This window comes from Perna viridis, chromosome 3, assembly GCF_037379345.1.
Source record: "Perna viridis isolate PV_CMFRI_1.1 ecotype Kerala chromosome 3, ASM3737934v1, whole genome shotgun sequence".
NCBI classification, from domain to species: domain Eukaryota; kingdom Metazoa; phylum Mollusca; class Bivalvia; order Mytilida; family Mytilidae; genus Perna; species Perna viridis.
This window is the reverse complement of record NC_142447.1, coordinates 19,578,078-19,639,025: the sequence shown is the minus strand read 5'-3', so window position 1 is coordinate 19,639,025 and position 60,948 is coordinate 19,578,078. Positions and strand designations below refer to the sequence as shown.

General features: G+C 33.8%; 3 protein-coding genes across 5 annotated transcripts in view; 2 read left to right on the top strand and 1 right to left on the bottom strand.

Moving 5' to 3' along the window:
- Nucleotides 1-1,152: 1,152 nt before the first annotated feature.
- Nucleotides 1,153-2,933, top strand: LOC148621352 (uncharacterized). Its single transcript, XM_088573989.1, has 2 exons — nt 1,153-1,233; nt 1,997-2,933. The coding sequence occupies exon 2, from the start codon at nt 2,131-2,133 to the stop codon at nt 2,623-2,625; it is 495 nt and encodes a 164-aa protein (XP_088430115.1). The 5' UTR covers nt 1,153-1,233; nt 1,997-2,130; the 3' UTR covers nt 2,626-2,933.
- Nucleotides 2,934-13,678: 10,745 nt separating this feature from the next.
- Nucleotides 13,679-28,590, top strand: LOC148621351 (uncharacterized). 3 transcript variants are annotated; one of them, XM_088575552.1, is made up of 6 exons: nt 13,679-14,178; nt 22,126-22,297; nt 23,682-23,861; nt 24,169-24,426; nt 25,341-25,597; nt 26,463-28,590. In XM_088575552.1, the coding sequence occupies exons 1-6, from the start codon at nt 14,013-14,015 to the stop codon at nt 27,101-27,103; spliced, it is 1,674 nt and encodes a 557-aa protein (XP_088431678.1). In that variant the 5' UTR covers nt 13,679-14,012; the 3' UTR covers nt 27,104-28,590. The 3 variants fall into 3 exon arrangements, with proteins under 3 accessions (XP_088431678.1, XP_088431680.1, XP_088431679.1); XM_088575553.1 differs by having other exon boundaries at nt 13,866-14,178; nt 26,619-27,144; XM_088575554.1 differs by lacking the exon at nt 22,126-22,297 and having other exon boundaries at nt 13,748-14,178.
- Nucleotides 28,591-56,230: 27,640 nt separating this feature from the next.
- The window catches only part of LOC148621350 (peptidyl-glycine alpha-amidating monooxygenase A-like), a 13,447-nt gene continuing 8,729 nt past the window's right edge, over nt 56,231-60,948 (bottom strand). Inside the window, exons 7-10 of the mRNA XM_088575551.1 lie at nt 60,875-60,948; nt 60,244-60,356; nt 58,547-58,653; nt 56,231-57,151 (exon numbers count right to left, since the gene is read on the bottom strand). The exon at nt 60,875-60,948 is cut by the window's right edge and continues 29 nt beyond it. Of these exons, the coding sequence (XP_088431677.1) occupies nt 57,053-57,151; nt 58,547-58,653; nt 60,244-60,356; nt 60,875-60,948 (393 nt within the window). The 3' untranslated portion in view covers nt 56,231-57,052. The remainder of the gene's footprint in view (nt 57,152-58,546; nt 58,654-60,243; nt 60,357-60,874) is intronic.

Sequence of the window (60,948 nt, the reverse complement as noted above, 5' to 3'; positions counted from 1 at the left end):
CATATAGGGTATGAAGGTTTATGAATCATTTAATTCTTCAAAAATATTTTAAGTCTTGTTTCCTCTTATCAGCAAGATAAAATAGGGTAGGAAGGTATGGAAATTACTTATGTTTCAAAAATATATATTTATATATAATAAGAAAACGATCTAGACTTTTAAAGATGCTTGGGCCAAAATGGCAATGAAAAGGTTTAGACTCCCACAAATATAGGGTAGGTAGGGTAGTATGAAAGAGGCGTATTATTATTAATGTTAATCATTATCATCATCTATATTATCATCATCATCAGAAGAAGATAAAGGTGTCGAATACATTATTCCTTCATCTGAAAACTATTATTTGTTACATTTCTGATAGTCATAATGATAACCAAATGGCTTTATCAAAACACTAAGTTTGATATAATGATACTGAGCTCTGTACGAAGCTATATTGAACTTATATATATATAAGTTCAATATACAGGTATATATATATAACAAAAAATATATGTAATTAGTAATAATGAAAAACAATCAAAAATAGGTCTGGTATCCATACATGTAATACAGTCAATCCTGTACCTGCGACCACTTGTATCCAGCAAAAGACAATGATTATAATATAAAAACTTGTACAGAATCTTCAAACTGGTTTCACTTCTTAGTGTCTGGCAATGGTGTTTACTATATGTTTATGAGCATGGTAATTGTTGAAGAAGTGCTATATCAAAATTACAGCACTGATTAACTTTAGGCAAGATTGTAATTAAGTACCAGTCCATTTATGACACTGCCAATAAAACAGGTGATAAAACCACTGAACTAACGATGCGTTTTATTTGTATACAATTTATGTTTAGATTTTATAGAACGATAATCCTTTCTGTATTCGAATCTGTATTTTTGAGAAAAAAAACTATACATTCATCTGCTTCTCAAATTTTGACATTAATGAATCACCTCTTGTAAGATTTATATAAAGACTGCAATAAATTGTAGACTAGGAAAATTTGGAATGGTCGGTGGTGTCAGTACTTCAGCTGATGATATGTCAAAGCTACTTCAGCTTTTAACATCAAAGACTAAACGAGAGGAGCTAAATATTGACGAAGAAAGGTTCCAAGCAATGCTTTTCCAAAAAAGGATAGTATTTCAGGCTGTATCAGATATCTATAGTCTGCAATGTCCACCGTTTCCCTTTAGACAGTTACGGATTTGCTTTATCTTGGTTTGTCTCAAGATATCGTGGTAAGTTATGGTATATATACGAACGTTTCTGTCAGATTGTATCATGCCAGAATATCACCCAAACAACCGGACCGACTGGTTAAGACGTGAATTACTAGTATATAATACCCATCATATTGTCAAATCTAACCCATAAAACATATCACACAGAAACAACACAATACATTCTAATTTAATTTGATTTAGTTCAATTCAGTCACTGCATATATAATATAAAACACTCCATTCTACTTTCTGTTCTGTTGACCTAGTAATCACCTAATCAGATTTCATTATTCATGATTCTGAAAGCAATAAAAATTATTCATATGGAAAATCCAAATGATGATGAAAATATCATCTGTGTATATATATTATATTTCCAATTGGCTTCTGTAATGAATCTTATATTTCACAATTATAATTTGAATATTACAGTGCGTTCCCATTAAAAGTTTGAAAATGTATTGCTTATGTTGAAAAGTGAAGAAGCATTTGTGGCTTCATCAAAAAAGGCGCTCTTTTGGTACTAGTACTATCAACTAGAAAAAAAAATCCACTTTCTCTTTCAGTATTTTGATTTTGATAAGGCTTCCACTTTTCCGAAGGATTATTTTAAGTGATTAAACTCTTTTTCCTCAAAAACAAATTTGTATTGACATTGTTTAGTGACACATAACATTATTTAGTGATGATTTTACTGGACATTCCACACTGATTAGAATTTATATTAAAGGAATACAATTTTAGAATTGACTATATTTAATTGATATTTCATTTTAAGGTCTTGACTTCTACTTCCATTCCGGAGGTTTTATCGGTTTTACATCTTTAATTGGATACATTCCTAGTAAAAATTTAAGCGTTTTCCTGAACTCCAATGGAACAGCAACCGACCATAGTGACCTAGGACCAATTATGTATTATATTTTCGATATTTTAAACGGAGACGACCCTTGTCTAAATGAAAGCACTATATATTCATTCCCATCTCCATGGAAACAAGAAAATGTTGGGACTTTGAACATGACATTTAGCTTCACTAAAACGATTAATGAATATACTGACACCTTCACTGAAAAATACGACAAATCTCTGAATGAGAAACTTAGAATGCCTGATGAATTAAAGAATAGTGTAATTAGCAATCCAGATAGGTTCACTGGAAGCTACAGTCATCCACTGTATGGACTATTTAACGTTTCGGAGGAAGGTGGAATTTTGTATGTGGGATACGGGAGGCTTTTGCGTGGTAACCTTACTCATCACTCTGATTCAACCTTTAAATTAACAATGATTGGGCCATTATCTGAGATCTTTGCGCCATTAAGTATTACAATTAGTTTTGAAGATTTAAGTGAAGACAATTACTTCTTGAGAGTTCGTATGAATCCAAATCCCATTTCTGAATGAATCAATGGAGATGTTAACAAGGGTGGCAATCACAAAATATCTACTGTATTAAGCGTTTTGATTCTAATTTTTTCCCTTTTGTTTTTTTTAAATCTGAATATGCAAGCCATTTTTCTAGTTTGGTACGACTGTAACGTTTCCTGATAATTTACCTAAAACTGTTTATTGCATATGATTTACATCAAACTGTTCTAACATATATTTATATTCTTTTTGTTTGATTATTGTTATGCTTTTTTATAATAAACCAATTATATGAAGACAATTTAAAATTATTTGACTTTCAATTGACTTGAATCATATGAGTGTTTCTGAAGACGAATTTCAATCCGAATTAGTATGTTAAACGTTTACTGATAAAAAATTATCAAACAATGAGATTGGTTACGGTTATCTGTTCCATCGTTTGTTTCTATGTGTGATTCAAGTATGATTTAAAATATTTGGACCTACATCATATTAGTCAAAAGTAACTGAAGTTATTAACAAAAACAGCGCATGTTTTGTTTTCCTGCTTTTTCGTTGCTTTTATCTAGTTTTATTAGATAGTAGTCGATTTGAAGTAATGTTGCAATTGGATATTGCCGATATTTTAGTGGAGTCCGAGTTGCTCATTTACTTTTGTTATCTTGTATGTATTATTTTGGGTCTTTTTATTTGTTTTTGGTTGTGTATGTCTGTTTTCCTTGTCTGGTCTTTGTCCTTGGATTACATTAGTTTTATTTCCTCTAGAATCTTGTTGGCTCCCTTGATTACTCTTTCAGTATTACTACAAAATAATGAGATCGCAAATATAAAGCAAAGCGATGAATCTACCAATACATATTTCCTGACATGTAGTTTCATAATATATAACATGTAATCTGATGAGAGGATCAATAGATAAAATTCAAATCAATACGATTTGCACATTTTGCAATCGTTGGTAGAGGGAATTTCCGGTGTTATTCTTTCTTATTAGTGATCCTATTAGTATTACAGAAAATGTGTTACTCAGTAAAAAATATGTACTTAGTTGATATTTGTCTTGGAAAGGTAACTCATCATTTGTTCATGGAAACATGTCATAAAATTTACATATGAATATACCGACACCATAATACTAACCACGGTATTTCATAACAAAGCAAGCCATTCCGTATCATGTTATTAACATGTGTTGTGTTCTTAGACAACATGCCTTCCTGTTGTAGCATTTTCTTGAATACTTTTTCGTCAATGTTTAACTCGTCTTGGAAGTTGCTGTATGTCATGACCTCGAAGAGTTCCGACATATCGTCAGCTGTGGAGCAGCTGCTCCCAGCTGTCCAGAATGCATTTAATCTGTTAAAATAATTGGCTTCAGATTAAAATTCAAAATGAATTTTTGAAACCTCTATTTGCTGTAATCAGTGCACAGCAGGGGTTTACACTGAATGAATTCTTCAGACATTCACGGTCTCTTATTACTTTATTGTAGTGATTCATTGTTTATTTTTTTTATAACAAATATCATTTTGCCTCAATTACTACTTACGCCATAGCTATTAGAAATTAATTTGTTTATATATATAATAAGAAAAAAGATAATCCAGGAAAATATTTGAGTATTGTATATCTTCTAGTAAGGTTTTGCCTCTGAGCTATATTGTGCTCAACTAACGACTTTTGCAATAACGTCACGCCAATTAGAATAAACATTGTATTAGACTCCCTAAAACATCCGATATGTCTTTCGTTGAAAGTTCAAATAACCACTTCCGAACTTCAATTGGATGGTTTTGAGCCATTTACGTTTCAGACCCCGTACAAATATAGCACGTCTATGGGCTCATCGTCCTCAGTACTTGATAAAACGCACATGTTCTACAATCTTAAATCTGAATTAATTGTTTCTTTATTCTTGTTTTTAGTGTATGAAGTGGCTACCTCTTGCAGAGTATGGTCATTTTAGAATGTTGTTAAGGTCAATTGTAGTATCAAAATACTTATCTCTCATGAGATCCTCTCAAGTTAGTTTGCCCCATTACTCAGCGATGTATCCATCCAGAACGTAACATATGTTGCAGTATTTCAAATTACAAAAAAATAAAAGATTTGTTGCTAACGTTCTATTGGTATTGTTATTGACTACTTGAAAGTATGAAATGCAAAAATAAATGTAAAGGTATTGATGGTTTCATCCACACACGTGTTCTTTTTTGTATGGTTGTTTATGAAATGCATGAAAAGCTTTATATATGGTGAAAACTTTTTCTGTAATTATCATAAGTAATATCTAATTAACATCAAATGTATTTATTTGCCCAATTTAAGCCTTTTCAACAGAGAAGATGACAAAGTGGTATATCTCAAAATGTTTTTGAAAATAGTTTTAAATTTAATGTCTGATATTTAATGTCTGCTATTTAATGGAATTACTATGACTGCAAGAGGTACTTGTAACAGCTTTTTTCTACTTTACCACTAAACCCGTATTCTTCTATTTCACGCCAAATGATATACTAAGGGACTCCACCCTGTAGAAACAAATCAGCAGGACTATGAGACATTAGGTAGCAATCCAAATAAGAAGAATGCAAAATGTGATTCATGGTTGGAGTGCCTACATGTTTTTTGTTTTTGCTTTTTTTTTTGTTTGTTTTTTTTTTTGTATATTTTGATTAAAATGTCATAGTAAACAGAAAGTAACATATGGCTTTTCACACAACCCCGGTTCATTGGAGAAAAATATTTAAAATGTACTGTGGAATTCAAAATTATGGGAGATAACTATTCTGTAAGTGACACTAGAATACAACAGAAACTATTGGATTTTCCTTATTAGTTATCTTTCTAAGAGCAATCAGGTTGAATTGAATAATTATACATTTCATCATACAGACCTATAAAGCAACTTAATAATAAAAATGTAAGATATGTAGCCTTTCTATAGGTGTATCACATTTTAGAGAATTTGCATGATTCTTACAACGACTGGTGCTTAAGACATCTTATCAGGGGCGGATCCAAGATTTGAGTTTGGGGGGGGGGGGCGATAATGGAATTATGTGCAGTGCTTAGCAAGGCCAAAAATATTATGGGGTGAAACTTGTGGTGATTTTTTTTCTTACCGATTTAGGTGGGGTCGGACGTACACCCGGTACGCCAGTCCTTGGATCCGCGCATGCTTATGTTGTCATTGATGATATGCAGTCATCAATAATTTGGTTGTATTGTCCAAGGATATCGTGCACTTTCATATCCCTCTCCTTGCTGTTTTAAATAATATTCTTACACTCATTAACAGTTAAACAATACTATTAAGCGTTACACCAGTTTTGTACAAGTCTAACAAAGGATAAGATAGTAGTTTCGAAATCTGTAGATGCATTCTCTTCAATAGACAGGAAAACCTGTAAATTGAAAATCAAACCTTTATTCTACAAGAACTGTTTGATACTGAACAATTTGTTAGATAACTGATCAATTGTCCACGTCGTCTGACATTGGAACGGTCTTTGTAGAACTTTAGTACTGCCATTAGAGTTTTCCTAACGAAACCAATATTCATTAAAGTCGACTTGTGACTTTTGTATAACTTTCTAAATCAGAGTTTCCAAATCCTGCTTGTAAGTCTTACAATCTTCGAGACTGCTACAGTTAGACCTGATAAACATTTCTATATCTATGCTTACCCTCCCGGTGCACTTGGTCCACGCTCCCAGTTTTTAGTGGAGTCCGAGTTTTTCATTTGCTTTTGTTACTCTGTGTGTATGATTTTAATTACTTTTTGTGTTCTTTGTTGTGTATGCCTGGTCTTTGTCCCTGGATTGCATTATTTTGATCACCGCTATAACCTTGTTTCCCTTGATTCCCCTTACACTCAAATTAACATTGCAAACATAAATTAAAACGAAAAAAATTTTATTAATATGTATGTAGTGAACTAAAAGGAGAAAAAAAAGTATGGGTCAATATGTTCACTTTCCTTAATATTCCTGTAGAAACCTGATTTACATCAAGAGTAATTCTTCATAAGGTTTAAACGAAATACAACCGTCACATTGCCAAATGGTAAACAGCAACAACGACAAACATTGTTTAAGTCTTGTTTAGATTTCACCTTTAGCTAATTTTAACGTTACCTGAGTATATAGGGGCAACCTTCGCTCTACCTGTGTAGAATAATGTTTTGGAGCTACCTGCTATCTGCCCTGTGGTATGAGGGTTTCCTCGTCGTTCACTGAAGACCAATAGGTGACCTTGGGCGGACGTATAGTTGCCTCTTTGACATATAAACCATACCCATTCTCGATATATTAAATCAACAAAAACAAACAATAGAATAGACAGAACAAAACCTACACCAGACACAAAACAAAAACAAAACAACAAATATTACAACACAAGCCCGTCAATCATGATTTACCAGCTTCCCTCATCGTCCGGATATTTTGAACACTCGATCCGGATTGACGACTTACTGAGGCTTAATTGAAATGAAAGCGAGAGTTTCCTATGACTGGATATTAATCATAAGAAGAATTTCTAAATATCGCTACTTTCAAACAAAAATAAATCTGAAGCAAAAAAATCTTCGTGTAAGTCGATCGATTGGAGATCCATTCCCTGTTCTACAATCATTTTTTTTAATTTTCGCCCGTAATAAATAAGGAGATTTTTTATAAGCGACTTCGAGAAGACCTCATTTTTCCACGACACCACGAGTGCCAAAGAACTCCTAGATTTAACGAGTTCGAGGAACTTGTCTACACTAGGAACAATCAGTATTTATAAATACAAATATGAACATGTTCACAACATATTGTGATTTTGAACGTAGAATTTGTTGTTTCCAAGTAGCTATGTGCGTTATTAATCATTGAGAGGATAAGAAAACTTTTTAATTGCTTGAAATTAATCATTAATGAAACTTCTAGATGATAATGATTGTAAAATAACATCAATCATTATCCTGATACAATTTGATGATACTATTGATTATCTGCAATTCAGCATAAATAAGCATAAAGATTTAAATTGAAATGGTAACAAGAGTGATCCAATGTTACAATATCGTGTGTTACATTTTATTTTAAATACTATGTATCCGCGATCTCTCTTCAACAAATGACACCCGACATTTTCAACATCAATGGCATGTTTTGATTTTATCTATTGACTATTTCTTTCACTCTGGTGGTTTGTGTTGTTTTACTGTTTTATGAGGATATATATACCAAGCAAAACTGTAAGCGTTTTTGTTAATTCAAACGGAAATACGAAGGCATGGAACCAATTACATATAACATTTTTGATACGTTAAATGGAGATGAAATTTGGCTTAACGAAATCACTGTATGTTCATTCTCAATGGAAATACTAGGAGGACAAATTCGAAATAAGACTAAATAATAAACAAATTTGTATCAACAACATGGACCGATTTTTTGAAAGTTAAAGTGACTTTCGGTATGGAATGAAAACGGAGAACTGAATGTGAAATTTGGAAAGTTAATGCGTGGTGAAATATCACATTTCTCTGATTTTACCTTCATTTAACTCTATAAGAATCATTTTCTGAGATTTTAACTTTCAAAAGAAATCAGTATTAATCAGTCTTTGCGAGTTCGTTCAACCAAAGATCCCTCATTTGAAGGATGATCATTTTTGTATTTTTTTTCAGATTTTTTTTGTATTCAGGTTTGTATTAGATAAGTTATATATATATATATATATATATATATATATATATATATATATATATATATATTTCTAAACACATGAGGCAATTTTATAACGTATACCATTGTATACAGTATTGTTTTTATTCTTATCAGTGTAACGTCTAATTTGTGTTTAATTCCCTGAAATCACAATCGTTTATGTGTACGCTTTTATCCTTTATCTATAATGCGTCTCTGCTTTCATAAATATCACTAAAACGTGTCATATCTATCGTCGAATCAATTCCAATCAAAGAAGTCGAACCAAGAACGGTTGAACTTTATTTAAAAGATGTTGTGATTAATATTGGCGTCCTTTTTCTGACCACAGTACCAGTTTACACATTTAATCAAACGACGAGGCGATCAATGACCACGTTAACAGTTAAGTCTGTTGGTTACTTAAAAACATGGATATCTGTCGAAATAAACTATGAGGTGGTCATTATACTTTTTCACATGATCATAAGTTCATCATTATTCAGTTGTTGCAATCATCTTACTTTCCTTGAACACTAGAACGGTTGGCTTGGTACTTAAACAAACTATATCTGTGTATGTATAGCGGTTTTTTTAACTTTTTGCCCAAGAATACCTAAGAGCTCTATTCTGGGGACACGTCATTTCTGGAAGATTTATCCCTCTCTTCACTTCATGAGATAATGGACGACGTCCAACGTTTCTGGAAAACGGGAGACATTTTTAATTGAGTTTTGTGGTTACAAAAGGCAAACTTTAAAAACAGATTGTGTTCTAAATTGTAAAGGAATGCATTAAACACACGACGATATCCCTATTACCTTCAATGAACTGTTGTGAAAACAGTAACGAAACAATACAAAATATGAATGTAAATTGAATCATAATCACGCATCAACAGTTATTGTTGTACAAGCAGCAAACGCACATACAATAACAACATTATCATAGCAAGAAAAATTAAACAAAAATGATAAGATTAATAAAAAAAATGTTTTGGTTTCATTTAGTTATTCCTTTTACTATGAACATTGTGTGTATGACATGTATTTTATATTTACTATGTTATCTATATGATAGGTATTTTGTTACATATGACGAGGAATTTTTGTTTTATTTTAGGACACATATGGCGTAATTACATACCTATTTGTTATTTCTGCAAAATATCGCTTCCTTTCAACTAATTTCTTTTTTGTCATTTTGCGGACAAAGCCGAGAACAACATTGATTTTGTCTGCAAGACGCATTGCATCTACGTTTATTTTCGAAGGTGAATATAAAAAATCAAGCAGTAACAAAAAATATACTGCCACTACACTTTCCAAAGAGAAGATAGTTGAAAACCATAATTCCCTTCTATCCTCTTTCGATCTCTCTACAAAAGACGATGATAGTGATCATCTATCAATGTATCGGATGCCGAAACTCCACAAAAAAATCGATACAAATAATGCCTCGTAAATAGATCTGTAAAATGTTCTACCGAGGTCTTTCGAACTATTAACTTCCATACTACAATGTAACAGCTGCCAAAGAGGATCTTCACTTGTTAATCCGGTAGAGGTATTAAGTCAATGCAAATCTTGAAAAATTCAAAAATTTTTTTTAGAAATATTCCATGCTAGATTTTTATTGGAATAAAATAACGCCTATGATATTTGAACGCTATTTATTACCATTCCCTATACTCAGTCGAAATCTTTACTCAGAAGCATAATACGTCGTTGTTACACTAAAAAGAAAAAAAAAACCTTGATATCAATATGTACATGTAGTTCTTGGTAGAGATTCTTCATACTTCGTTGCTATTCACTGACTTATTCCTTTACTCTAATGAGAATAATATAGCTGGTCTTATCCGAGAGAAGGAACATTGTTTTCCAGATTTATTTATCTCAGTTTCCGTAACATAGATGACCTTTTGTCGTTAAACAATCCCAGATTCTTGGATTTTATACATAACATCCACTCAAAAGAACATAAGATAAAGGACACTACAGACGCTATAAAGTCAGTGACTCTTATCTTCACCTATACCCCTTAAGATCGACGGAAAGGTAAAAACACTTGACCAAACTGTACGACAAAAGGAATGACTTCTCATTCCTTATCGTCAGTTTTCCTTTCACCTGTTCAACTTCCCTTAAAATAACTGCGTATATAGTTTTCATATCACAACTCATACGACATGCCGAATCTACGCGGACTTTTTGTACCGAACTAGATTTTTACTATAAGGCTTCTGTAACCCGATTATGCTGCTGCAAAATGAAATTCATTACTAGCAAAATAATGAACTCGTGGATTGTTATGATGTATATACCAGCACTATGAGAAACGACATGTTCATCTTGTCTTTGTTTTCCTTTCCTCTTTCATCCTTCCCGGACATAACTTCTTTGGACAACTCTGCGAGTATTTTTTTGTTGTTTTTTTTTCAAGAAAATCAGAGGACGCTTACCTTACCGGTGCACCTGGTCCATGCCCAAGTTTAGTGGAGTCCGGTTTGCTCATTTTTTTTGCTCAGTTTTGTTTCTTTGTACGTATTGTTTTTTCATATCATGTGTTTGTGGGTGTGTATAATACCTGTCTAGTCGTTATCCTGGGATGATATTTCTCAGTCATTGTTTGAATCTTGTTTCCCTTCATCCCAATACCAATTTCGATGTAATAGTATAAGCTTGTTCATATACTATGTGTTTTTTCTGTTCAGTCATAACTAACGTATTTATTTGGTTAGTTGATTTGCAAAGGACATAGAACAAATTAATTTAATAGGTGTATAAATTAACAGGAAAAGCGAACTTTTCTTTCGACGTAAATATATGGGTCACAGCGATCTTACAATTAAGAGAATAAAAACAGTGAGATTATAAGGCAATATTTAAATGACGAATGGTGTTCTTATCAATAATAAAATCTCTGTGAGCGTACATTTGGAATCAATTTTCGCGGATTCTGTCGAGTAAACATCAACTTTCGCGGTTTCAAAAAATGGTTAATTTTATTAATAAAAAATGGTTAATTTTATTAATTGTAAAAAAAATCAATTCCGTGGGCACTTCTTTCCAGCTTAACATCTGTCCTCCTAGAAAATTGCGAAAATAAAATGTCTTCAGTATTTTAAAGCAAAATTACGAAATAATGTCGAATTAATTTGTGTGTCGACTGTTGCATTTAAATTATTTTATGTCATTGGACCCATTATACTGCACATGTTTAAAAAAAAGAATGTTTGTTAATGTAATAAATAAAATTTAGTTACATGTATTAAGGCGTTGAAATTCAACAAGTGCAATGGACATGTTCTCGATGTTTAATTTGAACTCAATTCGTTCCATTTTCTAACCGTTCTTTTTTTACATTTAATTCTGAAAATTAGTTTCTTTACTCCAATATCTTTATACAGCTGCCTCGATCACGTTTGTTCTGAATACAATATACATATAATATTGGTTTATGAGTTGTTACAGTCAACATTTGAAGTATTTTGTTTTCTCATTATAGTCCATAGTTAACAATATGTTTGTTTACTTGTGGATACAAAGCTCATTCTATTATTTTAAGGCACTTGTATCTATTTAAAACTTTTTTTTTATCTTAAACTTATATTAAAGTAGTAATACACGTTGTATATAAGTTTGATTAATTAGAGTTACTATGTACCGGTTCTCATCAATTTCAGACACTGCCAATGGTAAAATGATTCATGGTGTAGAAAAACCCACCAAACAAACGATGATTTTTCACTCACATACGCTAGACTTTCTCATAACGATTGTCATTTCTGCAATGAGACCTGCACGTTTTAGAAAATCATACATTCATTTCCCCACTAAAATGAACCAAATGAAACTAAGTCAAGAACGATAACTCTTACAAAGTGTCAATTTCATGTACGACCTATATAGTTTTTTATCTCGGAAGCGCAACAACCAAATGATAAACTAAGACTGGTTATGTGATCAGTACCTGTTTCTGAACAAGAACTAAAACTGAATTCAGTGGGTTTTTGACACGTATGTATCACCTTCTGTCTGATTTTTAGAGAGAACTGCTACTTAAAAAAGTCAAAAAAAATATTTGAAGCTTGTTAAAGTTGTCCTTTTAGCTATACATTAAAATGTTTTTGAACCATTATGGATAGATTGGCAAAATATTAAAGGGCAAACTGATACGAAGATCAATGTAGTAGCCGTTGGGGAATCTGCACTAAAAGATCAATAACGTCACGAGTTTCAAAAGGGTGGATATCCACCACCTATATGAACGATTTAATATTAGAACAAATGAACAGTCAGCTCTTTATCCTGAGGGATTTGGTTCCGTATGTTAAACAGTATAGTACAACAATAAATTACTATATGCATAAAGCACTGGATAATGTAATTAAATTGTCAGTATTTTAGTGCATGTAAATCAAAAAGGAATCATTATCTTCAACTATCTATTAATTCTCTCCGCAATACTACATTCGTGCAAAGAGAAACGATAGTCTTGGATTTTACGAATGACAAACATGTTGAAAAGTAACCTTTGACAAAAGGCTAATTTGATAATTAATGCGTATGTGTATATTTAAGTAGTATAAACTGTTTTGCTTACTACCGGCGTCTGTACGTGCATGGTGACGAAAACTTAAAAAAAATTGAAACACATATATGTAAGGAGCATATGTTAGTATGACGTCATCAGGCCTGTGGTATTAGTCTAGTGTTTAAGTGACGACAACTTAATCATCATTGGGATTTTTGCAAAGGAAGCAATTAGGTTATAAGTCTCTTACCAAAATCAAATGGACGACGAAGTCTTCAAAAATCAACCACACGCCTGAGTAAACTGTGGCTACAAGGTATAAATTTTCAGGGCCATTAGGGAAAATATCCTAAAACGCACACTAAAACAGCTAATTTTGCCGTTAAAAAAAAGAGTCCTGCGTAGAAAACATGAAACACCAAGAGACTATGACAGCACCAATTAATATGCAGAAGTAAAGGCATTAACTTATGTTATGGAGATCATATACTCGCGTTAGCATTCGAAACACAGTAGATACATGTACTTGAAATTTTAATGAAAGATGCATTTAAATAGGAGGTAGTTTCCTTAGATGTATTTAGATTATTTCATTTCGTCTTAAACTGTGTTTGAACTTTTTGGTTGTTTTATAGTAACAATATCAATTTAACTGTTTGTAGGTTAAAAAAATTTCAATCATTAAAGTTTCTCATTTGCATTTTATGAGCAACATCGCATTTAGATAGGATGCATGTACTCAGTATATCAACGGCGTGCATAAATGTAAACAATTAATGATAGCTTCATGTATTTATCGCTGCATACGCTATGTCTGTTTCTCTCACATAAACTTTCTGGACTGATATATAAACAAACGATGATTTCTCGTAATTGAACATGTACTGTGTTTAGTTGTTTCATCGGTGTTTCTATACGAAGATGACATATGTAGATAGTAGCATGCCTGCTAGACACAAATATGCTTTAATAATATATGTATTCTAGAGGTAAAATTTATACTATAATGATTGAGATTTTACAGGAGTTTTACCAGTTTACATAGTTTTGTCATTGACGCATATTTCAATCCGTGGATTATACACATGTGGGATCATAACAAATCACGTGACGAATGACCACAGACTCGGTAAGGATATCATGTACATCACTTGAATGCAATGATGAGGTATTAAAACAGATATGAGCGAGAAATTAAAATTATCTACAATTGGATCAATAATGTTCTTTCTGCTATACGTTTTTATACTGCTGATTGACTTTTCTTATGCCAGTGTTTTCACCGGGAATGAAGAATTAGAATTGGACAATTATATTGATAGTTATCTTGGATGCAGAGATGTTCCTGGTAAGATTTAAGAATCTATTTGAAATAATGCTTCTTAGTTGTTTGTTTGTTTTTGTTGGTGTTGTTTTTGTTAAGTTTTGTTTTGTTTTGTTTTTTGTTTTGTTTTTATTTTTTGTTGGTTTTGATTTTCCTTTCTGCTATTTTAATATTTGTATATTTTTTGTTCTGTGTGTGGGTTTTTAAGTGCTAAACATTATCTAAAGCAATCTGTTCCAAATCTGCTCCTTTGTTTCATAAATCATTTAACTTGATGAATCTATTCATTACTTCAACTTTTATCGAATTGACATCTTTTACTGGTAATTAAAAGTAAGTCCTAAAATGCATTTGCTGCGTGACATGCACAGATCAAAGTTAACTTTCTGAAGGCAGAGAACGAACGGAATGCGAAGAAAATGGTGAAAAAGGGTAATTTTTTTTCAAACTCCGATACATAATGGTGAAAATATTTAGACGTTTTAAACTGGCAACCCCTGGCTTTATTCGTTGTGCAGTTGAACTCGAGATAGGAACGTTAACAGACTAACTGGTTGAATGTTGAAAAAAAGTTTATTTTCAAAACAATTATGGTTTTGGCATGATATTGGACATTATATCTCTAAGGCGTTGTACTTAAATAACATGTTCGAGCAAAAGAATGAACTCAATGATAATGATATTTCATAATACCTTCAAATTGATATTACGTACAGAAAATTCAGAAGTAATTGTGGTAGTTCCAGTATTCCTATTGCATGTGACTTAAAATCGCAATAAATTGCCTAATACATGTAAAAAAAATGTTGGATTTTTCTAAAACACGCAAACAAAAAGGTGGCGTTGCACAATCGACTAAATTAACTACACCAAAGGAACTTCTGAATTTTAAGTTCATTGCAAAGAAAAAATTTCCTTTCTTTCATATGAACCACTTTATTGTACTTTCGTGTAACAGTCTACACTGTAGTTAAAAGTATATCTTCAGAAGTGCTGTCCCTTTTAAAGGTCCACCCTGGCTGGTGTTTCTTTAGATTTAAGGACGACAACGGGAACAGCTCTACATTATACTACACAGATGTAGCTAGACACGCTGGAAAGCATGACATTTCATGCGGACACATTAATCTGAACCCGTACCAATCAGCTGATTCGTGATTTTATTCTACCTCCTATATTCCGCTTTTTTTGGTGGAAAAGCAGTGATCACTAATTTTATAGTATCTGGTGCATGTATGACTCGCCAGGGCCTAAACAAATGACCTCCTGGCGACAGAAATCGTGTCAAATGTACATTGTACAACAACATGTATGAGATCCCCGTTTCATAATTTCAGCGTTATCATGCGCTGAACGTAGTTTTTTGTGAAGTAGATATTAGATGACCGTCGGAAACCCATGCACGGATGACTATGTTTCGTATTTTTAAAACAGAATTTTATTGGAAAAAAGTAAAAAAAAAGATTTAGCAAAATTGAATGAGAAAAAAAAAACTTCTACACCAGTTTGAAATAATCGTCTGTGGAGGTTAGTGCAAAGAGTATTCAACTTTGAAACAAATGACAGGGGCGGATACAGGATTTTAGATTAGGGGGTGGGGCGAAAAATCTTTCGAGGTTAAATTTTGAAATATTCTTCTAGAGTGGGTGCAATGTAGGTACTTACGCGGTAAAATTAGTGAGAAATTTAAGTTTCAACCTAAAACCGCCTATATCTAAACATGACAACCCATACTTTGCAAATCTTAGGTGGGGGGGGGTGCACGGCCGCCACTCCCCTGCCTAAATCCGCCCCTGAATGAGATGAAATAATAGATACATGTCAAATCTAACTATAAGAATCAATTGTTTAATTATTATATTTTATGTATCATCGGTGTATAATAGCAGATCAGTTGCCGGGATCAAACGCAGTCACTGCCCATGGTGACCAATTTTGAGCGTTGGCTACCCCTTGTTTGCATTTACATTAATCCCTGGCGCGACTTGCAGTGTTATGGTGTTAGTATTTGTTCGACTTTTTCGTGCTTTACGTTTCTGGTAGCATATTTTGGTACATGTATGATGAATTCTTTGGTTATAAATACAATACCAATCAATATTGCAAATCTCCGTATAGTGTACATGTGTTAAGGCACCGACCATTTTATTAGCAGGAGGATCTTTTTAAAAAGAATAAAAGTTTCAATTTTGCAGAAAAAAAATTACTCATCCATTGATAAAAATAAATATAATGATTCTATATTTCCACATTACTTAAGACGACAGATTTTCAAATAAAAATATTGATGTTGGTTGCAGCTGAAATACGAAATATCTATGTGCTTAAAAAATCTTATCTGACATCAAATCTTTCATGGTAAAAATGGTCGTCGATGCCTAATGGTTACACTTTTATTTTTTGTAATATTTATATCCCACTCATCAGAGTGCCAGGGTCTAATTTCATTTTATTTTGCTTTATTTTTTTATTATTATTTTTTTTTATTGTATTAACAAATTACGAATTGTATACTGCGCATGATGCATTCGCTCAATTATAGAGATTTAACACAAATGGTTTATGTAAAATTTCGTATAGAACGAGATACCTGTCAGATTTGTCACCAGTTTCTACGTATATCTCAAAAATCTATGAGAGATATTAGATAATCAATGTAACTATCCTTCTTCAGCTTGGAGAGCTTTTGGAGTCTCCATTTGGTAAAAGTTGTAGGACGACTCCTTGATAATGTTATTGTCTTGAAAGATGAAAAATGATGTTTTTGCAGTTTTTAGCCAATTTCTTGAAAACAATAATCTATGGAAAAAAAACTTTCAGTCGTTGAAATAATCCATATGATAAGGCGTACAAAAGTCTTTGGACGGAAGCTGTGGGACGACTCCTTATAATATTTATTGCCTTCGAAAGGCGAAAATGAACCAGGTAAGCAATTCAGACCCCTGGGAATCTCTAGTTTATTTTACTGAGAACTTTCGTTGTTGCTCCAAAATATTTTTGCCGTAAAGAGAAATGAATTCATTGGTAACATATTCATATAATTTAGAGCAATAATAAAACAATTTTACAACAATAAAAAAAACATTTAGACTGTCTTCTCAAAATTAGAAAACATATTTTATTTTAGTTGTTGGAAGAATTAAAAGTCTCGAGAATACACCTTTTAAAAACAGTTCAAAAGCCGCAATACTATTAAATATTGAAGCCTGAGGAAACTATACCAAAAAATGAATTGTATCTGCAAGTCCTTATCTCAATTTAATTATATACTGAATGTTACATGTCAAAATCTGTGTCACATGTTGTACCAACCCGAGACTTTTTTTATTATATCGTTGATTTTACTCCAGTCAGGGTTCCCAAAAATTGACATCGTTTTCCTGCTGTTTGTATTCCACTTCATTTTAATTATTGGTAATGTGGAACAAAATCCAGGTCCGTCAACCGAAGTAGTTCTGACTATAAATGTATTTCTATGTGTAATATAAATATCCGTAGTATCAGAAATAAACTTGAATTCCTAAATGATTTCTTTGAGGGGTTCGACGTATTAAGGCTAGAAACCACTAATTCCACTTCCCATAGGCTTCTATGCTAATTTGACAATATTCAATGGCTTCTCTGGACTTTACCTTAACTTTAACCTGCAGAGGACTATATATCAGCATGATTCTACATATGTCAGCTCACAATCCTCAGAATGGCATGTGGGGTTAGCAGACCTGCAGTGCAGTACTGGTCACCGGAAGTGAAGTGTCTATAAATAGCATGGGAAATCCCAGTGTTTTCACATGATAGGGTATATTTAGAAACCATTATGGAGATTAGGCTTCACATCACAAGAAGCAAAATGTACAGAAATGTTTTTCCTTTCAGAAACTGTTTAATTTTTTTAAATAAGATGAGAACTTTTTTCACAGCACTATGAGGAACAGGGGTAATTTCTGCGTAGGACTATTTTTGCGTACGTTCCAAATGCTCATTGGTTGAATTGGTGGTCTGTAACCTTAACGATTACTGAAACACATTTAAATCCAGCAATAAAAGACATTGATATCCAACTCGATTCATTCAGTTCAAATATAGTAATGTAAAGATAGGAACACGTTTGGGGGAGGTCTTCTCGTTTAATATGTTAAAGATCACGTGGGCATCGATCGCGTACCCGAATTAGAAAACCAGACTGATGAAACACTGTGGATAATAATCAGCCCAGACATTACTAATTTGTAATACATATCGACCAGAATGGACGGATGATCTGTACTGGACACGGTTAAATCACTCATTAGGTATTACAGGTCAAATATGTGATAATATTGTGGTTGTCGGAGACCTAAAACTCAGACTTATTCAAAATGAATAATAATAAACTGCTTGACACTATCAATCTTTTCAATTTAAATAATGTAATAAGAAAGCCAACAAGGATAACTGATAATAGTATGACTCTCCTAGATCCGATAATTTTAAACAACTCTCTCAAATGTATATACTCAGATGTACTAGAAATCCCCAGAGTAATAAGTGATCATGATGCACCGGTCGCTTTTCTTGAATGTCCTAAAACGGAATCAAAATCGTATAAAATGGAAATATGGGTCTATGACAGAATTGACACAGTGAAATTTAATGCTAAATTAGACGAAATTGACTGGGCAACACTACTTCCTGACAGCATAGATGTTGATGGCGCATGTGACATTTTTACCGATAATTTTTTACAAATTGTCCGAGACTCCATACCCACTAAATATGTAATTATTAGAAAAAACGATAAACCTTGGTTTAATAGTGAGCTAAGGCGAGAAATAAAGAAAAGAGACCGATTACGGAAACGCTCCCTTCTTACAAACAAAGACAATGATATTACAAAGTGCAAACAGCAAAGAAACAAAGTCAATAATATGAAGAAAAGCACAAAAGAAGAATTCGAGCAAAACTTAGATAATATTATACTTGATAATGCCGGCAATCCAAAAACTTATTGGAAACAAATGAAGATGTTAATTAAATCTTCCAACGGGAAAAGTCAAATGTCCCCACTACAAAACATTATAAATGATCCACGGTTTGGAGATTTTGCCTTTGATGACGATGACAAATCAAATCTTCTTAATGAATATTTTTCAAATATATCACGCGTAGACTAATATTTCTCTTCCAGAATTTTGTGATTGGACAGCAAACTTTTTATCGGAAATTGATATTGAAACAAATGAGATCATCGATATTATCAAGGTAATTGAGCCAAATAAAGCATCTGGTCCAGATATCATTAGTCATAAAATGTTAAAAATATCCCCCGAAAAAATAGCTATTCCTCTAAAAATAATCTTTGATAAGTCATTGCAACAATGTAAATTTCCTTCCCAATGGAAGATGGGAAATGTTATTGCTGTATTTAAGAAGGGGGACCAGTCACTGCCCTCAAACTACAGGCCGATTTCGTTGATAAGCTGTGTAGGAAACGTTATGGAAAGAATTATTTTCAAACATGTATATAATCATTTGTACAATAATAACTTAATTTATAAATACCAGTCAGGCTTCCTTCCAAAATATTCCGCAGTTCACCAGTTATTAGAAATGTACAATTGCATATTGAATTCATTTGAAAATAAAGAAATAAATTGTTTTGTTATCTGTGTTTTTTCAAAAGCGTTTGACAAAGTATGGCATGAAGGATTACTACTTAAACTGAAAGCCTGTGGGATAAAGGGCTCATTATTCAACTGGTTCAAAAGTTACCTCTCTGAAAGAAACCAAAAGGTATTAATAAACCAATATACGTCTTCCACCTGTAATATTCAGGCGGGCGTTTCCCAAGGATCTGTACTCCTTGTTTGCTCCTTGTAATATATATCAACGATATAGCAGATACACTTACTTCACTGTGTAGATTATTTGCCGATGACACTTCATTCATTGTGTCAGGTTTTTATTAGACCTATTTTTGAATATGCAACTGAAATTTGGGAAAACTGTGGTGTTGGTAATTCTAATAAATTGGAACAATTACAATTAGAATGTGCAAGAATAGTAACTGGTTTGCCAATTTTTATAAAAAAAAACAGAATTAATCTATAAAGAAGTTGGGTGGGAAACATTAGCAGAAAGAAGAACGAAAAGAAGACTACAAATGCTTTTTTAATATGAAAAATAATAACCTCCTAATTATCTTCGTAATATTTTACCTCCTAATATACAAAGTACAACAACGTACCCCCTAAGAAATGGGGAAGATATCATTTACCTTTTGTCTTCAACTATGGATTCATTCATACCTCAACAACTAAAGAATGGAATACTCATGACCTCTCAATACGCCACTCAAAATCAATTGGACACTTTAAAATGGCATTAAAAAGAAGAACTGTCAAAACTGAAATTCTGAATACTTCTCATTTGGTCCAAGAAAACACATGAGTGTGTTTAGTCACGTTTTCGTTTTCATAAAGCGGTCAAAGATTCGTAATAGTCTAATGTACTACAAGCGAACATGTCTTAAATGGGCTATGCTCATCAACACCGTCAAATCTGTATGAATCATTTCTTCTCCTTCGTAGCTAACTTCTCAGAAGAACTTTGTTATATGTTTAATGATATAAAAAAATACTCGCATGCTCATATGTACAAATGTTTCATTGTTAATATTGTATTGCGGAAAGGACTTCATGAGTATGATTTACTTGTGTCCGATCCATTTTGTTTTGAACAAATAAAATATGTTTAAACCAAAACCCGAGACTCTGGCCGTTGGGTGATATAGGTCGAGGATTGATACAACATATTTTTTTTATATATGTGCATTATCAGTGTTTGTTTATTCCCTATATCATCTACCCTACATCACACCTCTAGACCTATATCACACCCATTCACAGACTATACTTGAAATATGGTTAAAATATATGATTTAAAGAACACGGCATGATAAAATCTGTATCACATGCTGTATCAACCCTCGACCTATATCACCCTGCGGGTTTCTATGTACCCTTGAGTTTCTATGTACCAACCTGTTTAAATCCCCTACTGTTTTTGTTCAAATATTTACTTGTTTCCTAGAAAACACAATCATGTGAAAAAATCAACAGTTTACCAAGAGAGACGTGTGGATATAATGCTACTAATTATTGTCCAATTCTCGCAAGACTAAAGAAAATGTCTTTCAACACTTCAAACATGAAATTTCCTATTTAGAGCGAAGAAAATAAGGACTGACCAGTCTTCTTTTTCACACCTCAATGTCTAGACTTCTTATTGAGGTGCCGTAAGATTAATAAATGTGTAGGCTTTTAAAAAGCGTGATATTATACTTTATGTTTGTTAAATAATTTTTAAATATTTTAAATATTCAAAATGTTTATTTAAATTGTTTAGAATTTGTTGTTAGTTTTTTTTCCCTTTTTTTTTTGGGGGGGGGGGTTGTTAGTTTTATGTTTTTCTTTATTTTCGTTTTTGTTTTTGTTTTTTGTTTTTGTTTTTTGTTTGTTTTTGTTTTTGTTTTTGTTTTGTTATTTTTTGTTTTTGCTGTTTTTGGTTCATTTGTTTAGTTTTTTTAATTTTCAAATTGATATTGCTATTCTGAGCTTTCGTTTATTACGCATAATACCCACAAGTTTTTCTTTCTTAATAGAATTTTAAATTGTAAACTAATTGCATTGCTTAATGTCGTCATTAAAGATGTAATTGAACAGTCTTACAAATTACTATACATGCCCATCGGAAGGAAATGTCGGATATTAAAACACCTCAAAAGTTAAAAGATGATTGCGCATGATATTTAACCTGATCTCCCAGTTTTAATCCCTGACAATGAAGTTAACATGAGACTGGTCGATGAATATTAGAACACGTAAATTAATTCGTAGATTCATGGAAAAAAAACTGTCTTAAATCAGGTTATTACAAAAAAAATTCCTCACTTTTCATGCAGATTTATTCAAATAACTACGGTACTTCCAGGGCTTGGAATTGCAGTAGTTAAGAATGGAGAAACATTTGCCAAAGGTTATGGAATGGCGGATGTTGAGAACCAGATTCCTGCCAACAACGCTACAATTTTCTGCCTTGGTTCAGTAAGCAAGTCAATGACAGCGATGCTACTTGCCAAACTAATATCGAAAAGAGAATACAAGTAAGACAGATATAAAAAAAATCAACAATCTTCCGAGAATTTGCGAGAGTTGTCATGTCCTTGGGTATTATATTTGTTTCCTATGTGGTCATCCTCCAAACAGGTCTACACCGAGACAACGCACGCGACACGTTAAGTAGAACTCCGCTAAGAATCATGCAAAATGTGATTCACAGATGAAAAGCCAGCATAATATCATATTATTTTTGATAGTTTGCTTGTATTGTCATAGTAAACGAAAATTAACATTGTTCATATAACCTGTGTTCTTAGGCTATAAAAATTATATAGACTACACTGTAAGATTTCAAAATTAAGGGAGATAACTCTGTAAATGACACTCAAATACAATAGGAACTATTTGATTTTTAATGTTGATTATCTCCTAAGAACAGGCAGATTTGAATGAATAATTACAGGTTTCATAATATGGACTCGTATAACAACTTAATTACTGAAATAAAAATATGTAGCCTTTTTGGGGGTGTATCACAATTTTCAGATTTTGCATGATTCTTACAAAGATAGGGACTTAAAACTTCGTTTGAATTTTGTCTAGAGCATGTACATACATATACAATAGAAATTCTAGTAGGTAATTTTTACCACATGTACCATGTGGTTATTTTTTAGCTCTATCAATATACTTTAGAAGTACGATAGAAGTACCTATGATAGAAATATGTATGGAACTTGGCTAGCCAAGGCATTCATATTTATTTAATTTGCTTTAGACATTGGCCTTACTTAATTGCAGGTCTATGCTGTAGAAAGGCGATTGACTGTTAAGTGTCATTCTCTGTAAGAATCAGGCAGTGGGTGAAACATGGTATGAAAAAACCCACCATTTATTTGACTATTGTCACCATCAGGATCAAGGAAAACGGACAAGATTTTCCACATCATGCTGGATCATTGAATTACACTGAAAATGAACATTTTGAAGGCAGATAACTCTGTCAAAAACCTCCTTTTTCTAAGATTCTATTTAAAAATTTCTGAGCAAATCCAATGATGCAGAGATCGTATAATGGTCTTTTTAAATAGAGAAAGTATCCTTGGGTGAAATTATCTTGTCGGACTGCAGGTAGGTTTTTGACATGCATGTTTCTGATTCTCCCAATTTGCCGGATTCTTACGAAAACTTACACTTTCACCTTCCTCGTACTACAATTCACTCGTTAATATTCGAACAAATGTCTGTTATTAGGCAAACAAAAATGGCCATTTTTTGTTTTTTGTTTGTTTTTTGTTCTTTTTTTTTTGTTTTTTGTTTTTCTTTTGTTTGTATTTTGATTTTTGTTGTTTGTTTGTTTGTTTTTTGTGTTATTTTTTAAAGACAAGATGTTTGCTAAGAAGGGGTCACTTTTTTACTTTATGGTAGGTTATCTTGGACATCTAAGGTGAAGGACATCCTTGGACCAGAATACACTTTTAATAAAGACTGTATTACAGACTATGTGACGCTTGCAGATGTATTGTCCCATAGAACCGGTCTTGCATCTGCAGATCTACTTTTACAGGCGGGAGTTTCAAAATCTGTTACTAGAGAGCAACAAATGAAGTAAGAATTTTCATATATTTTCCTCATCCGGGTAGCACGCCGTTTACATTTCACGACTGCCGGAAAATCATGAAACGTGATGCTGAGATGATGCAAATTTCACAATCAAATGAACTTTTTCTTTGTAATATAATCTTAGTTTTGAATGTCTTATAACACATTCGAGTCAATTATCACATTTTCACATTAATTTGCCCTTCCGTTGGTGAAAAGCGAGACTATTAAAGTAGAAGATATTCATACAATTATCATATCAACGATAGAAGGTGAGTGCGTTGATAATAATTGCATTTTTTTATTTGACTAGGAATCTTCATATTTTGCCATCGTTGTATGAATTTCGGGATGTATTTAACTACAACAATCTAGTTTACGTATTGGCGGCTCATATGGCAGAGAAGCGAACACAAAAATCATGGGAACAACTTATACATGAAGAATTATTTAAACCACTCAATATGGAATCAACAGTTCTTCTAGATACAGACTTTCATCAGTCACTTGCAGTACCATATATCATTAGCAAAAATGGATCTTTAAAACTATCTGATCAGAGATTATACAGGTAAAATATACCTGCCATTATATCGAGGTAAACGACAGACGTTCAGTCAAACTGGAAAAGCTAACAGACACGCCCGCAGAAATTGGCCAGGAAAGTGAATTCAAAGTGAAAGTAGCCTTTAAATTGGTTTAAAATTAAAATATGCAATTCGAGAATAACGAAAAAATTAAAAATAAAAGATTCATTCACAGTATCTTTTTCCTATATGATAAATTATTTTATAACTGACATGCAACCGTTTACCTATCTTATTTCACCCCTTTCACCTATCATCCCTTTTCTCAATAATTCTACAAGCGTAAGGAAAATGTATAAGTGCGATGTTCGGTTGTAGGCTGTGGCTTACTCATATTAGTACAAGAAATATTACAATCTCCTACACAGAGGGGGACTGTATTTGCTATTTCAAACCTTTGCATCCCTGCCAAAATAATAATCCCCACTCTTACTGCAAATTAGTATAGCACATCAGTAGTGCTCACGCCTCGTAATTTTCTTTTCATATAAGTCAGCGGATTGATACCTAGTAAACTAGGCTGTGGATATAGGTGTGCGGAGAAGTTCTTTTTTTTAATCCGACATACTAGTTTATTTAGCCGTAAACCTTCTTAGAAAAAGTTTTCCCCTGAAAGATTGGCCTCGAGCTTGCAAAATCAAATACAAGAAGAAAAATTGAAAGATGATATGGCTAATAAATGCAACAATAGGTGGTCGTTTAAGAAAACTTTCACGTACCTTTCTGAGATGCAAAAACGAGCAGGCTATTTCGTATATTAACCTTTTAGAGAAGAAAGCAAGACGTCGTTTTTTAGTTTATTAAATTGGCTATAATAAAAAAAAAACACACACACACACACACACACAAACGATAACTTTGAAGGATTACCGATATTAATGTTTTCCATATGTTATAGCATTCATCCTTTTGGGCCAGCTGGAAGCGTGTGTTCATCATCAGATGACATGACAAAGTGGCTTAAACTTATAACCTCGGAAGGGAAAAGTGGAAGTGGTGAAAGCTTGATTTTGGACTATATAATGACTTACCAGTTTAGGCCAGTTAGCGTTCTTTCGCCTATGTGGGCAAGGGCTTTCAGCTTGCAGCCTCAATTTCCGGTGAAATTTGACAGCTTTGCATACGGTTACGGTTGGTTTGTTTCATATTATAGAGGTATGGTATACTGATTTTACATTTGATTTCTGCTTAAGTAGTACTCCAGCTAAGAATCATGCAAAATATGATTCATGGTTGGAAATCCTACATATTTTTATTTTTGATATTTTGTTTAAAATGCTTAAGTAAACAGAAATTGACGTGTGGATTTTCATAGAACCTGTGTTCATAGGCGATAAAAGTTGTATAGAATGCACTGTAGAATCCAAAATTAAAGAAGATACCTCTTTAAATGACACTAAAATACAGTAGAAACCATTAGATTTGCAATGTGAATTATCTCCAAGGAGCAGACAGATTGGAATGAATTATTATACATTTCATCATATAGACCTACATGTATACAGCTTACACTAAACAACAAAAATAAAAAAGCTAGTGTATAGTCTTTTTTGGCGGGGTGTATCACATATTACACAATTTGCATGATTCTTACCAAAGACTGATACTTTATATGAACTTTGTCTGAGTTTTGATGTACATGTAAGAAGAAGTGTGAAATTTAAATTAGCTGTAGGAAGTGATAGGCAATGCCCATGATTTACATCCTGAATATACAATCTTTAAATACATAATAATGTTTTTATACTTGTTTCAGAAATTTTGACTCGATAAATTACCAGAACGCATTTGGAAGCACTTAATGCACTAGATACGATTAGTGTATTGCTAAAATTACACTTGAATACGCATAATATATTTTGACAATGCTTTACACGACGTAAATTATTATAAAAAAAGTAGTTCATACGGTATAATTATGATTTTTTTTTTGTAAAAATGTACGGAGCAGTAACATTTAATAATGATATAATTTCTGCAATATTCTTTTAACGAAAGTCATCTACGATTTCCTTTGTAGGTTACAAGTTACTACATCATTCTGGTTCCCTGTATGGATATAGTTGCAAAATCGCTTATCTTCCTGAAATTAAAAGCTCTTTTGTGTTTTTCAATAATGGACCAGGTGAACTGAAATTTGATGACACTATAGATCCCATTTTTTATTTCTTATTAGACCTAGTCATAGGTTATAAACCATGGCTGAACGGTACCACAGCTTGTACTTATCCGGAACCTTGGAGATCTGCACCATATGTACGTAAAAAGAGACAGACTAGAATGTTTAATATTAGTTCTCAAAATATAATTAAAAACATTGAAAGATACGTAGGCACGTACAGCAACCCTTTGTATGGGAAGGTAACATTTACTGAAGAAGACGACCATCTATTTATTAAGTATGGAACATTATTAGAAGGGAACGTAACATCGTCTTTCACTGTGAATTTGAACGCTCCTTTAGATGAAGTTTTATTTAGTACGATAAATCTCCAATTTAAAGATCTTGGTACGACCAAAAAGTATGAAAGCGTTTTAATGAGGTTAAACTTAGAACAGTACATTTTCACGAGAATGGATGATATTAATGGTGCTAGTAACATAATATGTGATTATATAATCTTCGTACCGTTTTTAGTTCGCTTGATTTACATGCGATAGCCGGTGTTAAAATCTTTATTACACATAATTATTCAACAAGCTTTAAGTATTTTTTTCTAATTCTGAAGTCGGGCCAGTAAATGCCGAAGAACGTAATATGTTACACGTTTTCAAAATGCAAAACAAAATCTGCCTTGCACAAATCTACGTGTACATTTTTTTTATGGGACCCTTTTGTGAATCTTGTCGGAGAGCTGTGTGATAGTTACTAGACTGTAACCGGATTATACTCACTTGCAATATGATGTGTGCCTCTGGCGGAGCAGGACATGCTACCCTTCAGTTGCGCCTGGTGACAGTCCCGGACCATATTGCTAAATTTAATGCTTTATTTTTTGTGTTATGAGTTACGTCTTGTTTTCCTTATCTTTATTAGTAATTTCAAATATGTTCAGGAATTTGCTACATTGTATATGCAGTTCGTTAATGTTTCCTGTGTTCACCTTCAGGCCATACACTTTAATTTGACCTATTTGAATTGCCCTATTATTGACGATTAGATGTGTTTTGTCGGTGTATAATACAGGTCAAACTAGAATTATAATCAATGCACCAAAGTTCCGACATTATAAAAATTTACACCAAAAATATGAAATCCAACTGGACGCAAATATTTAACGGGTAAACGATTGGAAATTTATTCCATTTTCTGGACGATAGCAATACACACCTCGTCGAAATATATTGTGATATTTTAACTCTCTGCATGACATAATTTTAAACACAAAATTAAGATTGACTTTTTTCCTGGAGCTTGCAAAAAGCGTGGACTACATGAATTATTGTGTTGATAACAAAAATTGGTTCATATTGCTCATTTTAAACAGGAGTTCTAACGCTAGAATACAAGTTTAATAAATCAGGACGGGCGAAAGCAAACAATGACACGTAACATCTTAAGGAGGTAGACCTAGGGTAAGGGACACAACTCTTATAAATCATCGGAACGTTTGTATTCAGCATTTTACATCAAACTCGTGTACGCATCAAAGTACCTTGCGTCGATTTCATCCTGTTTTAAAGGAATGCTTGAAAGGCTTTGGTGAAATTGAAAATGATACAAAAATATCAATCAATTCAAGAGTTATGTATCTTATGTACATACTTTATCAATTTTATGTTAAGTTAGTATTTGAGAAAAGTTTAGAAAGTAAGATTAAATGGAATCGTTCCGAAAACCCATGTTAAAGTATCGTAAAACTTATTCCTTGAAATACCTTTATGTCCCAGAATTTTGCCTTCTACCTACAATTTATTGCCAATAAACATGCACATGTTTTTATAGGAGAACGTTTCGGGCCTTGAAGCTCTCTCTGAAAGACTTGCTTTAGACTTTGTACTTTCGTAACATGCATGTATGTATCTATATTTCATGTATTTAATTGTTCATGGCAGCATTTCTTGAAAGTCAAGATGGTTGTGTATGCCGGATTTATATTGTACAATCATGTTACAATCCATTTATAATATTTACATATTTGTTTCTACTTTGTTGTTTTCTCTCTATATTGCCTTAAAGTTCGTCGATCTATATTGATCGTGTTGTTGCATGGAAACCTTTACATATACTATTTGATATATTTTGTAAGAAATGGTCTACTACTGTATGATCCTATAAAGATATTGTCCTATTCATATTTTTTGCCTGTAGAGTGTAAAACGACACACCAAAAACAATCATGACGTAAACTGTCAAATAAATGAACTCACTAAAATATACAAAATCAGCTATGAACTTAAGTAGCACTCCGGCTAAGAATCGTGCAAAATGTGATTCATGGGTAAAAAGCCTACATATTTTTATTTTTGGTATTTTGTTTTAATTGCCATAGTAAACAAAAATTAACATTACGTTTTTGATAAAACCCGTGTTCATAGGAGATAAAAAAAATTATAGAATGCACTGTAGATTTAAAAATTAATGGAGATAAATCTGTTAATGGCAATCAAGTGCAATAGAATCTATCGGATTTTCAATGTTGATTATCTCTTCGGAGCAGGTAGATTTGAATGAATAATTACACATTATATAGCATAGATCCACAAAACAACTCAATTACAAAAATAAAATATATAGCCTTTTTTGGGGTGTACATGTATCACATTTTCTGATTTTGCATGATTCCTACAAAGACTGCTACTTAACCAATGTAATTGAGCAGAACCAACTACATGTAGTATAAGCAACCTGGTTCATACAAAACAATTTAATAATGAACTGGGTAAATCTATAGAATATTTTTGTCGGTCTATGAGGAAATAACCTCAATCACGTGGTCCACATTACAAAATTTTGTCTATGGGATAATGTTTCTAGGACATTAGGCAACAGTGTGCCAAGGGACGTAACCATCCTTTACTTTTCTAGAAATGAATGCTTTTTATATAATAGAGGAAATTTCTTAGTTTTTTTATGACAGACAGTTTGTTTCTAAAATTTTAAAAAAAAGTATTTTACTACTCTCATAAAAATATTTGCAATTTTTTTTTCAAGCAAAAATATTGAGCAACAAAAATCGTATGTTGTACTTTTTAGGGGAAACCAATTCCCATAAATATAAATTTTATGACACTCATGAAAACATTGCAAAACGAAATCGTGATAAAAAAAAAAGTTGAAATCGTCTAAAGAAGCATTTCACATGTAAACAGTGGCCGATCCAGGGGAGGGGGCTTATAAAATTGCATTTTTGAGAAAAAAAAATGCTGAGGATTGTTCAAGGTACCGTCAGAATGCAGGATTTGAGGTTTAATATTTCAAAATATTCTTGGGTGGGTGAGGCATGCCCCAAACCACCCTAGCGAATGTGGATCACTTTGTGATCCTCACATGTGATCCTGTCAAGAATTGTTTTGGCCCCTCCCCTTACCAAAAAACTGTGGATTCGCCACTGGTAAATATTTATATGTTTCCAACAAACTCGTAAATAGTTGCGGGCAGAGCAGGACATGCATACCTTTCTGGGGCACCTGATGTAAGTCCCTGATTTTTGTTGTTTTTTTGGGGGGATACTACATGTAGTTATATTGTGAGTATTTTGGAAAGTGTTTTGTTTCCCTCATTTCTCATCCCGAGTTGCTCATTTTCTTTTGTTACTTTGTATGTATGATTTTAGTTACTGCATGTTCTTTGTTGTGTATGTCTATTTTCCATGTCTGGTCTTTGGCCCTGGATTACATTCTTTTGATTACCGCTATAACCATGTTTCCCTTGGTTATTCTCTCCACAGTTTATTTTCATTTTGTTATCGTCTATTTCCCTCAGTTTTACTGATTTGTTCAACGTGTCATGCTTCTTCTTTCATCTTCCGGCTACCCTGGACTTTATGAGCAACTCGGTGAGTGTTTCTAGAACAGCAGAGGACGCTTAACCTAGTCAGTGCCCCCAGTTTATAGTGGAGTCCGAGTTGCTCATTTAATTTTGTTACCTAGTTTGTATTATTTTTTTTGTTTTGTGTGTCTGTTTACCATCTTCAAAGCATGAACAGAATTGAGAGCTTACACTTTAATTCCTCTTATATGATTAAAATGCAACGAATTCACAAAATCATGCTCTCCCTATTCATACTTCAGATGAGTAAGATATATCACACAATCTTGTAATTATAAACGATGTGCTATCTAGATTTACCCAAAGTTCTCTTACGTTTATAATTGTACATTTAGAAAAAAATAAAATTCAAATGTATTTATTTCTGTATTTACACAATGCGTTCTTGTTTTAGTTTGATGTTTATTGATGAAAGATGATATAATGTAAGGAAGAGATGTTTTTTTTTGTTCCGTTAAGAACCATTTTCACGTCAAACATATAATTTTTATTTTTTATTTTTCATTTCATATAAGTATCTGTTCTCGTCAAGGACGGCGCGTTTATGAGCGACGTTATATTTTATCCGCCCATGTACATGCAGCAAAATGGATTAAACATTTAAAACCTTATTGGTCAATTGGGATATATATTGTGACTTTAATTTAATATGATCGCACACACACACACACAAACGCACAAACAAAACCAAAATCGCTCGCACACCTTATTTTAATATCCCGAGACTCTTATCAGTTAGTTTAAACATCAAATTACAAAATTTGTATTCAAATTAGAATTTTGTGAATTAATTATACTATCTGACGTATGTACCACATAGAATTTCATTTTCTTCGGTATTCATGATCAGCTCGTCTGAAAGTAAAAATCCGCTGATTACTGCTGATCATGCTCCACCACGCTTTAGTTTTCTTTGGCACATAGAAAGACACTTTTAAAGGACTGAAACATAAAAGGGGTAGTTAAATCGGGGTGGGTATTACATATGTCAGGTAGGTATACCTGTAATTTATTCACAAAAGTCTAATTTGAATACAAATATTGTAATTTTACTTCATAAATTAACCGACCTATATACCTGATTTATGCACCATAGAATTTAATATGATTATAAAGTCTACTAATCCCATGCTGTGGCTTCTGGATGAAGTTCTTAAGTTAATTGAAGCTTCTGTCAGCTCTGAATTCAGCTGATCAGTTCATATATACACCGGATTAAAAAATTGCCTTGAACATGCCCCATATGTAATGCATGACTTCCTGTCTTGTATTCTAAATTTAAAAGTTACTTACATTGTATATACATTTAATCACAATAATTTAAATTGTGATTGATTGATTATTGGGGTTTAACGCCCGAGCAGCAATATTTCTGCTATATTCAGCCGATGAACATGCAGTTGAAATAGTTGTCGATAACAGCCATGCCGTCAACTGGACTAATTTCCGGATTCAGATGTGCAATTTTGTTTTTCCCTTGTGTCTGAAGATATTCCAAGTGAGGTAATTTGACTGGTGGTGCACTCAGAATCTGTAACAACTAGGGATACCAAGTTTGGCGAGGCCACAATGGTGCTATCACTATTTGCCGACATTGATAATTCTGCATGTGTTGAATTACTTTTGGAATTAGAGATAAAGGGGGGTTTGCAAATAGTAACATCTTTCACATCGGACAGAGCATCCAGAGCAAACGCTTTTGGATCTCTTGTCCAAGTGCAATACACTGGAGCCTTTCAATTCTCTGCTGACGCAAGCAAGTATATCAGAGATCCCCCATGGATTGAATACTTGTTGCGTCACTATTGGATGAAGAGTCCATTCTGTCGATTTGACATTGAACCGGCTTAATTTGTCCGCTAGAGTGTTTTTGACACCGTCAGTGTGTGCTGCATTCCAAATCATGTTCTCTATTGCACAGTTTCCATGCTACATTTTGTATCTGACATAATTTGACTGATCTTGTCCCCTCCTTGCTTTTTTAATGTATTGGACACGTTATTTTGTCTGACCTTATCATAACAGTTTTGTTTCTTAGTATGTGAGAAAATGCTTTACCGATAACAGAACAGCCTGTAATTCTAGATTGTTTATGTTCGGTCTTCTTTCGTCCGACCAAAAAAACTGAACCGTCTGGTTGTTCAAGTGACCTCCATAACCCGCCAATGATGTACCGTCGTTAGAGTTTCTGATGACTTTAACGTTTTGATAGTTCGCCCCTTCAACAGATTTTGCATCGCTCAAACACCAACTCGGATGAATTTTCAGGTCCACGGATGTCCGGACTATGTACTCCAGATTTATTTTCGAGGAACTCATTTGCTGGAGAAGAGGAAACTGTATTGGTCTCATGAACAAACGACTGCTTGGGATCAATTCCAGACAAGATTTCGTTATCCCCAGATTTTCAGATATTGTCTTACAAATTTTTGCCCTCACAGAAGATTGTGAATTTCGATCTTAATTTTTTAATCCTATCTTCTTTGAGAAACAATTTTCCTCTGTTTACTTTGAATCTTCCCCATAAGTATTTTATATCTTGAGATATAAACTTGGGTTTGAACTTGACTTTTTCTTGTTTACTATAAAACCTAGTTGAACAAGGAGATTTAAGATCGACCCTCGATTTTGAACTAAAACTTTTTTTCATTTGGTTTACAGCCAACCAATCGTTCAGATATGTGGCCAATCTTAAGCCCTATTTTCTCAGATTTGCTGCATGCAATTGCTGATAGTATCAAAACCTTAGATACTTTCTATGGTTTGGAAAAATCGGTATATAAAAATTGACATCTCGAGAGTTATTCCTAAATCTCTTTGTTTTACTAAATTTAAGACTTTTGAAATGCTGCTTCCTAGTTTACTCGTTTAAAGACCGAAAGTTTACCACTGGTCTCAGTTCCCCGTTTTTCTTTGGAACCAGAAAAAAAGTGTACTGTTAAAACCTCAATGGGTCTGACCTTTTGTAACAGGTTCGATTGCATTTTTTTCTTTTAAATTTTCTATTTCTAATTTCTAAAGGTTGAAAATGCTTTGGATCTACACGAGTTTGTTTTTTTCCCTGATATTGGGGTTTCTCAATAAATTCCAGTTTGTAACCTTCTTTTATTACGGATAGAATCCATTTGTCGGTCGTAATCTCTTCCCATTGTATTAAGAACGGAGTCAAATGACCTCCTACAGTTATCTTCGGAAACAATATTAAGTTGCATACCTTGTCATTGTTTTTTCCTCCGCTAAGGACTTTTCTGTGACCACCGTTGCCAGTCTTTGTCAGTGGAAACTGTTTTGAATTTCCTGACTTCCTCTTATCACTGGCATCATTTTTCTTAGAATTTTGGGGTACGATAAGAATTGTTTAAATTATGACCATGTGATTGATTGTCAATATTTGTTTTTCCAAACATTGTTTCTTGTTTGGAACAGATTTAGTGCTAGTTGTAGATTTTCTCTTTTTATTTGAAATTTGAACTCAGCAAATGTTTTCTTTTTCCTTAATATTTGACTTAAGAGTTGATTCTAACTTTTCACTAAATATACTATTCCAACTAAAAGCAAGTCAGAAATATATCTGTTGTCCTCAAGTGTAAATAAGGATATATCAGTCATGACCAGCTGCCTCCTAATTATATAGTGAAAAGCACCTGTTCTACTAAATTGATCAAGAGCCTTAATTATGATAGCGAATGTAGAATATTTGACTGACCTATCTGAACTATCGGGGCCTTCTGATAAAATTTCAATTAATGTACCTAGACTTTGTTGTGTATACATCTGCATAATAATGCCTATATAAGCAGCATGTTGACCTTATATTTAGTTTTACGACAATCTTCAATCTTGTACGGTTGCGTGTACAAACTTCTGCTTGATATAGAAAAGGTGGCACGTTTTCCATGCTTGTTTATCAAACATGCCTCAATCATATCGTCTAGTGATGGTATCTGTAGATACTTCTCTGTATCAACTGGGAAAGCTTCTTTATTTTCCTCTGAAAATGCTGTGATAGAGTTTGTTTTTCTGTTCTTCGACTCTCTGAAGACTTGAAAACTTGTTTCTGAGCCTCGTCTAAAGTTATACAAATTTCTTTTCAGATTTATTTGTTACAGCATCTGAACCAAACAAGTCAAAAAGACATTTTTTTTACTTTGCCACTTACATTTTCATGATCTGACGTCATCGTCTGATTCTACCAAATTTGATCTTTCCTAAGCATTTACCTGCAAAGAAACTCTATCATCATCAGAATCAACTTCCTCTTCTGATTCACTTTGATTTTGTCTTTGTGACATAGATTCATTTGGTCTTTGTGACGAACTCGCGACGTTTTCGTCATCATTGGTAGACCTTTCTCTGCCATACTTTGATTGTAATCTTCTGCTTTTAACAAACATTGTAAACAATAACAACTGGAAAACTTCGCGCTTTAAACTTAATCTTCCGCGCGCTTGCTTACCTTGCGAATGATAATAAGAATTACAAACACTTTTCTGATCACGATTAAAAAGCGTATGTGGCGCCCTCTTCACCAACACGTTATTAATTCAGCTATTTATTGATATCAATAAATGATTTAATAACATGTTAATAAATATTTATTAACATGTTGATAAATTGAACAATTTATTGATATCAATAATTAATTATCAACATGTTGATAAATCATTTATTGATATTAATATATGTTTATTAACAGGTTAATGAAAATGTAAGATTTATTGATATCAATAATTCATCCTTAATATCAATAATTCATTTATTAATATCAATAAATGAATTATTGATATCAATAAATGAAGAATAAATTCCACAACGGCTTGCCATATTGTATCAAATTTGTAGCGATCGCTACCGTAAATCTAGTAAAGAAATCTTCAATTTTCGTGTCGAACGACGTATGAAGTTCTTGCATTTTGTTTGACCATTTCTAGTCTAAAGTTTCATATTTGAACATTTTCTTCCTGCCCGAACTATGTTTACATGTACTAACTGACCTGCTATGGCTGTCCTTCTCCTTTTCATGTATTTCTTCGATCCCATTCATGGCTGACGACATTTCTCCGTCGCTAGCTGCACTATTGGCCTTTGAGTTCGACATTATAGGAACGACATAAAGTGGAACGATATTACAGAGCTTAAAATACGTGCGAAGTCTTTCGCACAAAGTGAAAATTGAAGCATGAAGGAAACCGGAAGTCACATGATCAGCTATAATCAGCTGATTTTAACTTTCGGACGAGCTGAATAACAACGAGAATGAAATTCTATGGTACATATGTAATATGAAACAAAATTATTTTATTTGTCGATTAACGTACAAAAGCGATTAGAAACAAATACTTCTTACTTATGAAGTCTTTTCCCGTTAAAGAAATATACAACAATCTTATTAGCATGCACATATAGAAATATAAATTTTTGAAAATTAGTCATATAAAACAAAAGAAGAAAATTTAAGGCAGAAAAACGCCTTTGAAAGGTAAATATGGAAAAGGAAATATAAACAAAATAAGACAGGTATGTTTTTGTATTATAAGGTGTTTGTTCAAAAGAACAGAAGTAATAGAAACCTAAGCAGCAAGTAATCTCTTCGAGTTTTTTTTTATATATTCAAAAACAAACTTCAATGATAACATGAGTGTTCATTAGGTAGATCCTCGTGTCCATGTAGAAATAGTTTTAGATTCATTGGCAAATTTCCCGGTAACCACGCAAGATCATTTATTAATTTCTGCCTCAAGAAACTGTATAAATGACAGTCGAAAAAATAATGGTAATTAGTTTCTACTTTGAATCAACATCTACAAATTGGATTACCTACAATGTTTACTTTATGAAGGTCATAATTAAAAAATCATGCTCCGCCTCCCATATGTGTTAGAACAGTATCCAATCGTCTGGGTGCAAAAACATAGTGTTTGGGGATATTGGTTTTTACTATACGTTTTAGTTCGCTTTTGGATTTTGATAACGAATCCAAATCTCTAGTTGATTGATCTGGTTTATTCTTATCGTAGAGGGATTAAATGATTCCGTTGTTCAGAAAAGTTGACAGAAGAGTAATGTTATATCTAAACTATTTGGAGATAGTTAGAAGTACTTTGAATTGTTTTTCTCGGGACAAGATTTTGATATTTCCCATCCATTTTCGCGGTAGATTAGATCTATCTAGGTAAAATATGTAATCCAGTTACATTGCTAGCTGCTTTAGGTTTTACTTTAACTTATTCGAATAAACTACACTACATTTTCCCCACACTTCATGTGCATATTCTAAGATCAGCGTACGTAAACTTGTCAACGTGAGTATTCCGTTTGACATTTTGACTAAATGTTACACCCACGTATTTAAATATGAGAGTCAACAATTGGAATTGCTTGACTATTAAAGTTAATGTCAATATTAGGTATACTCATGTTCGAAATCATTAAGACTTCCGTTTAAATCTGGATTCAACGTCATCAACCACTTTTCAGACCGTCGTCTAGTTTAGCAAGATCATGATCTATGAAATATTTAATATGTACAAGATCGGTTCCAGAAACTCCAAATGATCTATCTTCTGCAAAAAGTCTCGTCAATGAAATTAGCTTTTCGGATATATCGTTGATAAAAATGATAAATAACAGAGGATCCAGCACAGAACATTATGGAATTCCAGCTGACATGACACAAACGGGAGACATTGTATTTTTCATTATTTTGTTCCTTTTTTCAAGATACCTTTTAAACCATTTTAAAGATCACCAGTTATGCCGTATGCTTTCAATTTATACAATAAACCTTCATGCCACACTCTGTCAAACGCTTTCGAGAAGTCATAAAAAACGAAACAGCATTTTTGCTTTTTTTCTTATTCATCAGGAACAGAGACATAAAGCTCTAATAATTGGTGTGTTGGTGAATATTCAAGGAGGAACGCGCTTTTGTATTCGTACAAAAGTTTTATTTTCAAATAAGTGATTGTAGATGTATCTATGAATTATTCTCTCCGTCAATTTGCCCACACAATTTATCAAATAAATAGATCCTTTTTTTCTTAAATCGGAGTCACGTTTCCGGTCTTCCAGCTGGAGGAAACTTTGCAATTTAGACGGGCTTTATTAAATATTATTTGTAAAGGTATTGGGATTTTTTCAGGGCTACATGACTTTTAGCATCTTATGGCTTATTATATCAGGTCCGGATGTATTATCCGGGTTTAGAATTTTGATAACATATACTATTTCGGAACGTTCTATATTTATGGTTAATTTATCAGTTCATGGAAGAGTCGTTTCCTGTCTGATCATTTAATCTAAACCTGGTTGGGGAAAAAGCTTATAAAACAAAAGGCTAAGAAAATTTGAAACTGTTAAGCGATAAAGCAGTCGAAATACTAATATCTAGAGAGACTCACGCTATGAAAGGATGTAAATAGAACAAATAAGTATGGTGCAATCAATTGCTAAAAAGTAAGGAAACCAGGTGGAAACAAACAATAGAAAGAGGAACGAATCTGGTGAAAGGCAACAAATGCACCTGCGTATATCTAAACTACAGAGCACAAAAAAATGAATACTTTCAGAGGTCACCAAAAGGTATTCGACAAGTATACACACCTTTAAGCAAGCTCCGAAGGGCCTGACAACAAAAATACAAAAATCCACAGTAACAGAATGATGACACTAAAAATTCAACTAAAAGTAAAATAACGACAGGAAGACACGGTAATGACCAACCCCCTGACTGTGGACAGGCGCATGTTTGCGATAAGGTAAAACCAGCTTTATAAGGCCTTAACCACCCTCTTTAATGTAGGGTCAAAAATTGCCTTAACAAACACGCCATAAAATCCATTCAATTATACATCAAATCCTCTTCGTGGAACAGCGCATTATAAAACATAGAGACAAAATGATATATTTAAAGAACGCTCGCAGTTACTGAAAGCTAGCTTGGAACATGTTAAATAAATGAATACCATTAACACTAAAGGCGTGAGAAATAATTGGTAACTACAATTCCAATGGACTGGATAAAGTAAAGTAAAGTTTATTACTAAAAAGGCAATATTTGATGTAGTACAATACTAAAAAATAGGGACGGAACTAGGATTTCAGGTTAGGCGCCATTAATAATATGTAATACCAAGCGAAGCGAGTCAAGAAATTTTTTGAGACAGAAAAGATTCATGATCATGAATAAATAATTTGTTCTCAATTTTAAGGTGGCGGACGCCCGGCACGCCCGTCTTTTGATTTGAGCCTGAAATGAAATTAGTTTTATAGGGTTACAATTAGCAGTCGAATATCTCATTTTGTTAACACAAGGTTCACAGAAATGACAATAATTTGAAAATCGTATCATATAGGAATAAATCTATTAAGAACAGTTGATAAACCCATCGGATTCTGATTAATAGATGTGTGCACACGCCACTTTTGATTAAGAACCTGCAAGTGCTGTTATATGTATACTAGTCATCTGACGTCAACTGTCACATGTTCAGTGCACATGCGCCGGACTTTGTCAATGGAATTCTGTTGTTTAAAATATCAAAGATGTTTGAATTAAAATTATGTAACTAAATACGAATAATCCAGGGATAACCGAGCGCCATATTGAATATTGCTCGTTCCGCTGTTCTTTAAAATCGTTAGAATTATAGTAAAATATTTACAATTTAAAACATTTTTTACAGTTTCTTTACTCTGTTACAGGAGGAAGTGACTTAACTGAAGAAAAACAAATGCCTTAACTGATGAAAAAGTCCAGCAATCCTGAAAATCCTTTGTAAAAGCCGTTTAAATGAACTTTACACTTCGTATTCAGCATTTCGAATGGATACATACGGTTGATAAAATTACGGATTTTAATTTTGCAAAACGAAAATATTAAATTAAGCAACGACTTGCCATTACCAACTTTAAGTTCGTTTTGTCAAAAATACATTGTATTCCGTAAAATAGTGACCAAATTCAAAATGGCTGATTGCATTGATAACTTTCTTCAAAACAGATGTTTTCTAGGTATTTAACAAAATTGACGATGTTTATCGATTGATATCCGGTTAGTTAAATTTCTTTTATGTAAATAATAGACTTTAGTAATTTTAAAGGTTACAGACCACCAATTCAACCAATGAGCATTTGGAACGTACGCAAAAATAGTCCTACGCAGAAATTACCCCTGTTCCTCATAGTGCTGTGAAAAAAGTTCTCATTTCATTTAAAATGTTTAAACAGTTCCTGAAAGGAAAAACATTTCTGTACATTTTATAGGTGCATTTTCCTTCTTGTGATGTGAAGCCTAATCTCCATAATGATTTCTAAATATACCCCTATCTTGTGAAAACACTGGAATTTCCCATGCTATTTATAGACACTTCACTTCCGGTGACCAGTACTGCACTGCAAGTCTGCTAACCCCACATGCCATTCTGAGGATTGTGAGCTGACATATGTAGAATCATGCTGATATATAGTCCTCTGCAGGTTAAAGTTAAGGTAAAGTCTAGAGAAGCCATTGAATATTGTGAAATTAGCATAGAAGCCTATGGGAAGTGGAATTAGTGGTTTTTAGCCTTAAAACATGTGCGTGTTTAGCTTTCTCACATTTGCGTTGGCTTTCAACATGTTAGATGCTATAGGTTAGGATGGCATCAAGTCAGACAATAGCATGCCAGACAACTTTTAGTACTGCTGGAGTGAGCTGGAGTGCTAATTAACCATCGAAGCTAGTCAATGTTTCCTAGACTGGTGTGGTTCTCAATTGCATTTATTAAGTATACAAAAATGAAGCTGTCATGACGGTACATTCAAGCTTCATATTGTACATGCACAAACCGGATATTGATGGTTTTCCAGACCATAAGGCCACGTGCAGGTCCAGGTGTCAAAAGAATAGACCCACAGCAGTGCTAAACTTGTCGTAAAAGGCGACTAAATAGTGCTCAGAACCCTAGTCGGGGCTAGGGCGCTCTGGCCACAGAGCAACTGAGTTCTATGCCCCAGATGGTGGAATGGGGTACCCCTGGCGTGTTACATGCTGGGGTTAATACGGAAAACCTGACCGCAAACCATAGTGGTGCACCGTCTTGGGTAAGATGCCACGTTCTTCACGTAATAAATAACCTTGCTGTGGTATTCGATAGGAGTAGGAACCTTTGCGATCTGCCACAGGAGGCTAAATTGCCCGACCCTACCCACCCCCTGCTTTTTCTAGTGGCAATCAAAATTAGTCGACCTTATTATCCTTGTGTCCCATTCCGTTTTTCATTTCATCATCATCATTTCATGTTCATTTTATCTATTTCATGTTCATCGCCGGAATATAGCTGAATATTGTTGCTCGAGCGTTAAACCCCAATAATCAATCAATCAATCAGGCCATAAGTATACTGAACTGAATGTTTACGAAAATTACATACTAGTAATCAGCTGATCATCACCGGATAATTCGACCCAAAGAAACCAGAGTTCCTTATCAAAGCTAGACATTTCGACCCATATATATTTCAGACCATGACAGGAGGAGAATGCATAAGGACAAGAAAAAAAACGTGTATCATAACAAAATGTTTCTTCAGTGGCCTTGAAGGGTTTCATCTTTCCTCATATTTTGATAGTTCTGATATAAATTGCAAAACTTCATCGGCGAATAACAACAATCATAGGACAAAATCAGAAGAAATCATCGTTCAAAAATGTCTAACACCCACTGTGGAAATGCGTGGTATTTGGTAGATGCACATCACATTTAGATAGAACAAAGCTGAATGTTCTCACATTTCAAAACAAGATTTTTTTTGTAATTGTGTCGCGACAGTGTTTGTTTGTATGAGCGCTGTTTATTAGTATAGCAACAGTACATATTGATTAAACTTGATTTAAAGAAAAATAAAATAATTGCTTTCATGATTCAAGTGTTTAAGACTTTGGATTTGCATTTGTATATTTTGTATAGTTGAGGTATTTAAATTCTGTGAAACTGTGTGGAACGGTTAAAGCGTCGCATGTGGATTGATCAAAGAAGAGATAGCATGGAATTAAAAACATTAAGTGAAATTAGATTAAAGATACGATTTAACTAAAACGTTTTATTTTCAATTGCATCATAAAACTTAATTGAAATTCTCGGCAGAACTTATTTTTTTTTCTGCAATGGAATTCATCAGAAGTACCTGGTGACTTCTTTGTGGTGAACAATTTCCCTGTGCTAGTGTTTTTACCAAGAATTAAGAATTAGAATAAGAATGTGATACGGAAGCCTATATCGGCCACTCTTAATTTATGTTTTGAAAAACGCAAAATTAGAAATTCAAGATAATAATTTGAAAATTCAAGAAAGGAAGTCGAAAATTCAAAAAGTTCAATATACTATTAAAATAAAAATTCAATTTACAACTTGAAACTTGAAAATTCAAGACAATAACTTAAAATTCAAGAAAGTAAGTTGAAAATTCAAGATATGAACTTGAAATTTATGATAATCGGCTGAAATTGTAAAAATTAAAGTTAATAAAAAATCCCCCTTAGTCCCTCTGGAACCCGATCACCAGACCTAACATTGAAACCCCTTTAAGATATATTTGTAAGTTTTGAGCATATATTTTAATTTCTGAATATATATAGAAGAATATTGCATACATATTAATTGTAATTTTTAACATAAATTATTTCTTCGATCTATTTATTTTAATCAACATTGAAACATTTTGTTACGTTCAACAATTTAAGGAGGTAGCCCTAGGGTAAGGAACACAACTCTTACAAATCATTGGAACGATATTCGGTATTTTACATCAATTTCAGATGAGCATCAAAGTAACTTGGATTGATTTCATTCTGTATCAAATAAAAGCTTGATAGGCATTGGCGAAATTGTTTGAACATATATTATTGTAGCATTCAACCTACCTTATTGGTGCCAAAACAACAAGCTCAATATGTTCATTTTAATGTCATTCCGTAATATACTGTAAGGTTTGTACGGATATTGGTTTGGATTGTGTGTTTCACTTTTCAGGTTGCTAAAAGTAAAAAAAATCCAGCCTGCATACCTGTACCGATTGAAGAATAAGAAACTTTATCAGTTTTCAGAATACAAGAAAAAAAAATTCTACCATTATAACTCATGTCTATTGACAAATGCATTAACCATATCGTATGACGACATATCTATCACACATTAAAAGAATATATATAAAAAAAGACTTGCATTCAATCATGAACCGTTGAGTGTATCATATTGACTCGGTATTCGAATAAAGAGCACCGAAAATGCTTCCAAATATTTTGAAATTTACACCAATTTCAAATTTTGCTTTTAAACATCAGGTTTAAAGCAATGCGTTAAGTTCTTGATGTTTGAAATAAAACGACTTTTGTTATTCTTATCATATCATATTAAACAACGTAACTTGATAAAGAAAAAATACTTTTAACAATAATTAATATATTTTAATGAATTAAAAAAAAATCAATTCTTACATCGCGAAACTATCTGAATGTAAAAATAATTCAATTTGATTTGTAACAAGCTTTCTTGTTCGCACTATCAAGGAGTCAAGACGGGGGTAGACGTAACAGGAAAGGAAAACTATGACGCGTTGAACAAATCGGTTCCTATGGTGCAGATACACTGTAGTGATAACTTCAGTCTTGTAGCTACATAAACTTTCGGAAGCCTAATTGTTAGAAGTCTATCGCCGTACAAAAATACTGCATAGCTATGGCAAGCTCTGACATAACGTATGATTGTGATATAAATACTCCATAAGCAGTTGCTGAAGGGATGTTGCTACAGATGAAAGGAAAGTGGACATTACGGAATAAAAAGTCATCGCGTTTGTCGTATAGTTAGGTCAATAGTTTTCCTTTACCATAGATCTCCAAGTGAAAGTCAAGATATGAGGCTGACTTCACAGTGTCTGTAGTATCCTTTTTTCAAGTTCTTTTGTGTATATGCGATGTATAATATCCCGAAATTAAGATAGATAATACGTCATCTATATAGCGGACTGAGATCAAAGAATCTTGCTAAACGATGTTATTTCCTTTGGATTAAATCAGTTATGAAGTCAGCCTCATAAGAGTGAATGAGCGGGTGTGCCAGTAGAGGAGCACAATTTGATCCCATTGGAATGCAGTTCCTTTTGAAAAAAAGGCGCCCATTACGCTGGACACATATGTTGTCGATAAAAATTCAAGCATTTTGAAAACATCTTCAGTATATCTGGAACATGATGTGGAATCGTTTTTTACAAAGTATGAAGACTTTTTACTTAGTATTACATATTTGTATCTTGGTGTACCGTCTAAGTTGGGGTAACAACGATGTATAAGGTTTAAGTCGGGATTTTAACTGAGTATGGGAAACGGAAGTATAAAGAGTAGTAAATCAAAAGTCTTTAATGTTATTGTATTCTGATAAGAATATTGAATGGAGTTTTTTTTCAGAAAATCTTTCGAATTGTTCAGGATCCACATTACATTAATACCACTACCGTAACGGGAGTAACTATTGTCGTGTTAGGACTGGAGACCCCCTTTGACAGATGCGAGTATAGAAGTTAAAAGTTTTGAAAGCGGTTTAGTTGTACATTTTGCAGATCCAGCTATGTAGCGTTGTTTGTATAGACTCTTCACATCAAGCTCTTGCCTCAAACACCAGGCAGGGCTTCCGGCACCATTTCTCGTAGATGGGATCAGACATTTTTCAAAACGCCTACTGATCCTACTGAAGAAACATTGCGAAGAACATCTTAAGAAACTAACTACAGAATTTAATCGATTGATAGACTCATCGAAGAAAGAACTCACAGTCTCTGATCATGACTTTATTATTAAGCGTCTTGATGACATCACAAAAACTCAAAATCAGGCCCTTCATGACAAACAGAAACGTCAATTCCAACGTGATGGCATGTCACCAATAACATTCTCACCATGTGAAAAACAAAGCAAAAGACGCAACAGACATTTTAAACGAAGAAACAAACCTGACAGTCAACCATCCAACACTGTCATTAATCTTTCATCACACAACCTAACTGAGGATGAAACATCATTATTAGCCAAGGATCTCAATTTCTGCCCAGTTCCAGGTCCTGTAAATGAAACCATCCTGATCGAGGAACTTGACAACTTCGCCAGAAGTTTGCGGATCAAAGAGTACTTTGGCTCAAAAGAGAGTGTGGGTCAAAATGAGAATGATTCAGACGATGAAAACAACTATCGGTTTATAAAGAAAAGTGAGTGGGTCCCTGAAAAGAGCAAAAATTTAACTTTGGAATCATTTATTGATAATGTAAAATCTGACCTAATAAGAAATTTAAAGGTCAACATAGAGACTCACGATAATTTAACAATAGGGGAACGTGCTGCACTTCAAGGTCTAAGGACCAATGACAATATCATAATAAAACCTGCAGACAAAGGCAGCGCTGTAGTGATCATGGACAAATCCGCCTACATTAATGAGGCCGAGCGTCAACTTAAAGACGACCGTTTTTATATCAAATTAACAACAGACCCCACTCAATCGTTTGCGACCGAAATAAAAACAAAATGTACGAAAATAACCACATTGACATTAAAACTCTTGAATATCTCAAACCTGAAAATCCTAAACCTGGTCGATTCTACCTACTCCCCATAATTCACAAAGTTAACAACCCAGGTAGACCTATAGTCTCTGCTAACGGCCATCCAACAGAGAAAATTTCGGAATTCGTGGACTTTATCTACGCCCATATGTTGAAAAACTTCCATCATTCATAAAAGATACGACTGATTACTTACAGAGGATACAGGCTCTGAATCCCCTTCCACCAAACACCACTCTGGTCACTATGGACGTTACATCTCTCTGTACCAACATTCCTCACTCTGATGGTATCGAGGCTTGCAGAGAAGTATGGGACTCTCGGGAGGTCAAAGCTCCACCTACTGACTGCCTAGTCACTTTGCTCACAATGGTTTAAAAAAGAACAATTTTACTTTTAATGGAGACCATTACTTACAAATAAATGGCACAGCTATGGGTACCAAAATGGATCCGTCTTATGCCAACATTTTCATGGAAAAATTTGAAAAAGAACTACTTGAATCCTCTATAGAAAAACCTCTGTCCTGGTATAGGTTTATTGACGACGTGGATATGAAGGGGACACATGACGAAGAAGAACTAAACAATTTTATCGCTCGTGCCAACAATCAACATCTTTCAATTAAGTTCACTCACGAAACATCTGCTACTAACATCTCATTCCTCGATACCCCCAACACCTTATCGGGAGGAGAGCTCTCCACGGACCTATACTCAAAACCAACTGACACACATCAATATCTTATACCTAAGAGCTGTCATCATTCTCACCTGACTAAGAGTATACCATTTAGTCAAGCTCTTAGGCTAAGACGCATTTGTTCAAATGACGAATCCTTAAAAAAACGTCTAGGTCAACTGAAGAACAATTTAAGAAGAAGGGGATATAGATACAAGATCATCAAAGAAGGGTTCCAAAAAAAAATCACAATATCCCAAGAAGTAGTCTGTTACAATACAAGGCAAAGAAAAAATGTTAAAGAACCCCTTGTGTTCTAACATACCGCCCCTGCCTTAAAAACAGCCACAACACCATTCGTGAGCACTGGGCCTCTGTCGAGAGAAACTCAACATTATCCAAAGTCTTTCCGAACCACCCATGATTGCTTTCAGACAGCCAGACTGTTTGCGTAGTCTGTTTGTGAGGGCTGAAATATCTAAGCCCAACTTGACTCCAGGCGAGAGTCGCTCCTGTAGTGACTAAAAGGTGTAAATGTTGCAACCAAATGCAGCACTCGTCATCATTCACCAGCACAGTCACGGGGAAACGCTACAAAATATTTTGCAACGTGCACTGCAAGAGTACTAATGTAATATATTTGCTCCACTGTCCCATCTGTGGCCTTCAATATGTACACAGGAGCGACTTAACAAAAAACCTTTACTCCCAGTGAGTCAACACTTCAGATTACCTAACCACTGCCTCGATGATTTCAACAAAATGAAAATCTTCGTCGTGGAACAAAACACGACCTGGAGCGATCTACAGAGAGTGAAACGGGAGGGATTTTAGATAAAAGAACTCTGTGTTTTACAACCACACGGAATTAACAAAAAAAAACATTAAGTTCTTCCTATTTTGTATAGTTTCTTATAACAGTGTTTGTAAATATTTTTAGTTTTATAGTTCAGTATTTAAGATCAACACACAACGTGTGTCTATAACACAATGTTCAAGATCTTTGTTACTGTCGATAAAATTTATACGTCATAGGTTTTCACCTGATTAGGTAGTGAGTTATGTTTACAGACCATTTACTTTCATACACACTCAGTTTATTTAAGGCACTGAAGAAGGTCATTTGTGGACTGAAAATTTTGCTCATTATATATTTTATTATAGTGTATTAACATCTTTATCGGTATCGTTGTACAATCCTTTAGACTTACATAATTTTATCTGTAACTCAGAAAGTACTGACAAATGGGCCAGGGGATCCAACAAATTAAAGAATTGTGACCTCCATAGTTTGTATGAGTTATTGTACATGTATATTTTAATGAATTTCAGTAACTTTCTTCTTAAGTAGTAGTCTTTGTAAGAATCATGCAAAATCTGTAAAACGTGATATACCTGAAAAAAAGGCTACATATTTTTATTTTTGATATTAAGTTGATTTATGGATCTATATTATGAAATGTGTAATTATTCATTCAAATCTGCCTGCTCTTAGGAGATAATCAACATTGAAAATCAAATAGATTCTACTGTATTTGAGCGTCATTTACAGAGTTATCTCCCTTAATTTTGAAATCTACAGTGCACTCTATACAATTTTTATCTCCTAAGAGCACAGGGTATATGAAAAACCGACTGTTAATTTCTGTTTATTATGGCATTTCAAACAAAATATCAAAAATAAAAATATATAGGCTTTTCACCGATGAATTACGTTTTGCATGATTCTTAGCCGTGGTACTACTTAAAAAGTGATTGAAAAGTGTCTTTTAATTTCTCTGGTAATTGATGTGATGTTCTAGTACTCTAATTGATCATGATAATCACACTTAGGTAAATTTAAGTAAATCCTTTGTGAAAATCTAATCCTTACTGATCATAGTGTCATATGACACTGATCTATACTGCAGTGTTGAAACGTTTATGCAATATATTTTTCATGTATCCCCACTATTTCCTGAATCATGCAAAATTATTGACATTGTAACTTAGCAGCTTATGATAGGGATTTCAAATTATTTTTGAATCATTTAGCTTGTACTTTATCAAATTGACACCAAAAGTTCTTGAGTGCATGAGAAGACCAAATACATTATTTTTAACTCACCGGGTCGAAGGCAAAGTCAAAATATTATGTTTCAGCAGTTTCCAGCCAATATCTTCAAAACTGTAATAGATAGAATGAGTTTTTCAATTGATGAAATGATCTTGTTGATAAGTCTACCCCGCACTTGACTTTTTATGAACAACTCGGTGGATGTTTCTAGAAAAAGCAGAGGACGCTTACCCTACCGGTGCACCTGGTCCATGCTCCCAGTTTTTAGTGGAGTCCGAGTTGCTCATTTGCTTTTGTTACTTTGTATGTATGATTTTAGTTACTTTATGTTCTTTGTTGTGTATGACTGTTTTCCATGTCTGGTCTTTGTCCCTGGATTACATTCGTTTGATTACCGCTATAACCTTGGTTCCCTTGATTACTCTTTCTTGAGGCAAAATTTAAACTGATTTCTTTTTTCTTTTTTTTTTTTTTGTTGGGAAGTGGGGGGGGGGGAGGGTATTTAGAGAGTGCAAAGAGATTTTCATTGAATTTAACTACATAACTCAAATATAAGCATATATGGATTTCTACGCTACTGTAAAAATCTGTTTTATCTCGCAAAGGTCAGACTAAGATTGATATTGGTGGTTATGACATTCACTGTTTAGGACATTACATGTATGTGCTGAAAAGAACAAAAACGTGAGTTTTACTTGTTCCCAAACAATAAATGAGTATAGATCATTTTTTTTTATATTTTACCATAAGATTCCAAACCAAGAAAGGAAAGTTGGAATTGATTTTCAGGGTTATAACCCTTTCCTTTCTTAAGGCAATTGTATCACAATTTCCATACCAACAAAGTCAGGTTGAGATGAATTTTGGAGGTGTTCTGAATCCATGAAAAAATTGAGGGGCCAAAAAGGGGTTGAAAACATATTTCTAGTTTCTGTACAAAAATTGATGTAAAGTGAATGGATGATTACAAAATTGTACTAACAGGTTCCATACCACAGAAGAAAGTTTTTGATAGATTTGAAGGGGTATGGCCCTTCTCGTATACATTGTAGGAATTAAGGGGTGAAAAGGGGGTTCAACTCTGTATAAAATGCTTATTTTTTACATGTACAAATGTACGTCTAACTGCAAATTTTAAAGTTCTGTGACTACTTTGATTCTGGTCAGACATTACAATATAATGTTGTGTCCAATACATTGTATGTCCCAAATGCTCAGGGTCATATCAAGCTGCGCCCTGTGAAGCATTTTATACATTTATCTTTACGACAAACGTGATGACTTTTCATTCAGAATTGTCATCTTTCCTTTCATCTGTGACAACATCCCTTCAGCACCTACGTATGGAGTGTTTATATCACAACTCAGAAGTCATCACTACAAAAGTTTTATGGTCGTCATCATGAACTCGTCGATCGTTACGGTGTATCCATCTGCAACATGAAAACTGATTTGTTCAACGTGTCATAGTTTTCCTTTCCTATTTCGTCTACCCAGACTTGACTTTCTATGAGCAACTTGGCGGGTGTTTCTAGAAAAGCAGAGGACGCTTACCCTACCGGTGCACCTGGTCCATGCTCCCAGTTTTTAGTGGAGTCCGAGATGCCCATTTACTTTTGATACTTTGTATGTATAATTTTAGTTACTTTATGTTCTTTGTTGTGTGTGACTGTTTTCCGTGTCTGGTCTTTGTCCCCGGGTTACCTTCTTTTGATTACCGAGTAACCTTGGTTCCCTTGATTACTCTTGAACAATTGCAACCAAACTTGGTATAAATGTTCTTTAGGTATCCTGCGTAGATCTGATTTGGGGATTTTGATCATGGCTGCCGTTACTAAAAATAGAACATAAGGTTCAGACAATAGTTTTTCGCATATATCTCCGAAACCGTAAGGTTTAGCAAAATTCTGACAGAGTAAAACTGTTCAGCATGATGAGATCTACCTGTGGTCAAATTTTCGTTTTAATCTGTGAAGCCATGTTGGACTTATTGCCTTTTTTGATATTTTTTTGCTATTTTCACCTCTGACAAGGGTAAAAATGAGCTAATGCCATCATTTGGTGTCTGTCGTCGTCGCCCGTCATTGTTAACATTTTTTTAAAACTCTTTTCCTCCGATACTACTTGACCAATAGGAACCAAACTTGGTATGACTGTTCCTTGTGGTATAGAAATGTTGTGAGGATTTTTGATTCGTTGAAAAACATAGCCGCCATTACTAAAAATAGAATATAGGGACAGTAGTTTTTCGCATGTATCTACAAAACCGTTAGGTTTAGCCAAACTCTTTCAGTTGCTGAAATGATCCTTATTATAAGGTCAACAGTCTTCAGGAATCAAAGTTGTTTGACACCTTTAAGAGTTTTGGCCTTGAAAGGTGAAAATGATGTTTTTTTACAGTATTCAACCAATATCTTGAAAACTATAATAGATAGAAAGAATGTTTCAATTGTTGAAATGATCCTTATCATAAGTCCTACCAAAGTCTTCTTGAGTCAAAATTGTTGGACAACTCCTTGTTAAATTTATTGCCCTTGGAAGACAAACTATAACCAGGTGAGCGATTCGGGCTCCTGTGAGCCTCTTGTTAAAGTTATTGCTCTTAAAAGGCAAACAATTATGTTTTTAGCAGTTTTCATCCAATATCTTGAAAACTATGATAGATGACATGAAACTTTCACTTGTTGAAATGATCCTTGTGATAAGTCCTACCAAAGTCTACTTTGACTTAAACTTGTCGAACAGCTAGCTCCTTTGTAGAGTGACTGCCCTTGACAGACAAATAAATTGACGACCAGTGAGCAATTCGGGCTACTGGGAATCTCTTGTATGGCTTTTGTACAGTCTTAAGAGTGATTTGAAATTCGGATTGCTTATCATGATCTAGCGTGTGCAAGCTTTTCGACTGTGTCGCACAACTACTTTTTGTTAGCCAAAATCATTTTGTTGGTTATTTACAAGTGTTTTATACATTTTCATTAAATAAACAAGTAGACTGTGTGTAGCTTATTATGACTACCGGTATGTAGTATGTGGCATTTAGAAAATAAAGAGGCGACAGGCTGACTAGGAGTAGGAATTACATGTTGTATATATCCTAGTGGGGTGAAATGTCCACCTGTGAGCTGGCGCACAAAATTCCAGCTCAGCATGAAAAGCTAGTATTGTTCAATTGCTCAAACTTTCTCATCAAGAAATGCATAAAAACACGTTAAAGATCGAGTGTAAAACCACAATCGATCAGTGGAAATATACAAAATGTACATGCACTATGAAGTGTCCAAAGTCCAAATGCTCTATTGTACTGATAAATCAATTATAAGTTCTAAACTTTCTTTGGGGCGCTTAATTATCAATTTGCTTGGGTTTACATGTACTTTTACTATAAAAATCGAGTTGAAATCAATCTCCTGGAGTTAAAACAGCTATATCTCGTGAAGATCGATTTCTTTTAAAAATACCCATCTAAAGCCTTATACTTTCAGGGACATCAAAAAGTGTAATTTGAATCTTAAGATTAAATTTAAATCAAAGAATAATTTTGTTGAAGGCTGACATGCAGAGTACATGTAGGTAAAGAAAGTGAGTATTTTTTATTTGCTGTATAAATCCACATTTTTATTTGAACTAAAGAAATGCATTTATGTTTAGGAATTTGTGCCATTTCATTTACATGTGAAAATGAACATGCTGCTTAAACAGGAAGATACTTTTTTATAATAAAATTTAAAAGACAATTCAAAGGTGTATACAGAAGTTTTTAAATCATAAAATAGCCAAGACCATTTCCAAATATCAAACGATTGCTGACAAGCTTAAACTGTTGTTTAAAGGAGGGCCAATAAGACCTTATTCTGCATTGAGTCTGTAATTGAAATAGGAACAAAGACCAGACATGGAAAACAAACAAACACAACAAAGAACATAAATTAACCAAAATAATACATACAAAGTAACAAAAGTGAATGAGGAACTCGAACACATCAGCCGAGTTGCTCATAAAAAGTCAAGTCCGGGATAGACGAAAGAAGAAAGGAAAACTATGACACGTTAAACAAGTCAGTTTTTAAATTAATGGAGCAGATGGGTACACCGTAATGATCCGCGAGTTCATGATAACGACCATAAAACTTCTAGATCTGTAGTGATGACTTCAATCTTATATCAACATAACCCTGTTCCAGAAGTCTAATTGTAAGAATTCTAGTACGATACAAAATGTCTGCGGAGTAACCACAGGCTCTGGTATAACGTATGAGTTGTGATATGAAAACACCATACGTACATGCAAGTGCTTAAGGGATGTTGCCACATATGAAAGAAAAGTTGACCATATCGAATGAAGTCATCGCGTTCGTCGTATAGTTTGGTCAATAGTTTTCTTTTACTATCGATCTCTAAGTGTAGATCAAGGTATGAGGCTGACTTCACAGTATCTGTAGTATCCTTTATCTCTATCGATCTCTAAGTGTAGATCAAGGTATGAGGCTGACTTCACAGTATCTGTAGTATCCTTTATCTCTATCGATCTCTAAGTGTAGATCAAGGTATGAGGCTGACTTCACAGTATCTGTAGTATCCTTTATCTCAAGTTCGTTGGTTAGATGCGATGTATCAAATCCCAAAAACTAGGATTGTTCAACGATAACACGTCATCTATTAGCGAAAACTAAGAATAAAGGATCTAGCTAAACGATGTTCCTTCTTTTGTATCAGATCAGCTAAACATCAACCTCATAAGTGTGAAGGAATATGTCAGCAAGCAGAGGAGCACAATTTGTTCCCATTGGAATTCCGACCGCTTGTTGAAAAATGCGTCCACCACACTGGACAAATATGTTGTCGATCAAAAACTGCAGCATTTTGAAAACATTTTCTTCGGTACATTTCTTCGATGATTTGGAATTTTTTTTCAATGTATGGGGAAACCAATAACTACATATGTGAATTTAGGTGTACCGTCTTTTTTGGAGTAACAACGTTGTATAATGTTTTTGAGTCGGGATTTTAACTAAGTATGAAGAATAGAAGTATAACGAGTCTATCTCTTCTTTGCAGAATGTAGTGGACGTATAGGTCTAGCTAAACGATGTTACTTTTTTTTGGATCAGATCAGATATAAAGCCATAAGAGTTAAAGAATTGGTCAGCAAGAAACGAATGCACGAAAATCGTCTGGAAGGCTATCGGTAAATAAAACAGCATTTTTTTACTCTTTTGTCACTTGTTTTATAGTGAGAACTAGCATTAACCAAAAGAGTTTGAAATGGGAAGTTTGCATTTATTCCTTCTATCTACAGAAAAAAAAAGATTTTTGGTTAAAGCTGGATCTCTGTGTGCATTAAGCAAAAAACTTTCAAAAATTTTGCTTTAAATCGCTTCAAAAATGACTGTCCAACTTTACCCAAACAAGTATCATGTGACCTAATTTACTATCACATGACCGCCTGGCCATCCCTGTACTAATATACCCCTGAAACCCTAACTACACCGTAGCACGTGGAGTAGATAGATTAAAGAGCATCATTAAAAAGGTTTTTTATTAAATAAAGTCTGATCAGATGTCGCTTTTGATGTAGCCACTGTTATAAACATGCATGTATGCACATGAATGCACTTTGAACCGCGTCGCTGTCCTCTACTTGGGATTTTTTATGGATGGATTTAACACTTTTTAATCTAATAGTTGTTCTTATAACCGCATAAATCTCCTCGATAAAAGGATGTTCTTCATTATGATTAACTTTTGCGTTGACCTTAATACAAAAATGAGAGGCTTTAAATAAGAATAATGAAGAAGTGAACAATAGCCACGTTTAAAAGGTAAAAAGGAACTAAATACAAATAAAACATAAATGAAACGTAAAAATATTGAAGAATTTGAGCCCACATATTCGGCCTTTCGGCCTTCGTCAAGGGCAAGAACTATTGTGGAGAAAACTGTTGATCCCTACCACAGAGACAAGGTCCCATTATTAAGGAAGTAGACCTAGGGTAAGGGACACAACTCTTACAAATCATTGGAACGTTGGTAACTTGGATCAATTTCATTCTGTTTCAAATGAAAGCTTGATAGGCTTTGGTGAAATTGGTGTAATTGCCCTACCCTAGGTCTATCTCCTTAAATGACATCTTCCAAGGATTAGTATATAAACCTGTAGCACGCTGTCTAAAGATAATTCCGTTTGTTATAAATGTCGCAACCATTCTATTCCCTAATACGATCTGGCAAAGTCGGAAACAGTTCTGTTACAATATCAAGCCCGAATAACAATTATCGAATAGTAAATGTATGTACTTTGCTTCCGTAGACTTCGGTTGGTATACTTTCATTTGTGTAACGTATAATTAGTTTCTTTATTTCTATCTTGACAAGAGACCTTTCTGAACTGATTGTTAGAAAATATTTGTCCAAAGTGTTCAAATATTAAAGTTCGATTACGCCAAAGTACTTTTACTCTGCTGCATTTTTTTGCACCTGTCCAAAGTCAGGAATTTCAGGCCTCTGTATATATTGTTTCGTTTCATTTTCAGTTTATTTTTATGCTGCTGGAGTATATAGGGGAAACTGTTTTGTTGTACCTGTGTAACATGTTTGTTTTGGAGCCAGCAGCAACCTGCCCCGTGGTGTGAGGGATTGAAGAAGACCCATGGGTGGCTTTGAGCCGACATTTTTCAACCTAGTGCGGTTGTTGTCTCTACGTCATATTCACCATATCCATTCTCGTTAAGTTAGAAGAAATACCTACAGTTGCATGAACACATAACTTATAAAAAAGAGATGTATGGATAAATTAGATGGTATTAGAATGCAATCATTGCTTCCAAAATTTTTGGCATAATTGATTTATGCAACCCAAGTATTCTTGCTTATTTATAAGGCACCACAGTAATTACATTTAACACAACAATGCGTGACATCTCAGTGACGTAATGTATATTCAATCAACAGCCAATAAAAGGCACATCTTCTTTGAATTGTACTTGTAACATATCAAAAACTGCATGAAAGTTAAGAAAGATAATACTAAAATAATTGCAACATCTTGTTTTAATTGAATCTGTGCGTGTCGTGCATATAAAATATATCTGTTTCAATCACAACAAATACACCAAAATTCAGTGGAATGCAGATAGTTACACGGATGCATTCAATATCAAGGACGTTAACAAGAGTCGGCTACACATAAAAAATTGCAACAAATGTTTTCATATGTTTCAAAACATATGGAAACATATTTGTAGAACTGCTATGTAAATATATCTATTTTTAACAATTAAAACTGATGAACTGCATATTTTGCTCCATTGCAAATGAATACGTATACCTTTAATGATTGAAATCATCTGGGGAAACAAGTGTTTAAGAGAGAGCATCATATATTTATATTTTCATTGAAAACATAAAAATAACACATGAAAAACGTGTTTTTTATATGTTTCAAACAACATATGAAAAACATATGTTGCAATTTTTCCTGTCAGTATATGCCACACAAAGATGTTCCCTGAGTGAAATTAACTCTAACATCTAGGAAACTAAAATACCAAGGGTGGGTAAAACATACTATAGGTTTTATTTCTGTTACAGAACTGTTATATTCTTACAATTCTAATAATACATTTGCAATTTGTTAGAATTGAGTTCATTTGTAAAACTTTTTCGTTTTTTGTTTTTTTTTTAGATCTAGGTTTGAGTTTGCTGCATTTTTATTATCATAATGGGGTTCTTGCTTTGCTAACTCCTTTACATCAATCGCGGTTTTGAAATACAAGTCATACAGATGAGATCAGTTCTAAACTCTCAGGGTAAATGTTCGAAAAGCCGGCTCTAGGACATTTCTAAATATGGCGTAGAACAGTTCTAGAGACAGCCCCTATGACAGTTCTGCTAACAGAATCGGCTCCACGACAACAGTTTTGCTACTAGAGCCAGTTCTTCTGATAGGTCTTGCAGAGCCGGCTCTACGAAAGCACTTCTAGTTGTAGAACCAGCTCTATGAGAATAGTTCTACTAGTAGAGTCGGTTCTGCTAGAACTGTCAGATCTGGCCATAGAACTGATCACATCTGTACTTTCAGGGTCTTCCTAATACAGACATGCTTAAATTTCCTATTCCTTCTTTAAGTCGTTTGCATGAACTCTCCTGCGAAACTTGAAGATCTTATCAAAGTTCTCCGACTGACATGGAACAGCAGTAAAGTACGTTTGCAAAATGTTAGAGTTTATATTGTGTGTTCTTGCTAATACTGTACATATTTAGAGTATAGTGAATTTCATCTAATAAGCCAATCGATGGTTAGCTATGCATAATATTTGAAACCACGTATTTGCTGAGATTCTTCCGCGCTTTGGGTTGGTCTTTTGGTATTTGGTAACAATAACTACTTGCATTTCATCATTGTAATGTCAGCAATGATCACGGCGAACTTGCAGTAACATTTGTTTTTTTTTTAAATACGATTCACACAAAGAAATAAATCTTCATTTATTCTCCAAAATAAAATAAAAAAATAAATTCGGTGGAGTGGCTTTTATAACAATTATTTTATTTTGAAATGGCGATGGTCATTCGAGAGCATACTGGGGGTAAATGGACATTATAAAGCACAAGACTGCTACAGTCCTGACTCAAATTATTACTTTTAAAAAACGTACAGAGAACTTTTATTTCCAAGTTAGTTGTCTTGTAGAAACATTTAAAATCACCATGCAGACATTTTAAAAGTTCCCGATTACTAATTTTGTTTTCTAGTTTTCAAAATTCGTTTAAATGAGCTCAAAGCCATCTACCTCAAATGCTCTTAAATATTATTCATCGTCATATACTTAGCCCAATAAGCACTTCACATGGCTAACAAAATGCACCGCTTCTTGTGATGAAACGTAAAAGCGTACATAACACGTGATACAAATGTACATCCCGATTTCTCGCTAGTTGGTATATAAAAACTTAATATTTATCAAATAGCTCCAAATTGGTAAAATTAAATAGGTGACACTTATCAACGTTAAACTAAATTATTTACATTTCATGTATTCAATTCACATTTGCTTACCACCAATCAAAGCAAAGGATCTTTTTCTTCTACAATCTTAGTCAAGTTACGTTTTTGTATGAAAAGAAAATGTATATTGCAAATTAACATGAAAAATTAAAAAATGAGTTAAATAGGGAAAACAAATTTAAATAGTATCGAAACACCTATTTGAAACAGCATAAAAATATTTTTTCAATTATAAACATGTAACAAATAACTAGAAATTTAACAAACAAGACTGACAAAAATGTTATTTGTCGAACTTGGTGAGCCTATTTGGCCTGATTTCTCCTACATACACGTGATGACCGTCAGGGGATACTGCTACATCATGAGGTTCATCAAAATCCTGTATTAGAATAAAACATGACCTAATGTTAGTAATAGGTTAATTAATTGGAAGGAGTGAATAACTAAAATATGATCACGAGTGCCCAAGAACGCCAAGATTTAACGAGTGTGCGGAACTTGTTCCGCGCACGAATAAAATCTTACTGCGTTCTTGGCATGAGTGATCATATTTTGGTTATTCACGATAACCAATTTATTATCCTATTTATTATATAGATTTCCTCGATTATTCGTTGCTATTTTCAACATAAATTTCAAATTTTGTGAACGGCGGATTGATTTCAAAGTTGTGACGTTTTGACGGGAGAAAGTCCGAGAGTAAAATTACCGAATTTATTTCACAGTGTGAACTATCGAAATTTATTTTACTGGGAACATTCGATAAAACACTGCTATCTATATAATAATTACTGTTATTAGTACCCCTACAATGTAAGAGGTATAAACTCCTGGCCCGGTTTCATAAAAAAATTCTCAAATTGAGATTTTCTTCAAATTCTTGAGTTTTCCTAAAATCTTCAATTTCTAGCGATCTGACTGGTTTTAAACTTAAGTTGAGGAAGTATTTGAGGAAAATTTCAATTTTAGATTTTTCATGAAACCGCCCCCCCCCCCCCCCCCCGATCCTCCATTCCACATCTTAGCAAATAGCTTGCCAGACAAACTCTAGCATTGCTGAGTTACTGTTGTTGATGAACAAAAGCATAAAATGACAAATATGGAATAATATAAACAAACAAAAATAAGAATATAATGATGTTTATGGATGTAGATATGTACGTACAATGAAACTTATTTGATTTTCGTTGTTTTTTTCGGGGGGATCTCCAAATATCAAAAACAAATTGAATTGTACATGTAGGTTCCCTTTCTTGATAGATAGAAAGATTGATTATGGTTTAACGTCCTATAAATGCTACTGATATTTCATGCACGATTGACCAATTAAACAGCCTCTGCTTTGTATTAGTTAGACATGCTGGGCAGGATTTTTGTTGTGCTAGTTCACAGTTCTAAGCAACAGTCTGGTGCATGCATGGCAGCCCTCTCGAACTCGGAGCTAAGCAAGTCATGATCACTCTATCCCATACATATTGCATACTTAGCGGAGAAGCAGTGACTACCAATTTTACATTTTGGTGTCACTCGAACAGCGGTCCAACATTAATTCCAGCTAAGCGTGCATGCTACCCCGCGATCACCGAGGCGGTTTTTCTTGATAAAGACTTTATAATGAAAAGTACATCATGCTTTTTTATGTGTTGTTATTTCATTAACTGTGAACAAAAACAAATTACTACATTGTTATTTGAAAGCATGCCACACAAGGGAGTTGAGATTATATTTAGTTTCCCTTCACTGTTTACATGCGCCGATGCTATGAGAAACATACCTCACTGTTTGGCTCCCATGTATCATGTATTTGACCATTCAGATCAACAGTAAATCCTGCTACTCTGTTCCTGCCAGACTGACCGTTTACGACGTAAAGTCTTTTGTCTGAAAATAAATCATCATTCTAGCATTATACACTACGTAGGGAAATTTTTACTAGCCCTTTTTTATCAAATCGTAAAAAAATAGAAAACATGCAGATTTGCTCTTTTTAAACCTTTTTGATCTTAAAAGATGTGTATGTATTTAAACAATTTTAAAATTGTTAAAATACATTATATATGTACACATAGTTCAAGATCGAATTCGCAAACGAACGTGGTTGGATATAATGTTTGTATATACCAGCTTTTAGATATTATTGTAAGTGATAAATATCATTTTCCTTTTCTGTCTGTAGGGAACTTGGAATACTTTAAGAAATGACTCTTATATTTATCGGTCTATTTGAAATAACCCTAATCACGTGGTGCACACTTTAAAATAACCTGCGCTCGAGTACATGTAACTCATTAAAAAAGTTTAATGGCGTCACAGTCATTACAGTTTGGTATATATGAGATGATAAATGAAATTGTTGATCCAATCAGAAAGCGTGTTACTTTTGAAATTAAATTATATCATTATGCTAGAGAATTTATCAAATAAACGTTCTTTGTTTACTTTTCCACTGACGAGAGCGGTTGATGAAACAGTACCCGCGCTTACAGTTGCTTAAATACAATTACGGACCCTTTTGTGGTAAGTTGATGCGCATGCTCCATATACACCTCCACAAGGGTAGGACAACAGATTTTTCCTCGGGGGAAGTGTGGTCTACGCATGCTCATCGACTATCCCACAGTTAGCATAAAAGGATCTATATTGAAATTTCAATCGGGGCAATAAGATCATTGAGGCAACATGCCACGGGATAACATTATATTTGTACCATGCTCAATGATTTTTTCAGACCAACAATCTGGTCAAAGAAGCAGCAACACGAGTCTTGGCAAAAGTATGAGAATACTAAATTATTTAAAGTGAAATAAACTCTCGATAAAACCCTATCTCTATTCATGTACGAATGAGCAATGCGATTAGTTGATTGGTTGTGATTTAACATCCTGTAAAAGACATTTCATGCACTCCAGGACGAAAATATTTTACCAATGGAACATAAATGTACCCTATTTAGTACTAGCCCGACACACTGATTCGGATCTTTATTGCGCTTGCTCACAGAAGCACCATCCCACAGGAAGCCATGCCACCTAACTCAGATTCGGACTATGAGCCAATCAGCCGACACTCTATTTCCTAAATGGGGCATGTTTATCAAAGAAGCAGAGACTTTCAACTTTTAAAAAATCTTTGGTCTGCCTCCGGCTGAAATAGTCCGAATTTCCTCCAGACCCTGCAACCCTCCTCTTCTTATATGGATATTAATCATATCCGACATATCAATATTGAAATAAAAAAAGAGGAGGGTTGCAGGATCAGAGAAAATTCGGGCTAGTATGTGGATCGAACAACGCATATCTCCCACATTTGAGGCGAGCTCGCTCCCCCGAAACCATAAAGAAACAGTTATGAACAATAAGAAGAGAAAATAATAAAGTACTACTAAAAAGTTCAATCTACTAGCTAAAGGCTGAATATATTAAGATTAAAAAATAGGTAGATGGGATAAACATTTCTATCTGAAACCAATACCTGTTTGATCATACGAAATGGCAAAAACTTTTCCAAATCTAGGATCTGAAATACTCTTTACAAATCTTCCAGTATCGTTGGGATCCGTTATTCCAGCTGTAAAAATCTGGATTCTGTAATGAAGTAATGAATAAAAAAAGATTACTTTAAAATAAACAAGAAAATCGATGCACAAAATTAAACTCGCTACAGAATTTGCTTGGACTCTAATATGAAATAAGAATATGTAAGTACCGAAATTTTATGTTCAATTTATAAGAAACCTGCGAATATATCGAATAACGCACGTATTTCGTAATAACCATTGTTATATAACTAGAAACTCGTTAAATTGATATCCCCAATCCCCCATTTGATAGCAGCACCTTTCGACCTCTAAACTGATTTGAATCAACATCTAAAATAAGAGTTGCACAACAGGGATATATGATAAAGATTTTGTGAAAGTTTCATCAAATTCCATTGAATGGTATAGAGAGGGAATAACGGATTAAAGATGGTTCCCCTCTGCATAACGGAAGATAGGAGACCTCTATCATTATACCTCTCACATAGCAAGGGGGGGTGGTTATGATAATTGATCCATGTTTAGCAAAGCTTTACAAAGGGAAGTGCCACGAAACTCACTTACCTTCCGTGCTCTCTGTCGGCAACAGCAACTAAGTCGGACTCTTCAATCAAAGCTATACTGTGAGGTATAAACAT

Excerpts from the sequence above, each read along its gene's own strand:
- LOC148621352 (XM_088573989.1), top strand. The coding sequence starts at position 2,131 with ATGTATTATATTTTCGATATTTTAAACGGAGACGACCCTTGTCTAAAT.
- LOC148621351 (XM_088575552.1), top strand. The coding sequence starts at position 14,013 with ATGAGCGAGAAATTAAAATTATCTACAATTGGATCAATAATGTTCTTT. Across the intron at positions 22,298-23,681 it reads ATATCGAAAAGAGAATACAA|GTTATCTTGGACATCTAAGG; the intron begins GTAAGACAGATA and ends ACTTTATGGTAG. Across the intron at positions 24,427-25,340 it reads TCTGATCAGAGATTATACAG|CATTCATCCTTTTGGGCCAG; the intron begins GTAAAATATACC and ends CATATGTTATAG.